General features: G+C 39.4%; 1 protein-coding gene across 1 annotated transcript; it reads right to left on the bottom strand.

Annotated features, from left to right (window-relative positions):
- Positions 1–20,440: 20,440 nt before the first annotated feature.
- Positions 20,441–50,401, bottom strand: prkd1 (protein kinase D1). Its single transcript, XM_054613952.1, has 20 exons — positions 50,272–50,401; positions 40,845–40,976; positions 40,561–40,730; positions 39,941–39,964; positions 39,334–39,544; positions 38,352–38,429; positions 37,962–38,163; positions 37,755–37,878; positions 35,921–35,998; positions 35,022–35,186; positions 34,413–34,524; positions 32,776–32,828; positions 29,928–30,000; positions 29,379–29,485; positions 28,548–28,709; positions 27,774–27,872; positions 26,872–27,032; positions 26,469–26,575; positions 21,830–21,915; positions 20,441–20,693 (listed from the first exon to the last, which is right to left on the bottom strand). Exons 1-20 carry the CDS (start codon positions 50,384–50,386, stop codon positions 20,463–20,465), a joined length of 2,490 nt encoding a protein of 829 aa, XP_054469927.1. The 5' UTR covers positions 50,387–50,401; the 3' UTR covers positions 20,441–20,462.
- Positions 50,402–72,089: the final 21,688 nt, after the last annotated feature.

Raw genomic sequence — 72,089 nt, 5'->3', positions numbered from 1 at the left:
ACATGAGGATATATTTAAAAAGTGAGGATATTTTACTAAAGGGTTACCAAAGTGAAGATATTTTTAGAAAGTGAGGATATTTTTCAAAGGTGAGGATATTTTACTAACATTTAGGCCTGCTGATTGGACGTGCTGACGTACTGCGGTAAGCGTGTTGCCTCACTTCCGGTTCTCAGCGTAGTTGATAGCGTACTTTTCGCAGCTCCAGCGAAAACTAGTGAATTGTGTGACATTCTTTATTATAGCGGCTAATTACCTGTCTTACACTTAAAACACTTGAACACTCATATCACATCTTAATTCAGCGACTTTTCGCTTAAACCAACAGTTTACACGTTGTTCAGTTCTGCTAACGCTAGCTAGCCTCATTTAGCTTAGCAGCTAGCGATGGCGCTCCTCTCTCCTCTCTCTCCTGCTCTCTCTCCTCCTCCCTCCTGCTCTCTCTCCTCCTCCCTCCTGCTCAGTGTGTCTCATGTTTAGCCATGCCTCTGCCTCCTTTACTGATACGGGTACATGTAACAAATGTAGTTTGTTTGTTAGGTTGGAGGCGAGGCTCAGTGAGTTAGAGGCCCGGTTCCGCACCATTGAAGCTCAGTCGTTAGCTACTGCAGTTAGCCAGCCCACTCCCGTAGTCGGTGCGGGCCAACCAGACTTAGCTCCTGCTAGCTGTCCCCGGCAACCCCGAGCAGCCGGGAGGCTGGGTGACTGTCCGAAGGAAGCATAGTTCTATGTCGAAGCACACGGGGCACCACCAACCGCTTCACGTTTCTAACCGGTTTTCCCCGCTCAGCGACACACCCGCTGAGAAACCAACTCTGGTGATCGGCAGCTCCATTCTGAGAAACGTGAAGTTAGCGAAGACAGGGGCCATAGTTAACTGCATCCCGGGGCCAGAGCGGGCGACATAGAATCCCATTTGAAACTGCTGGCTAAGGCTAAACGTAAATACCGTACGATTGTTATTCACGTCGGCGGTAATGACACCCGATTACGTCGCTCGGAGGTCACTAAATTGAACGTGGAATCGGTGTGTTCGTACGCAAAGACGATGTCGGACTCCGTAGTATTCTCTGGCCCTCTCCCTAATCTGGTCAATGATGAGATGTATAGCCGCATGTCATCATTCCGCCGCTGGCTGTCGAGGTGGTGTCCTGCAAACAATGTGGGCTTCGTAGACAATTGGCATACCTGCAGCAGGGTCTGCAGTCTGGGTCTGACAGTCTGACCCGCTCAGTCCTGGTTCTGGTTCTCCCGTGCCTCCCTTCCCTCCAGCGGGTCCAGTAATACGTCCTGGGTCTCCAGCAGCGTGGTGTCAGTGTTGACTCCCAGAGAGGAGAAGCTCTGCTCCTGGAGGAGGAGGAGGAGGAGGAGGAGGAGGACTGGTCTCTGCTGCTGCTGCACGGGAGCTGGCTCTCCTCCTCCCTCCTGGCTCCTGAACTGCAGGTCCAAGGCTGGAGTGAAGTCTGTCCACGGTGGACTGGTCTCGGATCTGGGTCTGTCCACGGTGGACTGGTCTCTGCTGGATCTGGGTCTGTCCACGGTGGACTGGTCTCTGCTGGATCTGGGTCTGTCCACGGTGGACTGGTCTCTGCTGGATCTGGGTCTGTCCACGGTGGACTGGTCTCTGCTGGATCTGGGTCTGTCCACGGTGGACTGGTCTCTGCTGATCTGGATCTGGGTCTGTCCACGGTGGACTGGTCTCTGCTGGATCTGGGTCTGTCCACGGTGGAGCGTTTATTAATTTGAAGAAGTAAGAGGATTTTCTGACCCTTGCAGACCTTCGTTAAGGTTTCCTTGAGTGTAATAAATGCATTCATGCGTCTCGGTATGCAGATCTGCTCCAAAATTGAATGTGTTCTTCTTTTGCCCATTCTTAGTAAATATCGAGGATGTAGTTTTTCAGTTACAATCAAACAAACCGAAACAAAAACAAGACCATGATGAGAAAAATATGATCTATAATTGTTGTCTTATAGCAAAATATGTTAAGTTTGTAGTTAAACAAACTAAGAAACTTTATATACTGTCAATCTATAAGTCAAAGTCAATAAAAATGATTTAAATATTGTTTTCATTGACCCCTGACCGCCACCTTCTCTCGGCAAAGACTGAATTAAAGCTTGAAGCTCTCCTTTGGGAATATTTTCTGGTGACACCTGAATATTACGACAACTTCACCACAGAAAAATGTATTAAATTCATATAAAATATTGTTTACATGCTTTACAAATATTGAAAGCAGCGTTCAGTTTAATTACTGTTTAATTTCAGCCAATCATGTTCTTAATTGAGTTAGAACGGAGGCTGGTAGAGGTTTTAATGAGTGTTGTTTTTCTGCAGACACTTCTCAAATCTAAATTTGCTTTTTTGAAATTACTTTTCAACATCATTTTCAATTAAAGCTGAGAAACACTGAAACATTCTGACATCCAGTTTACCCGCAGAGATCATCAACTCATCATCTCGTCCCCAAAATAAAACCTGAAAAACAAACTTCAACAAAGTAAAACTACAAATGTGTTTGACATTTATTCACAGAGAGGAGAGTTGTCATCTTAAAAGTTTCTGTTTCCCCAAAGTAACAGAGCTGCAACCAAAATAAAAAAATACACAGTTTTCAATAAATATGCCAAAAACAGCAATATTGACAAACAATATACCGCTTGAATTTATTTTTACTGAATCAATCTGTTTTTCTTCAAAAATGTTTGTTTGTTTGTTTGTTTTCTCATGATCACTTATTCCATCTATTGCCATCTAAAAAAAAATAAACTTAAACTTAAAATTGTTGTAGTAAGTATGTTCTGAAAGCTTTCACACAAATAGAACCTCTTTTAGCTCCAGGCTAACAGCTCTGAACGCTTGGGGCTAATCATTCTGTTAGCTCAGGGCTAATTGATCCTTAGCTCAGGGCTAGCAGCTAGATTAGCTTGTTGGCCTCGTTTACATAATATTTCTATTCTGAAAATGATGAGAAACAAAAATGAATCCACATTTAAGCTTTTTAAATACTGTGACTGAAAGGTTAGTTTTAGTGGAGGTAACATATGGTAATAATGGAAGTGAGTTGGCATGTATTTCTGCCCAAGTTTCTCTCGACTTTAAAGTCATTATTGTCGCATTAAGTCGTTGACAATATAAATTCTCAGTCTCCTGCCAACAATGCTCATTGAAAAAACAGTGATAATTAAGCAAATGAAACAAGAGAATAAGACATAAAATAGTGCAGAAGTTAAATTAAGGCATAATGTTCAACATTTATAAAGTAAAACATCAGCTGGTGGTAGACAATAGTTGCAAAACAAATAAACTGAAATGTAACAAGAATGTTTGTAGTGAGAAGTAATAAATACAGAAATACAGAGATGTAAACAGGTAAAAGCATGATGGTAAAGTGAAAATGTTCATAAAGTTTATGTTTAAGTGAAACAGCTGTTAACTTAAAGTTAAAGTTTAGTAATCTCATAGCTTCTCCGTTAGCTCGAGGCTAACGTTATAAAGCACACTCGTCTGCCTGATTGCTTCACCTTCTTCATCTTCACATGTCTGGTGTAAACTACATGTTACACCTGTTCAGATTCACCTGGTGTGATGCTGTGACCGTCTTCACGTCACACTCACACACATGGCTGCTTCTCCTGCATCGTCTAAGCATCCATAGTTGTCCACGATCACGGGAAGAGCCAGTTTGGTGGACGTGACAGCTCATGTTGTACAAAGAGTGCTGTGAAAGATTTGTGTGGAGCCATCGATCCTCACTTATGAACAATTCTTCAGCAAGAACAATGGTTCCGCCGAGTGAAGTCTATGAGTAAGTGTTTTAAAACTTGCATTCTCTCTACTGTCCATCAGGGGGCGACTCCTCTTGTTGTATATATATATATATATGGTCGCTATGCAGATGACATCCATGTTTATGTAGGATTGAATTATTCTCTCACTCTTCAGAATGAAACCAAGGCAGAAGTGTCTTAAAGCTGCATTCTCTCTCCTGTCCACCAGGGGGCGACTCCTCTGGTTGTATAGAAGTCTATGAGAAAATGACTCTACTTCTCTCTTGATTTATTCCCTCAGTAAACATTGTAAACATGAGTTTATGGTCTCAATCTCTAGTTTCAAGTCTTCTTCAATACAGCATGATGTTCATTTAGTAAATGATGCTCCATTTAGAGTCAAACAGACCATAAAGCAGGGGATGCTTTAGGGCGGGGCTACACACTGATTGACAGGTCGACACCAGAGACGTATACGGCGTCTCTACGTCACTCCTCCTCAGTCCATATATGGTCCAGTCTAACTCGTGGTTTTGTAGCTAGAGCGGGTCAGTACTGTTGCTATGTTTACCTGAAGGTTAATTCTTTATATCTTGAGTTCTGGCTACACTGATGAACTGTATTCACTGTGTCCTGATATTAAAGGAAACCTGCATGGAAAGAAACTACTTTTTGCAGCCATGCTGAAAAACTAATCTCACCATTAAAAAAAGAGAAATGTTCACCTAATGAAACCAAGTTGGACATGAAGGTAATTTAAAGGAGAAAAGGTTATATTAGCTTTCTAATTTAGCAGCTAGCGTCTCTGATTGGTTGGGGGACCGGAGTCACCCTGAGAGACGGAGAGACAAAGAGTGGTTTAATTCCCTCAGGGAAGGCCCGAGCTGCATGAGAAACCAATCTGAGAGCTATTATCTTCTTCTTCCCTCATCAAATTGGAAGCAGGTCTGATTTGGCCTTAATCGAGCTAATCTCCCCCGCTGCTTCTGCACAAAAACTGGCTGCAGCTCAAATCATTTCCCTGCCTGAGGAAGAATATTGGTCATTTTCTTTTAGCACCAGGACTCTTATTAAGAGCCATCTCTAATTTCCTCTCTGTCTCACTGAGGGCTTCATGAGAGGAGGAGGAGGAGGAGGAGGAGGAGGAGGAAGGAGGACCAGGCGTCGGCACGTGATTGCGGTTACCTAGGCGACGGTCCGGCGGTGCCCCCGGGTTCACGGCCCGGGTGGGGCGATGGAGAGCGGAGGGAGCGCTTGAAATTGCATTCCATTAGTGCTAATACGGAGACATTAAGAGTCTTGTCTGAAGCGCGGGGCCGCTTACGATTACGGTCACTAATTCATCCAATCAGCTCACGAGCAGGCGCTTCATGAAGTCATAACGACCTCGCCGCCTCTCCTCGCCAGCTATTAGCGAGTGATTGACAGCAGCCATGGGCTTTGTTTTAAATGGAGCGAGAGAGGAGAGAAAAAGGCCAAGAGGAGAAACATCAGCGTCACTCTGAGAGAGAAAACATTTCTCCATCATCCTCACGGCTCTTTGTGTTAAAGGAGCAAACCGCACATTTTATGTTCAACCATTCAGCTGCTTTTGCTACAAATCAACTGCATTCATCATTTCCACAGGTTGCACTGTCATCAGTTGTCAGATTGATTGAACTTGCAGGGAGTAAACAATCAATAACAACATTTAAGATATAACTTTATTTATCCAAAGTGGAAATTGTTGTGCAGCAGTTGCACTACAAAATAAGATCACGGTTAAATATAATAGATTGCAAAAAAAAAATCAGGTTTAAATTAGTGTCATAAATGACTTACATATTAACTGTAACTTTAATTTTGTACTGATGGATGTAGTCCTGCAGAAATGGACATTATCCTGAATTTATCAAGACATCCAGTAAATATGGAGGAAGTGATGAGTTTCTAACAACAATAAAAACAAAATATGATTAAATATAAAACAGGTCACCTGTTTCTTTGTGTCAATGATTTAATAGAAGAAATGTTATTAAATAAAAAAGCACGTTAACCCCCACCCTCCCAGGCCAGAGAGATCACCTGGTTTACAGGCGTGTTACACACAGACATCTCAGGCTGCAGCTCAGTTGTTTTTGGGAGTAAACAGCGTAAACTGTCCATGTTGTGAATTCAAAAGAGCAACAAAATCCTATCAAATCCTCCCAAACAGCAGCACTGACATAAAACAAAATCAATCCGGCTGATGAAACATGAAAAAGAGAGAGAGAGAGAGAGAGAGAGAGAGAGAGAGAGGCCATTTTACGTCACAAACATTCAGACAGAATTAATAAGTGCCAGACAGGATAAAAGAGATGAAGACAGGACGTAGGAGATGAAGACAGGATGTAGGTGATGGAGACAGGATGTAGGAGATGGAGACAGGATGTAGGAGATGGAGACAGGATGTAGGAGATGAAGACAGGATGTAGGAGATGGAGACAGGATGTAGGAGATGAAGACAGGATGTAGGAGATGAAGACAGGATGTAGGAGATGAAGACAGGATGTAGGAGATGGAGACAGGACGTAGGAGATGGAGACAGGAAGTAGGAGATGGAGACAGGACGTAGGAGATGGAGACAGGATGTAGGAGATGAAGACAGGATGTAGGAGATGGAGACAGGATGTAGGAGATGAAGACAGGATGTAGGAGATGGAGACAGGAAGTAGGAGATGGAGACAGGATGTAGGAGATGGAGACAGGATGTAGGAGATGGAGACAGGATGTAGGAGATGAAGACAGGATGTAGGAGATGGAGACAGGACGTAGGAGATGGAGACAGGATGTAGGAGATGAAGACAGGATGTAGGAGATGGAGACAGGATGTAGGAGATGGAGACAGGATGTAGGAGATGGAGACAGGATGTAGGAGATGGAGACAGGATGTAGGAGATGGAGACAGGATGTAGGAGATGGAGACAGGATGTAGGAGATGAAGACAGGATGTAGGAGATGGAGACAGGACGTAGGAGATGGAGACAGGATGTAGGAGATGGAGACAGGACGTAGGTGAAGGAGACATAAAAACAAGCTGCTTCATGAACATAAAATCTGATGTTTTTGTTTTTGTGTTCTGGAAACATTTTGTCATCAACAGGAAATAAATAAAACATTTAATGAAACTGAGACAGAAGCTGGAGATACGACACTGGCCTCGTCTTCAACATGCTGCATCTTGTCTTCTCAGTTATCATCCCTCGCATGTATTCACATTATCTTCATCGTCTTCATCGTCTTCATCATCTTCCTCATCAATAATATTTCATCTCATCTATGATGAAACAACAAACTGAAAAAAACCGACTCTACGGGCGATAATTGTTCGGCTCGATTCATTTGTTTTTACTCGTCTGTTGTCTTTTCTGCCGCTGTGTGTAATCAACATGTGAGCGAGGGTGGAGGACAGACGGAGGGACGGGGGGGGGGGGGGGGAGGATGGTGTTCATGTTGTCTCGTCTCATTTTGTTTCCTAACAGACACAACTAAATCATTTCTACGTGGGAAAACTGTTTGTTGTGTGTGTGTGTGTGTGTGTGTGTGTGTGTGTGTGTGTGTGTGTGTGTGTGTGTGTGTGTGTGTGTGTGTGTGTGTGTGTGTGTCGTCACCGGGTGATGCTGCTGAATGAAGGAGTTACTACGGCAACAAACCCATCATCCCTCTGTGTCTGCCGAGAGAGAGAGAGAGAGAGACGTGAAAGACGATGAGAGGATGAAGAGGAGGGAGAGATGAAGACAAAGAGACGGAGGAAGAGAGAGAGAGAGAGAGAGAGAGAGAGACAGTGTGTGAGACGGCGACAGGAAATGAAATAAAGAGATGGACAGAGAGAACAATCCTGTCGTGTTAATTTTTACTGAAAATGTTTGTTTTTACAACAAAAAAAGAGAAATGGATAAAAATACATAATTAAAAGCAGTTTTCATTCATTCCTTGTATGAATTAATATGACAAAAACATATATATATATATATATATATATATATACATATATATATAATTGTATATATTATTTGATTCCTTGTACGAGTTAATATACTATATATATATAGATATATATATACCTATATATATATATATTTATATATTATTTTAAGAATTATTTTATGACTTATTTCATGAATTATTTTATGACTTATTTCATGAATTATTTTATGACTTATTTCATGAATTATTTTATGACTTATTTCATGAATTATTTTATTCATTTTATGACTTAATATGACAAATTTATATATTATATCATACTGTATATATATATATATATATATATATATATATATATATATATATATATACTGTATATCGGTACATACAGTTCTATTTATATTTACATATACTGAGCCAGTAAAGCTGTTTCTGATTCTGTTTATTTACCATAACGATGGTCTTTCTGTTCCGACTGCATTTAGCGATATTGTAAAAAGTTTTTAAAATAAAATAATAATCTCACCTAATAAACAAAACCTGATGTTTGTCTGCTTCTGATTTTGACTTTAAAGACACGAGGATTTTTTATTTTGTGTTTATTCTGCCTCTCATTTTACTGCAGCAGGGTCTGAAAGTCTGCTCCACTCAGTCCTGGTTCTGGAGGAGGAGGAGGAGGAGGAGGAGGAGGAGGAGGAGGAGGAGGAGGAGGAGGCGCTGCTGCCGGGAGCTGAGCTCTCCTCCTCCCTCCGGAGCTCCAACTGCAGGTCCAAGGCTGCAGTGAAGCCGGATCTGGGTCTGTCCACGGTGGACTGGTCTCTGCTGGATCTGGGTCTGTCCACGGTGGACTGGTCTCTGCTGGATCTGGGTCTGTCCACGGTGGACTGGTCTCTGCTGGATCTGGGTCTGTCCACGGTGGACTGGTCTCTGCTGGATCTGGGTCTGTCCACGGTGGACTGGTCTCTGCTGGACTCTGGTCTGAAGGAGTTTCTGGTGAACCTTCATGATCTCATCTGGTTTCTCCGATGACGAGCTTTAAGAATAACTTTATAGAAACAGACGATCTTCTCTCTGATGGTCTGTTTACTGATGGAGGTCTATAGAGGATCAGGACTGAACTGAGACATGTTACCCATAATGCCCTAGTCTGTGTGGACATGCAGAGATGTTTACTTTCATCTTTTGAAATGTAAAACCAGAACAACACACGAATGTGAAACAGGAAACATTCATCTTCTAACGCTGAACCTCAGAGAGTTTTGGTAATTTGAGCGGCGGATGAATCCACATTTGGTGCTCTAGTGAGTATTTATATGTGGGATTAAGTCAAAATAAACTACAGTGATGATGATGATGATGATGATGATGATGATGATGATGATGATGATGATGGTGATGAAGGAACATTGAGGCTCATTGATGAGTTTAAATGGAGATTTATCAGGATACTTGTTGGTAGAAACATTCAACGCTGGTTTAAATCTCAACATGATGAAAAAAAGATTATTTTCACCAGATTTACTTTAATATTCAGTATATTTATATGAATTTCCGTACGGTATTTTGTCACCACTGTATCTAAATGTCCAGTCAAACCTTTCTGAATTTTGAAACCTGCTCGTGAGAGGCCGAAGGGGAGAGATTAAACGGTGAAAGAGGGAGAAATAAATCAATACAGCAACGAGGACGAAGAAACAGAGAAAGGGATTGAAAAGAGAGAGAGAGAGAGCAATGAAGCGAGAAAACGAGGGCGAGCGAGAGACATATGGCGGCTGGTGGTTTGCAGACTTTTCTGCCTCGCGGCGTCGAGCTGACAGCTCTGAATAAGACGGGGACACAACATTAAAAATAGAAATAAAAGATAGAGACAATAGAACCGGGCCGGAGAGGGAAAGTGATGAAATACACATCTGTGTGAAATCTACACTCCTCACCTCACATATGAACAATAAAACATACACTAAATATAAAGAATATAATATGTGAACGTCAAACTAAGCAGCAGCAGAATGAGGATTAATGCATCATTGATTAATCTTATCTTGTGTTTATGTGTGTACATATACAGTGAAAGGTAATCTTGGAGTAAATCACAGATTAAACAGGATTTACTAAATATCACAGCAGGAACATAAAGGAAACTCAAACAAGGAGTAAATAAATAAACCAAAGCTCACAGAAAGCTGTGAGCTTTTTTTTGATTACAATTTATCACTTTATTATTTTTAACACATGTATATAAAATATTATTTCAATGGAAAAATACTTTAAATATAAATTTAAATAAAGAAAAAAGCATATGAAATGAAATATTTCAATCATTAAGAATATTTTTACTTCATTGATTTCAGAATTTAAGTATAACCTTTTTGTGTGTTGTTACAATGACACGTACATATGGGCATCAAAAGACAAAAAAAAGCAATAAATAAAGTAATAAAGTGTAAATAAGACAAGAGTGCATTTTGTGATAACATTTAAAATACTAATAAACTAATCTGCAAACTATTTAAGCTTTAAATGCTGTGATGTGACAAAAATCTTTGCTGTTTTCTTATTTCTTTAATAATAAAAATAAGATTATTTCTTTCATAAATTACACGTAGAAATACAAATTTAAATGTTTCTTGTCACACACAAGAATAATAAAGTAATAACCAGTACAAATATACTTAAAAACATTAATTGTATTGTGTTGTGATTATTGGTGTATTTAAGTCTGCATGCACAGAAATGCTTCATATTATGTTTCGTCTCTTTTTTATTTCTTTTCTATTTGTATTATCAGCTTGTTCATTATTTGCATTTCATAAAATAAACTCCCTTAAATCAAACGTCTTCTGCTTAAACTAATGAAACGACAGCTTCCTGTTGATCTGCAGAGAAAGCAGAGAAGTGTCTCCTCCAACCTGAAGGTTCTCATGCGAGCAGCTTCAATTCCCCGTAGAGAGTTCTTTGTAGCGGCTATAGAATAACTGACGAGGTGTTATATGTTGGTTTCTTTATGGTTTGGTTGCTGCCTCAGCAGGCGGACGCTTAACGAGAGTCTCAACACAAAGAATGTCTGTTTTTTCTTCTTCTTCCTCCTCGTCTTCCTCCTCCTCAGCTGAACAGAACGAGAGTGAAGAAACCAACGGCTCCAACTGAACCAACGAGGCAGAAAAGAGAGGAAATGTTAAAAAGTATAGTAAAAACAAATCAAACTGCTGAAATAAAATACAAAAATATTATTATGAAATGTCAAATGTGGTAATAATTCAGATTAAAATAATATAAGTATATATATATGAACATTGGTTAATTGTTTTATTGTTCATAAACATGGAATAATGACTCCTCTAAATTAAATTAAATAAAAACATAAATGTGAAGTAAATTCTAATTGTTATTTTTGAATAAGATTATTTAACCTTTTTTATATATTATATTGTTCTTTATTTGATTGTGCCATGAATCATCAAATTTAAACATATTCATCTAAATGTATATGAATTAGCTCATAAAACACACAGTATGTAGAAATGTTCAACTGTAGAATTTAAACAGGTTGTTAAAACCTCAGAATAAAAAACAAAATAGAACATAAATAATTAATTAATGTTAATTTTAACATTATTATAAAGCATCTATTATTGTTATGGATATTATTGATTGAACATGATCGAAATTGTTTGTTTTATAATTTGTACTGTCTTGCTTTTATGTCATAAAAGCTTTTTATTTATTACTTTTGTCATTTATTTATAATCATTATTTATTTTCATTATAAACAAGCACTATTAACATTTGCAATATTATTATCAACAGTAGTTATAATGACTTTTATAGATTATTCCATTCAAATTAGAAATGTGTCATTCTTCATCAGTTTTTAACAATTTGTTTAAAATGTGAGAGTTAAAGTTCTCATAATTACGACTGATTTGATGCAGTTTGTGTTTTTAATTCATGAATATCATGAAAAATGTAAAGAATAAAGAAACATATATATTATTTTAATGTACATATCAAATGAATATGTATTAAATAGTTTTTTTTACAATTTCAATTTTGTATTTATTCCACACAAATGTTTATCTAATATTTATTGTATTCTATCGACATGATCTATATTGTTAATGTTAAACAGTAATGCAAAAACATTTACTTCAAAACCAGCAAATTCACACTGAGCTAAGAATCAAATGTATTTAATAAAAAACACATCACAAAATGCACGTGACACAGTAATATATTTATGTATTAATTTCATATTAATAAATAAAGTGATTATTAATCCCAGTGTGTGTTTTTATTATAAAGTATTTAAAGATGTCACACAAACTGAACACGACGAGAACTCGGTTCAGTTTTCCTGCAGCTGCTCATTTACACACATGTGACAGGTTTCACAGTGTGTGTGTGTGTGTGTGTGTGTGTGTGTGTGTGTGTGTGTGTGTGTGTGTGTGTGTGTGTGTGTGTTTGTGCTGCAGCGGTGTGAGGACATGGAGCTCGGGAGGTGCGACATGTGTTTTGCTGCAGAGAAACAAACTCCACAACGTGTTTTTTTTACACTTTAGTTTAAATTCTCGATTCTTCTTCTTCTTCTTCTGTGGTTGTTTGTTCACATTTCATATTCGTGACCACGAGATTCAAATCTGGAGGATTTCAGCCTCCGAGATGCTAACGAAGACGCTCGTTTCGGCTAATTGTCGTTTTTCTTTAATGGCTCACATTGAGTCTCTAAAATAATTCAGTTTTTTGTCTTAAACCCGCCTCTCTCTCTCTCTGTCTCTCTCTCTCTCTCTCTGTGTTTTTTTAATTGGCATATAGGGAGGCTTGTTTGTTTTTGTTGTCTGCTGTTTCTTAAATGTGTGTGTTCGTGTTCATGTGGCCCCCGGTGTCCCAACAAGCACCGCGGTAGGTGTTGGGAGGCGCTTTCGGCAGCAAAACCAACACACACACACACACACACACACACACACACACACACACACACACACACACACACACACACACGAGGAAATGCACCAGACGAAAATACACACAGGGACAGAAACGCACAAAGACAAACAAATACACAAAGACTCATACCATGGGAAATCACACACAAATACACACACACACAGACGACCCGTTAAAACACACAAAACATGAAAAACACACATCCTCATAGAGAACACACACACACACACACACACACACACACACACACACACACACACACACACACACACACACACACACACACACACACTCAGATGGAAGTGGTTGCTTCTCATGGGGCGCCATCTAGTGGCGGCATCGACCTTCAGAGTCTACTTGTATTTATTCTCTGTCTTTTTAAAATGATAAATACAATGATTTTTTTTATTTTTTATTGCAGTTAATAATGATAAAAAAGTTTTAAATACTGCAATATTATATATATTTTATATGATAACAGTAATGGAATTATATGAATACATTGTTGTCTGACTGTCAAAATAAAAGAATAAAACACAAGTTATGATGAAACTAATTCATGTTGTAATGTTCTTATTGGAAATACTTTGTAACAAATTAGTGAAAACTTAACTACGATAAGAAAATCAAATGCTGGATCATTTGATTTTTGTTTGTTTAAATACATTACATTTTTAAAATACATTTCTTTTTTTTACAAAAACAACAAACATTATCATTTTGAAACATTAATAAAATAATTGTAAACAAACATTTATTGACTTAATAACAGATTTAATGCAACTACTAGCTTTGCAGAGATCAAAAGTGATTCATGAAGGTTTTATAAATATCGATGTTAGTAGTAGTACTCATGGTGCAAATTCATGTAATTGTACTGCAGCTGTAGCAGTGACAGTGATATCAGCAGTAACATTAATAAAAACATGACAATAACTATTATGATACTAGTTAGATGTACAATTGTAGTACAATAGTATCACTGGTACACTGTAGTAATGCTTTCCACTGATAGTACACTTAGTAGTATTATACTATCAGCAGGTACAGTGGGAGCAGTTGTTTTTCTTAGAGCAGTAGTACTCTTATTAGCCTAGTATTTGAAGTAGCAATAGTGATAGAAGATTTAGTTGTTGTACTAACAGCAGAAGTAGTATTAGCAGTAGTAGACTAGAAGAAGTAATCATGTAGTATTTGCATTGCTCTTGTAGTACTCCTTTCCAGCATAGGATGTGTAGTGGTACTGATAACATCATCAGTAGTTTCAGAAGCAGTAGTAGAAGAAGTAGTTACAGTACTGACAGCAGTAGTAGAAGTAGTCTTATAGTAGTTACAGCAACTTTGCAGTACAATTATAGCAGCAGCAGTACTAGTACTACTCCTAATCTAAAGTATTTCCACCTAAAAACAAAAATGTACATTTAAATTCATGTTAACGTTAACAATGTGATAATACTAGCAGCAGTACCAGCTGTATTTCTAGTAGGTGCTGTTGTTTTCTGTGTAATCAAAAGTATTTCTACCTCATTGTGTAAAACCAAAGTGTATTTGGACTAATGTTAAGTATTAAAGACGTGAGACAGTTTGTCCTGTCAGGACGGATTACTCTCAGCCGTCGGTCGCTGTTGTGACTCTTTCCACTTTCCACTAAAGAGCTGCTTCCGCTTCGTTCACCCCCCCCCCCCCCCCCCCACCCCCACACCCAACCAGAGGCCTTTTTCTTCGTCACCCCTCATCATCATCACCATCAACCCACAACATGAAGGGAAACGAGGAGCTCACTGAGCGCTAAAAGCTCCTCTGGGCTGCTCCAGTGTAGAGGAGATACCACAACAACAAGTCCACACATTATGAGAGGGTTAGCCTAGCTTAGCATGAAGAGTACAACCATCAAAGTACCGTGCTTGAGTACAAAATTCAAGGTGCTTTATTTGCCATTTTATGCGTTTTTGTGGATAATTGGTGATAGTGATACTTAATAAATGAGCTCAAAACATCATGCTTTTAATCAATTCAACCTTTTTCTAGCTGTATTCATTTCATATTCATTTTGTATTTCACACTTGAGTACTGGGAGACGCCGTATACGTCTCTGGTGTCGACCTGTCAATCAGTGTGTAGCCCCGCCCTAAAGCATCCCCTGCTTTATGGTCTGTTTGACTCTAAATGGAGCATCATTTACTAAATGAACATCATGCTGTATTGAAGAAGACTTGAAACTAGAGATTGAGACCATAAACTCATGTTTACAATGTTTACTGAGGGAATAAATCAAGAGAGAAGTAGAGTCATTTTCTCATAGACTTCTATACAACCAGAGGAGTCGCCCCCTGATGGACACTAGAGAGAATGCAGCGTAAAAACAGGTGGTTGAGGTTTGTGTGGTACAAACTGAAGTCATCCAAAATGTAACTATACTGTAGAGAAACGAAAATAAAAATAATCAACATGACAGTTAATTATCACAGTATTATCTGTCTAAATCTAAGAAAAATGACACTGGACAACAACCCCAAAGTTGATTTTAAAATATCTTTATTTAAACATGATCCAGAAAAAAATACATCTTCAAAGTTCCTGCAGGTAGCAAACACTTTGTGAGCACTTCAGGCAGGTTTGTTCGTAGCACAGAGGAGTGAAGCCACATCAGAAACAGTCGACCATTCAGCGAACACGGACACATCGGACACATCGGACACATCGGACACATCGGACGACGGCTCTGAGCCCAAAGCTAAACACATCCAGAGGAAAAATGCACAGCAGTCTGTTCATCCGTCACGTTTTACAGACCAGGACTCTGCCAACACATTCACCCAGAGTCTGTGTTTTATTTAAGGACACTCACAGCATCAAACCTGTGACTTTTCACACATAGGACAGTCAGCAGGCCAGGCTATAGTCCTAATTAAAAAAGAAAAACTAGATCTCGACTAATATCCACTGCAGCTTGAATTTAAATCAGAAGATCGTCTGGAGATATCAAACCAAAAATATCTACTCAATTAGAAGTACGAGAGGAGTAACTTTGCTTTTTGAAATATGAAGAGGAATAAATAGGCTCTAATTTATACTCATGTTAATGCCCTTCTATGCTGACGATCAGATGAAGTGATCCGTACAGTTCTTGTATCCGTCTTATAAATAGGACATGGTTAGCTTAGCTTAGCACAAAGACTGAGAGCAGGGGGAAACAGCTAGCCTGGCTTTATTCAATAATTGCGGTGACTTATAGTCTTGCTTTCTTCTGTTGCTTTCTGTAGTCATCCTCGGTGTGAACAGTCTTATCAAAGAAGCCCTTTGATTTTTAACTTTGAAGTTTCTGGTATTTGAACATAAGATACACTGACCTTTGTACATTAAATTACTTGAAATATAATATTCTTTGCTGCCCAATTGGTTTGTCAGTTATACAACAGCTCCTTATGTTCACAGATCTCGCCACACTATAAATATAAATGTATAAATATACATGTATGACATCAAGCATTCACAGAGTGGGGAATTTAATTAAGTATATAATAAATATACATTATAATGAAGTGTATCAGCTGACCACGTCTAACTGTCAGTGTGAGTTTCCTGCGTCCTCAGAGTGTCGAGTTTGGACTCCAGAGTTCATCTTGCAAAGTTTGAACCCCCAAGAACTCTGATTTAGCGTGCTCCGTTTTGAGAAAGGATTTTTGTATCTAGGAAAATGACAACTACTTTCACCTGGTAACCCTTTAATAGTACTTCCTGTTCACACCTTCAGTAGCAGGTTGTAGCTGAATGGACAAGTTTAGACTTCAGATATCATCTTGCAAAGTTCGAACCCCCAAGAACTCTGATTTGGCGTGCTTTGTTTAGAGTAAGGCTTATTGTCTTTAGGAAAATGAGACCTATAATGTTACCTGGTCACCCTTTAATTGTACTTCCTGTACTAGCTTCAGTAGCAGACTGTAGCTGAATGGATGATCTCTGTCATCTCCAGCTTCTTTACAATAGTTAACACACACACACACACACACACACACACACACACACACACACACACACACACACACACACACACACACACACACACACACAATCACCACTGTTGCACCGCTTGTACACAGAATTACAAAACAAGTATTTCAACAAACGCTTGATAAGTCACCTCTTGACAGAGAAACACATGAGACAGGTGACGTTTCTGTTCCAGGTTGAAGCTGAAGACAGAAGCACTGATCAGCGAGAGAGAGAGGCACGAAGAAGACAAGGCCATGGAGGCTTCAGAGAAACAGCCCTTATTTTTCAGATCTATGGCAGGATAATAACAACATAACCACCCTGATACATGCTGTTCTCCTTTGTCTCTGTATGGGAGGAGTTCAAGATGTGGCGGTTCAACTTTGCCTTGCTTATCGGTAAACAGACGTCTTGTAGAGCCTGACGGGAGGCCTTCTCTGAACCATCGCTGTCGACTGAGCCGCACAAAGGGCAATAAACTGTAAACTTTTCAAATTAATTTGCGGTGATCATTAAAGCCGCCCACCGTGTGCTCTGGTGGAAAAAGATTGTAGGAGGAACATGGACAAAATGACATTTTGAATGCTCAAGTGCCAAAGTATCAAGTGTTTGGGAAAAAAAGGTTTGAAGTCATGTTTTTAATGAAGTGAAGAAATTCTTAAAAACCCTTTAAAATGTTCTCAGTTTTTACTGCATGGAAGCCAGAAATACAGCAAGCCAGATGGCAAGAATGATTTCGGCTTAATGAGCTGAATTATCTAGTGCTTATAAAACTAATTCCTACGTTTACAAATACAATGAAACTAAGTGAAGGAGTTGACTGTTTTCTCATGAAGTTCTATTTATTTATATTCTGTCTTTGTGCTCCTGCAACCATGAAACCCTATGAGGATCAGGCTTATCTTCCGTCCACACAACTTTCATTTTACAAATATCTCCGTTCACTCAAGAGCGCAAAAACAACTCTTGGGAAACGTCAACGGTACGAGAAATACCAAAGAAGATTCTGAGCAAACGTAATGACATTATTTTACTCTGACGGTATTCAAACAAAAGTAAAACAATAGCAGCTTATTTTATAATACCTATTTATTGAAGATCTTTTTGTTCCATGGCCCGCGGTGCTATGTGGCAAAACTGAAATGTGACTTTTATGTGTCGAAGGACGATGAGGTTGAGTTTCCACTTAGCGTCAATTCCTTTTTAGATTAACTGAACAATGGTTTTGTCTAAAAAATGTCAGAAAATAAAGAAAATTTTCATCCCAGTTTCACAAGTCCAAGGTGAAGCTTTTAAATATCTTTTGTCAGACCAAAACAAAATCCAATTTTCTGCTATTTTTCTATGACAAATTGTAAGGATTAATAGATTATCAATATAGTTGGAAGTCATTTTTTTGTCATCCCAAGAATCGATAAGTCAAACAATGGTCGCAGCTTGGTTAGCAGTTTCTCATGACACCCATCTACTGTTTTATTATCTCATCTAAGAATTCTGGTGATCCTGACTTGAAGTTTTATCCCATACAAAGAGAACAGTGTGTATTTGGGTTATTGGTTCAGTAAAACATTCATTCTGTTAGCAGAAGACACTACGTAGCATTCAGGTGAAGCTTCAGTCCAACTGAAAAGCACAAACACACCATGCTGCGTGTGATTTTTTTTGATCTTCCTTTTCTTTTTTGTTTTAAACCAATGTTAGTAACAGTTTTCCTAGAAAAACAAAAGACTTCAGACTGTGTGACAGACGGCCATTTTGTTGTTAAACCACAGTTGGCAACACCCAGTGAAAGGGGAGCTCTGCTACTGTCGCCTCCCTGTGGTCCACACAGAATTACAGGAAATTAAAATCTCACAAAGATGAAACGAAAAAAGAAACCATGGAAATGCAAAAACATCGAAACATTTCCGTCAATGTCGTAAATGTGAAAACAGTGTTTCGGACAAATATACCCAGAAAAATATTGACAAACTATTTATATCTTGCAGTTTTTTGGTATTTGTTGGCACAGATTTTTGAGCTATTGAGGAATTTCATTCCAAAATGCTAAATATCCATTTTCAGAAAACAAAAGGTACCTGAAACAAAGAGTTCTCCATCATCGTAGTGAATGGGTTTTTTCCACTGATGCAGCCGGTTTATTTGTGAATAAATACATAACTTTGGATATCTTCTTTTGGAATGAAACCCCCAACAATTCATTGAAGGAAAACGACAGGAACTACATTTGTTATCTGTCATTGGTGGAGTTACAGTAAAGAGGAGACATTTATAGCTTGCACATGCAATGAAAACACTTTTTGTCAGGGCTGAAAATGAACGCGATGATGCTGTTTTGTTTTCACCGCTTTAGAGAAGTACCTCACAATCATTTCTTACTGTTGATTAATGTATAAATGATCTCTATGTTAGTCTGTAGACTCATTGATCCTTTATCTGACTGAGGTTTGTGCAAGTTAGAATCTATGGCCCAACACACAATTAACAAATAGCCTAACGGTCAAATCTAACAGAAAGCTGTGGTAAAGGTACGTTGGCAGAGAAAGTTAAACTCAACAGAATTCCACTTTAGAAGATTGATAGAAGATATTGAAAATTATAGACATGTCTTGATACGTTTTGATTTATATCGGCCTCTGTGGTTCATGATTTACTTCATTTAATGCTGTGGCTTGTTTCCATAACTTTATCATAATCATCAATGGAAAGGGTTGTAGGTACAGAGGACATGATTTCACAAGAGGTAACACACTTTAGGGAAGGTTTGTGTTTTCTGAACGTAAATGAAAGCTGCTTCTTCTTAGCGTCTTTTTCTGATTGTCTGAAACAAGAAGTGCTGCTTTTAGCCTTTCTGATAAATAATGTGTCAAGGCTGAAATCTATGGAAGTCTTTTGCATTCACCAAAGAAAAAAAAGTTATTATGACTCCGCATTTCATAATTAGGAGCCGTGTTTACTTACCCTAAAAACCTATATCTAGAAGTTATGGATCCTTGTTTCGTTATTACAAGGTTATCTTCTAGTTGTGTTAGTCTGTTAGTCTTTATCATCTTTAATCTTTGTAATAAAGGTATGATCATTTTACCTGTTTGCTTGTTTATTTAACGTGGACAAGACAGACGCAAGCTTTCCTTCATTTGTAACAATCAACACAAAGACTTTTACCTTGAAACTAGGATCTTAAAATCCCATAGAAATAATTATGAAACCCTGACTTCATACTAACAAAACAAGGGTCTCGTCATAAAGAGATAAGATCCTTACGGGATCACAAAACAAGGCTCTCTTAATAAGGAGATAAAATAATGAAAAGCAAATCTATTAAAAATATTTGAAGGGATATTTACGTGGAAAAAATGATTTCCTAATTACAGGACAAAATAATTACGTTTACCAAACGGATATAAAAAAAATTATAACCTGCTTATTAAGCATCTAGGACAAAATTAAATAATGAAGATCCTTCCAATTGTAACAACAAAACAAGGATCACATAACAACAAGATAAAAAAATGATGATCTTATGTCCTAAAAGACAATAAGGCTTCCAGACAATAAGGATTCCAGCTAAAGATCATTATTATCGCATCTTCATGTTATAATATTGAAATAAGGACCAACGTAATTGCGATTTTTTATTCTTGTAGTGAATGCAATGTGCTTCCCTCGTGTTTTCTTTCAGTCATTAAAGAAAGTTTAGTAAAAGTTTTGACGTATCTTTAAAACGTCTACTCATTTGTTTAAATTTGTGCTTTTATTTAAGTTTGTAACAGTTGTTGGTTCTCGTCTCGTGTCGGATCCCCGTCCTCAGAGTTCACTGACCCTCTCGCTGAGGGTCTCCAGCTCCTCCTCGTGCTCCTGGTAGCGCTCCACAACCTGAACGCCGTCGCTGCGCGGGCCGTTGAGGAGGTGTAAAGGGTAGTCCAGGCCGCTGAGCTGGGCGTGGTGATGCCAGCGCAGGTCGTCGCTCTCGTGGGTGATGTAGCGCTCGTTCATCCGGGACTCCAGGTTCCTCAGGTCCAGCCACATCTGGTAGTCCTGGTGGAGAAAGCAAGCGCACCCTTAAACATACTGGTCCCAGAATTGTTGGCACATTTAAACACTTTCATTCTGTCATGAAACTTGGTGGAAGAGGATAACACAGGCTGAGGAAGAACCCTCTACTTTTTCGGAGATCTCTTCTAGTTAAGAAAATCCAGTATATCATTTAAAATCCTTCTCTTCACCTTCAAAGTCTCACATGGTACAGCACTATCATATGTTAGGGAGCTCTTTATAGTTAGGGCTGCTTCAGGTTTGCCTTAGACCAGCCCCTAATTAGTCTGCTATGGGCCTGGACTGCTGGAGGACTTCCTAGGATACACTGAGCTCCTCTCTCTTCCTCGTCTCTCTCTCCATCTGTAAGACTTTAAGCACATTACTAACTTTGTCCTTTATCTCCTCACAGGTTTTCTTGGATCAGGGTTTTACCTGGACCGTGTTGGTGCATGACATCCACTGCTACTATTATTCGTCATAATAACATTTCTATTAATATTACTGCTACTATTAGTGTTTGTATTATGATTATTATTCTATCATATCCACTGCTGCTGTTCTTCTTATTAGTAGTTATCATTTTTATGTGATCACCAGTGCTAATACTGCTTCTACTTCTCTCATTATATTACTCATTTATATCATATGCGTTGACTTTGATGTAATTCAATCATGTTGTTCTTTCTGTAGACATGACAACATGGTTTATTTTGTCTTAAATTTCATCAGAATAGTAAATTAAAAAAGGCATCAAAACAATTCCATTTTTTTATTTGGGACTGCTCAATATTTTCTTCTCTGATCTGGTGGATCCAAGAAAAACCTTAACTTTTAAATGTAGTCTTTGGCGTATTAACACTGGTTTCCATTACTGACCTCTTTAGTCTGGAACATGTACTTCTGCTAAATGTCTTAAGTCTTAAGTGCACTTTAACATCCATCATCTTTCCTGTAATTTAGTGTTTACACGTCTCCTTAGTTGTTAAAAGTTACTTAGTTCTTTTAATTTAGCTTCAACTACCTCACTCAGTCTTTGGTTGTGAAGTGTGACTGTTTGAAGGAAGGCGGGAGACCTTTACCACCCGTTGACACTGATTTAACATTTATATAAATGTAATAATTATAATGATTGTTACCTGTAACCAGGGGTGACTGAGGGTCTTGTCCACACTGTATCTCTTCCTCATCTTTACTTGCAGCAGGTTGTTAATCAGGTCAATCGCTGCAGGGAAGGAAAGAATGAAAAGGAAAACAAAAGAGGGAGACAAGGAAAAAGAAGTGATGAGCGAGAATTGTCGAGGTGAAGCGAGTGTCCTACAGAGGGAGGGATGAAGGAGGAGGAGGAGGAGGAGGATGTAGGGCCCGGGCCCCCCGTGGTGAGGGGCCAGTCGGGGCTAATGAGCAAAGCTAACATGATGTTAACATTTCTTCAGGGGTCAGCGGTCTGAACAGCTCGAGGACCCCGGGGCCCCTCAGGTCTACGGGGGCCTCCATCGCTTGGCATTATGCACATGAATGGAGCAGCACATGAATACCCCACGAATCTGTCCGTCTCACTCTCTTTCCAGGAACTGCCTGGACTCTCGCTGCTTTTCAAGGCTTTTTTTCCACCCCTCCTTCATTCCTCCTTCTCAGCGGAGTCACATGACCCCAACGCTAATCCAAACTTTTGTTTTCCTCTAGCAGAAGGGCCGAAGGATGGCGATGTCCTACCATCCAGAAACAAACCTTCAACTCTCAGCCAGACTTAATCACATTACTACATTCTTCTTAATGCAGCTTTTGCCACATTATGCCAGGAGATTATTCTGTTTTTCTTTGAGATGGCATGATGCAGTGGTTATTGCATCATGCTGCACATGAAAGTGTTTTAACTGAGATAAAAACAGTATCAGACACCAACATAAATGAATCAAACAAACATCCATTAAGTGTTCAGCTGACATTCCAATAGCACTAACCCTTTAGTTATTCTTCCAACCAGGCCCAACCTTCGGTTCTTAAAAGTGGAGTCAAAGCTTCCTGTGTTAAAGCTGCATTCTCTCTCCTCAGGGGTGCAAACTCATCAGGGATGAAAAAGGTGACAAGGATCCGAACCCCTAGGGGGTCCGGGGCATGTTCCCCGGGGAATATATATTTTTAAATATATATATATATTCATATGCTTCAATGTTATACATACACAGTGGGTTATTTGACCCAAATATGTTCATGTGCAAAGTAAACAACAATCAATTGTTTATGTTGACAACAACTCATGTTCTACAGACACACCATATAATTCATATCAGCATGTTAACGTTATATGTAACTTATTAGCAGCTAAACTCCGGACCAAACTCCGCTGACGGCCGTGTCTTTTATGTAAATGTACATTTTTCTGCGTTTTTCGCTTAGATTTTTCAAAAGTTACCGAGAAATAGACACTGTACTATCCGATAACACCGTTATTGTAACCAGCAATAATGGTTGATGTGATTTGCGAGGCGTCTGTCAGCCAACTGTCTAACATTAGCACGTTAGCCTACGTTAGATAGCCTAACGTTCTTGCAGCGTACCAACGTCACACGTTACCGTCAATGCTATCTTAAAAAGGCCGCTCGAAACCAACGGTTTTTGAAAATGTCTTCACCCGAAAGACAAGTAATACATGTCTATTATGTCACCTGTAATACACCTGTCTATTATGTCACCTGTAATACACCTGTCTATTATGTCACCTGTAATACACCTGTCTATTATGTCACCTGTAATACACCTGTCTATTACGGCATCGAGCAGCTACCTTCCATTTCGAACAGACCCGAAGACTCGAAAAAAAAGCTTGCGTGTCATGATGACATGGGTTGGCCAAACAAACAAGCTTGAAAAAAATATTAGATTCATGACAGCTTGCCTTCGCAGATTACTTGGAGGACCCCCCCCCCCATTTTTTTTTTTATTGCAGATCTACACGAATCACACAAATGACCTATTTTGGATCAAAAACGGCGAATTTCGCCGAAAGGTGACGAGTTTGCACCTGTGTCTCCTGTCCACCAGGGGGCGACTCCTCTGGTTGTATAGAAGTCTATGAGAAAATGACTCTACTTCTCTCTTGATTTATTCCCTCAGTAAACATTGTAAACATGAGTTTATGGTCTCAATCTCTAGTTTCAAGTCTTCTTCAATACAGCATGATGTTCATTTAGTAAATGATGCTCCATTTAGAGTCAAACAGACCATAAAGCAGGGGATGCTTTAGGGCGGGGCTACACACTGATTGACAGGTCCACACCAGAGACGTATACGGCGTCTCTAAGTCAAAATGGTGAGGGCAAAAAAGTAAAACACAAGGCTGTAAAAGTGCAGATCATAAACCAATGAGTGGCGTCATGAAGTCTCCGTCCACTTCTTATCTACAGTCGATGCTTCCAACGTATGATATCTAACGAAAAGTTACTCGTTTCTTTTGGTACGAAGTCGTTCAAAGTTTCAAAATAAACTTTCGTCTTTACAGGAATTTACTTAGTTAGGTTTAGGAAAAGATTGTCCTTGTCTTTAGTATAACTACGAAAGTGACGTTACTAGAGAAATGAAGATTGGTGACAAATGACTCCAGGAGACCGATGTCCGTTCCTCATGTGAAACAATAAGTCTATGTTTATTTTTTTTCAACTTTCGGAACTTTCAGCTTCCTGTGAAACCTTTAGTTGGAAAACGCACAAAAAAAGAGGAGTTACTGTTTCGTAAGATATCGGGGAATCTCTTCAGTTGTCAGTCTGGTTAAACCATTGAACAGCGTTTTGTTCTCCATGTTTTAAGCTAAATAACATCTATTAGTAAAGAGAAAAAAAAAGCCTCAAAGACACTCAGAAAGAGTAGTCCTCTGAGACATTTGACTGATCAAACAGTAGATTACTAACTTTTACTTTCCTTTCTCCTAAACACAACATTTGAAGTGTTAATGTGCTATTAAACCGCGTCATGTGACATCTTATTGTGATGGAAGTTGCATAATATTCATTTCATGTTTAACATAACAATATAACTTCTTTATTCAAGCATCTCCATTATGAAACTTGAATCGTGTTTGTGGGCAGACGATTAAATGAGTAACAGAATCCATTTAAAGTGTCTTCTCTTGAAGTGATCTTTGAAAAATGCAGATTTGTTGACGCACTAAGAGTTTCTCCTTCTGACATTTAATCCTCCCGACAGAAAAAAAATCGACTTTGAACGAGGTTTATTTTGAAGGCGCTGTGGCGGGAGAGGAGGCGGAGGGGAGCTTTGAGGGCCCTTCAGGCTTCCGGGCCGAGCAGCGAGTGAGTCAGGATGATTTAAATCTGTCTCGTAGTCAACAGGACGACTCCAGCCAACACGGGCGGCGGACGCATTTAGAGACAATGACGGCAACAACATGAGTCACGCAGCAGCAGAGAGACGGACTTCAAGTGTCGGAGATATTATACTGCAGGAATAATAACCTCACGAAAAATAAGAAGCACTGAGTCACACAGAAGGGTGAAACAAAGCGTTCATCTTTGACTGTGGTTCTTATGGGGGATGTTCTGACTATTTATATTTGTTGCTAGAGGAAGGCTGATTTAGGGTTTCAGTACAAAATCCTCCTCAGCAGCGTTTCAGAGAAATATGACCAGTTTGCTAGACGTGAAACTCAAACACTGACTGTGTTTTCAAGAGTATCCTGGTTTTCATTGCATTCAGAATGTGCCTCTTACAAGAGAAACCAAGTCCTTCTAATCCTCGTTTAAAGGCCTGAACCTCATTCTTTAGTAACCTCTAATAAATGAGAATAAACTTTAAAATACCAGGGTTTACGGGGGTCCGAGACCCCTTCATTGACACTTCAGACCCCCTAAAAGCCTCAATTGCAAAATTATGGGGGTCTCTTAAATCACGAGACAATTATTTGACACTTGCAATAGTCACTAAAATGACTTTTGAAAGCTTGCTAATGCTCAACAGTTTTCATTATTCAAACTGCAATCATTTAGTCACAAATATGAACAGTGCTAGAAACGATTTTGAAATCTGATCCATTGCCTTTTGTGAGAACCTGGATTAAAGCAGGACATTGTCTCTCCTCTCTGTGTAGGAGTTGTATCAGTCATGGCTGAAATAACCACTGTTGCTGCTTTGCAGATGTTGTGGAAGTCCTAGATCCATCAGAAAAACCCAACGCCATCATGTCTGGGTTCAGAAAATCATCCAGAGGTGCTTTGTGAAGTTCATCTGGGCTTTATTTACTGTATCTAGCAAGCCACACGTCGGCTGGTTCACTACAGCTGTATGAACCCCCAATAAAAAAAATTAACGGATCGAAATGATGACGAAATATCTACATAATGATGCAGATTTGTAAAAAGTCTGAATTCATGTTTTGTTGGTTCTCTCTACAAGATGAGGACCAACTGAATGAATGAATTTTGGATCGATATGTGCTAGGCTATGCTAACGTTGTAGCAGCTCCATTAACACTCAAAATAACGTCATATAGGCGTAAATACGGCAGCGTGGTTATTGTTTGTCCCATATGGCTCATACATATACATTTATACTCATAGTTTCCTCTGGTCTCTGTACTAATGTGAGGTATCGGAGAGCTCTGGGTAATCACAGACTTTTAAAACCTGCTGTTTACATGTTAACAGCTCAGGATACCTGAGCACGAGTAGACGAGTCGGAGGTGGAGCTTTGTAGAACTCAGATCTGAACTGGATCAGATTTCAGGTTCACTCTGCAGCTGTGTTTGCGATCCTTGATGTTACGTACCTTCCTGGGACACTTTCTTCCAGGGATGAGGAGGGTACATGAAGGCAGCGTTCTGGATCTGATCGTTGATATCTTCATCTTCATTGAAAGGGAACGTCCCACTGAGACTGCAGGACATAAAACACAGAAATCATATTTAAGATTTAACCTGTATGTCAGTTAATAATTACGGAATGGTGATGATTTCATCTTAGATATTATAGAGTCCTTATATGTTTTATATGGTGGTGTTTTGCTGGTCAGCTTTTGCTGAGCACCACAAGAAAAGCATGACGATGAACAAAAAGAAACAAGAAAACAAAAACAAAAGCAATCTGAAAATAAAAATACAACTTTAAGGTAAGAAGAACGACGAAGAGCAGTAAAACTGAGCCCAGAATCATCCACCAGGTGAGCCTCCTACCTGACGTAGATGATGACTCCCACCGACCACATGTCCAGAGAGCGGTTGTAGCCTTTGTTCCTCAGGACCTCGGGGGCGAGATACGCCGGCGTGCCGACCACCGAACGCCTGAACGACTTCTCGCCGATGATCCGAGCGAAGCCGAAGTCACACAGCTTCACCTGAAACACGGACGGAGGCCTGTTACACAAAACCTTTACATGACACAGGTCAAAGGGATCAGCATCGGCTGAACATGTGACCAGCTACCATACTGAAGGTCTGTTCTTCCACCTGGAAACATAGTCTCCTCACGAGGGGACATCAGAGGTGGCTAGCTATCTAATTCTTAATCCAACAGTTAGTCGGTAGCCGTAGTTTTCAGTGTAAGTAACAAAACTTGCTGACTGTAAATGATAAATGTCAGTTAGATATTGGGAATGATAAAAGGTAAACATCTGACAGAACAACGTATCCTCAAACAACGGTTCGTGTGATATCTAATAAAAAGTAACTATTTCTTTTTCGTGAGTTTTCCAACAAAAGTCCAGCGACACGCGTACATTTTTGCTCGTTACATGAATACAGTCTCAAAATACACTTCCGTCTTCACAGGAAACGACTCAGTTAGGTTTAGAAAAATATTGTCGTTTGGTTTAGAAAATACGACTAGAAGTTTTGTTAGAATTGATCAAACATCGCCTCCTGAATAAAAGATCAATGTTTGTTGGACTCATCCACCTCCTGGATTTTGTGGGATTTTACGATCATTATATGTCCTTGTTCATAATAAATATACCCATACTTTAATAAATAAATGTGTATAGAAACTTAACTCAGTTTATATATTCTACACACACACACACACACACACACACACACACACACACACACACACACACACACACACACATACTCCGTACCTGTGGAAATGCGTCGGCAGAGGCCAGCAGCACGTTTTCAGGTTTTAGATCACAGTGGACGATGTTCTTGAAGTGGAGATGACGCAGAGCCACGAGGATCTGAAGGTGACCGAAACAAACACACATCCAAAATAAAACACTTCATAATAATTCCCTCATCAGAATCCCTCTGAAACCCACAGAGCTTAAATTCATCAAAATGTTTCATCAAAACATTTTATTCTACATGTTTCTCATTTAAAATTCCGCCCCAAATAAAACGTTTGTTTTAACCAGATTCTGTAAAAAACAATTAATTCTGAGCTCCTCAGTGAAACTATGAAGCCATGATTGATTCATCTGAGACCAACAGTCATGTGACAAACAATCTGTGAAGCTTTGACTGAGCTTCATGCTGCTGAACACAGAGCAGAGAGGAGAGGCTGGAGTAGAAATATAAAAAGCTCAATACACATAACGCGTAGAGTTTTTTCTTTTTCTTACATTCGTAATACTTTAAGACACTTAGTCACATGTTGGATATATAGATTATTTTGTTTTCGTATTTCTGTCAAATACATTTTTAAAGAAATTGCGTTTTATTTGCTTTTTATTGATTTACGTCATTTTAACTGTGTTATTCTGCACTAAAGACATGTTTGAGTTCTCTCTAATTCTAGCCATGATATTTCTGTTTACATAGAGATTCAGGACTTTTATATTTCAGTTGAAACGGCCCGACGCTGCTTGGGGTTCAGAGGAAGCGGAAACTCTTCTCATGTGAAACTGTGTCACCTGTGTGACCAGGAACTTGGTGATCCTCTCCGGCAGTCGTCCCTTCTCACTGGACAGGATCATCTCCAGCATGTCTCCGTGGAGCTTCTCCATGACGACAAACACCCTCTCTGGAGTCTCAAACATGCAGTCCAGGTTGACCACGCCCGGGTGGTGCAAACTCTGGAGGGAGGAGCAGGAAGAAACCATGAGCAGAACTTTTATTTTTAAATTTTGTTAGGATTTTTTTATCTTATTACTCACTAATGACAGAATAAACTCAATCATCATCCGCAAAGGATGCGTGGGGATTAAAAGCCTCTGTGAAGCTTCAGGCTGCTGAACACAGAGCAGACCTGCCGGACCAAACACCACCAAACTGCCCCAAAGAGGGGAGGGAGGAGATGACCTGAGGCTACTCCACTACCCAGCATGCTCCTGGCTGTCTGAAAGCAGCGGGAGGTCGGTGACTGTTGAGCCGACATCTTATATAGAAGTAAATATCAGGCTGAAGGATGAGAGAAAGAGAGCAGACAGGTGTGTGTGTGTGTGTGTGTGTGTGTGTGTGTGTGTGTGTGTGTGTGTGTGTGTGTGTGTGCGTGTGTGTGCGTGTGTGTGTGTGTGTGCGTGTGTGTGTGTGTGTGTGTGTGTTTGCAGCAGCAGCTTCTGCAGGTTGAGCAGCACTGCAATATTACAGGATGTCACACCCCTACGGTGTTGCCACGGTAATGAAGTCGTTCACGGCAGGAAGTCTCACTCACCGCCAACAGGCTCTGCTGTGTGTGTGTGTGTGTGTGTGTGTGTGTGTGTGTGTGTGTGTGTGTGTGTGTGTGTGTGTGTGTGTGTGTGTACCTGCAGGATGGCCACCTCGTTGCGTAGCTGACTCTCCTGTTTGGTCGGGAAGCGGAGTTTGTCGATGATCTTGATGGCGACGTCTCGGCCGGACTTTCTGTGTTTACCTGCATGAAAACACAAAAATCAATATCGGTATTAGATATTGTCTTTTATACACTAAGTCAAGGTTTGTTTGGACGGTTTGCTGCGTCTCTAGAATCAAGCTTTGATTTATTTTTTTTATGTATTTGAAATTGATCAATTTATCCTGTAAGAACTTTTTTATAAAAGTTTAAATTTAAATTAAAAAAAATGTAATGAAAAGAAGGATAAAATGTGAGAATAAACGGCGAAATAGTTCAAATTTACCCCCCAAATATTTGGAAAAAAGCATCTGAGATTCAGAGAAAAACTGTCACTATTAACATTTTTCTCCCAATAATAAGACTTTTACACCCAAACTATCACAATATTAACTTAAAGCACTTTATTCTCAAAATACCTCCACTTTATTGTCTAAATCTTTCATCTTATTCCAGCTTTAAATGTTCATCTTGTACGTTTTACCTCCGTAGACGATTCCAAACTGTCCGGAGCCGAGAACCTCGTCTGGGAAGATCTGATACACCGAGTTGATGTCCTGAAAAACAGAAGAACAAGTCTGAGCAAAAAGTTCACATCAATCATTCAAAATGGTTCAAGTGAAGAGTAAAAGTCGGGCTCAAAAGTAAAGGAAGTCTCTAAAGAGACAGTGGAGACATGAGAACCAGGAGGAACAGTGATGTAGTCGAAGCCAAATAGAGACACAGAACTCGACTTGTATTTTCTAGATGTCTCATTGAAACTACCAGTGGTGGAAGAAGTACTCAGACTTTCCCTTTAAATTATATTATATTATATATATATAAATACTACAGTTTAGAAATACTCTACAAGGAAAAGTCCTGCATTTAAAATCTAGCTTAAACATGAGAACGTGGAGGATTTTCCTAAAAACAATGAATAGTTATTGTTATGTTTAAATATGAAAATGAGGCATTGTCTTATCATTTTTGTGCTAATTTTCATACATTAATCTGAACATTGGATAAAGCCAGGTTTAAAATTCTTGTTTCATTTTGTTGACATATTAGAGTCAAAGCTTTTTTCTTTGTATCCATAAATCAGAAAATACTGTCAACAGCCATAGAAATAATCAATTTTCTCCATGTTTATAGTAATACACTGTTGTATAAATCAGACTATGAATGATATCTGAACAAACCCCTCTGTAGAAACCTTCAGAATATAGAGAGGAATGAAGCTGTAAAGTTTGGTGTATGTAAGAGCTACTGAAGTGGAGATTTATGGATCAGAGTCTGAGAAAAAACTCATTTAGAGAAAACGTCCTTTAAAGATATGTTTAGTTAAATTACATACATGTTGAAGACTCTACAGGTGAATAGGGTAAAAAAAATAATAATAGATATCAACATGAAACTTCACCAGTTGATCACTGATATTAAGAAGATTTTTTTTGTGTTACAAGTTTTCTCAAATGTTATGTTTAAATATGCAAATGAGGCATTATCTAATGGTAACTTGTGGTGAATTTAGGAGAAATCTACAGACACAAATAGACAAAGTAGTAAAATAAATGTTTTATTTCCACTAAAGTGAAAGAAGACGTGTTATCGAAAAAAATAAACCAAAATCTCTAAATGGATTATTGCTTGCAAAACTATATTGTTGCCCTTAAAGTACCAAAAGCAACCTCATCATGCAGAACAATGTGTTTTATTTAATTGGATTATAAACCGATTAATGTAATATCACTTTGATGTTGCAGCTCGTATGTATTTATTGCCTGTTGATAATATTTTCTTTCATAATCTTTCACTGAGAGCACAATGTTTCCATGTCAGATCTAATGGAGTAGAAGAAAATGCAAACACTCAAATTGTACTTAAGAAAAGTACTTGAGTAAATGTACTCAGTTACTTTTCCACCAGTGGAGACGATCTTTTAGAAGTTGTGAAAGCTGCTCCAGCTGAAGTGGAGGAGGCCGAGGCTGAATCGGATCAATTCATCACCTGGTGGAGTTTTTCATGAGGCTTTTTTTCTTTTTTCTGAGTGTAACTACGCGGCGTCAGTGATCTGCCACAGCTTTGACACAAAAACTGCAAAATATTTTCTCCTTGTCTGCAATCACGTCTCCCTTTTCTCCCCCGTTAGCTGACAGCCTAATATCACACCTCGAGAGGACAGAAATACAATATTATAAACCTCCCCCCCTCCCTCCCCCTCCACTTCTTCGCTGCCTAATTACCATCCGTCGTCGCCATGGAAACCGTTTGGCTGAGTGAGTAATCACAGTAATCTCCATTTGAGGTGCTCGAAGACGTGCTCACCTTGGAGACGGACGGGGAAAAAAAAGGTGAGCGCCGTCTGCATGGAAACGGGGACTCCGTGTTCTCTGCGCTTACATTTGCATGAATACAGTTTGCAGACATTTCTTTAAAAGCCTCGTGTGAAAAAAAATCTTTATGATGTTAATGTACAGGAGTGTTTGATGCTCCCGGGGGGAAAGTCTGTGAAAGGTCCTCCAGGTCCTTGAAATGTAAATGAATGGAGACGGATCAGATGGAGGAGATGTAACAGGACGTAGTTGTGTGGTTTGAGGAAGACACTTCTTAAGCTCGTGAGAGAAAGTTAATGAACCAAAACCTGAAGCTAACCACGGAACAAAATGTTTTTCTGTCACTCCTCTGTTCTCTCCTGAATATATCATATATGATATATCAGCCGATGTCTCTGTGACTTTGATGTTTTAAAGGTTTAGTTCTGATTTACTAGAGTCACACATCAACACAAACAAACAGCAGCAGACCAGAAACCCTGTGTTCTGTGAGGTTAAATCAGTGTTTTTATGACACTAACCTCTATGAAAGGTGCTTTATAAATGAATATTGATTGATTGATTGATTGATTGATTGATTGATTGATTGATTGATTGATTGATTGATTGATTGATTGATTGATTGATTGATTGAGCCCCCAACAGAAAGGGCTGTAAGCAAAGTATGGCTAAGAAAGTAATCTAAATTCAGTGTACACTTAAACTGCTATTTCGATTTTTAGGTGTCTAAAATACATTTTTCCTAACCTCCCTTTTAGTACAATTTTGTTTGCTACTTTTAGTTCCACCTTCAAGGTTTTTAGGGTGCGTGAGACACATCACTGTCAGGTTTTAGGAAGGTGTCACGCCCAGAGATGTGTATATTATTATTATATTCCTTTATTGTATATGATGTATACCTCTGTATAAACACCACTACACCTTAATGTGTGTGTGTGTGTGTGTGTGTGTGTGTGTGTGTGTGTGTGTGTGTGTGTGTGTGTGTGTGTGTGTGTGTGTGTGTGTGTGTTTTCTCACCACATTCTCCTGGATCTGGCAGTTGGAGACAGAAATACTGATGGAAATTTCCTCTGTTGATGAGATACAAACACGATCAGAGTTAAAACTACAGAGAAACAATCAGAGTGAATCACCTTTAAAACACACATTATCATTGATGTTAAGAATTCATCTCTAAATGACACGTTATTTAAGACCAGTAGCGTCTGTTTTTAAACTGTGTATATTTCTTCGTCTAAGAAGTATATCCTCTGAATAATAGATGTTCCAAATCTGAAGCCTGTATCCTTCAGGCGGTTGAGACACGGTATTATTTCAGTGTATTTTCCCCTCAGGTGAACACTCGGAGTCGGAGAAGGCACGGAGACCAACAGTGGAGTGTTAGTCATGATCGGCTTGACGTCAGAGAAGGTCTGAAATATCTCTGATGGGTTTTGTGTGGGTGTCGACGGCCCTGAGGGGATCTGAGAGTCTGCAGGAGAATTCAACGTGAACATTAAAACCTGAGCTGGAAATGTGTTCTTTTACAGCCGGGATCATAACGCTGGAATAACATTTACATTTTGTCCAATTTCATATAGATTCTTTGAACGTCTGAATGTCCTGTGTTCTTATTCAGTGAGGAAGAAAACAAACTGGTGGCTTCAACCTCTTTACATGCAGTATTCCTGTTTATTTCCCTGTAAGCAGATTCAATTCTGGAAGAATCATGTTATTCCACAATGTCAGTAATGTCAGTATCATGGTGCAAATATTCTGTGTTATGTTGAAGCTTTGTTTCCTCAGAGCACAATATAGTAACCTGGTCACATGGCTTTGATGGACACAGCAATCCATCAAATTTAAACATTAAAATGTAGAATTTACATACATTTCCCCAAAATTCAACCAGACATAATGTTGTAAATTTAGACAACATAAATGTGATTTCAGAGACCTTGAACCTTATGGCAAGATGCTTCTTTGTACATACCTACTTATTTTAGATTTGTATTTTCTTTTTTCTGTCTTTGAGTTCTGTGTTTGTTTGTATGTTTGTTGATTGCTTGTTTTGTTTTGATCTTGATTAGCAATAATGTCAAAAAAAATTTGGCTGCACAAGTCTTTTACTGACGTGAGGCTGGGTCAAAACAGAAACATGTAATTGTTATCCTTAGGGGTTAGGGTTTGTATAAAGATACAGGAACATGTCCAAACTGCATATGAAGTTTCAAGGTCAGGTCATAAGAACCAACAGCTATATAGAGCTGGGTGTCGTCTGCATAGCGATTAACATTAACACTATGCTCACCAATGATGACCACTCATTGTACCATACAAAGTCGTACAAAAAGAGTGGATCCAGAATCAAGTTTTGTGGCACTCCATAGAAATGTTCTTTCTTACTTTTGACTGCAATGACAAGTTTTGAATAAGGCAGTGGTTTGATAAAAAGGACTAAAAATATTTGAGGGTTCAGCCTCAGACCACTTCTCATTTCTGAACTATCAAGATAAAGTGGGATCAGCAAAACTGATGAAGGCAATTTGCTATTTACCAATACAATACAATACAAATTGAAGTTTAAAATAACCAGATTTAAAGTCAATTCCTACTAATTATACCAACATGTGTACAGGTTGTAAACTTGTACACTAGCTGTTGTGGTGTCTTACTGTGTCCACTGCGGTGAGAGTTGCGGGAAATTCCTGTGGAGACGGCCGGCATCAAAGCGTGCTGGATGGCCATCTCCCACATCCGAGCCACATCCTGTCCGACTCCACTGACCTGAAAGCAGACGGTAAAAAACAGTCAGTATAAGTACCAGTCATCCGTGATTAACTCAAGTCACAAAGTTATGGACTAGGCAGTGGTTGAGAAGTATAGTACTCAAGTACTATACGTAAGTAGAATTTTGAGGTACTTGTACCATACTAATTTCCATTTTATGCTAGCTTACTTTACTCCGCTACATCTCAGATGTAAATATTACGATTTGTTAAAGACTAAACCAGCGGTTGGTGTAGTTTGGCCTGTTGTAATGTCTCAGATGTCTATGCGTTGTTGATGAGACTTTTATTCTCTAAACTTTCCAAATGTTTTTCTTTATTTAAATTCCAAAAGAGATCAAATTATCAAATAACTCACTGACTTTTACTTCTAATGGAGATCTCATACATTGTGCTTTTCCTACTTTTACTTGAGTAAAAGATCTAAATACTTCTTCTACCACTGGACATATTCAAGCTTTACGACATAAAATAAACCGAGCATCATTTATTCACCAGAATGCTGCTGCTGGTTGATGACTCAGTTCTCTGCAGGTGCTCTCCGATGTAGTAAACCAGCGACGCTGTGGTGATCTCAAAGCAGTGAGGATTGGCTCCATCAGGAAGCAGAGAGAAGGTCTGAGCCGGTTCCAGACATAAGATCTCCGAGAGAGGGATTTCCTGCCGAGAGAAGTGGGACGGAGCATGAAGAAAAAAGGTTGAGCATTGGACTCATTTGCATAAACTTGTTGCCGGTGCAGTAAGTATATTTGTTCATAACTACAGTGTTTGAACACCGAAATATATCCCATCAAACACAAAAGCATCACTGTAAAGCTTTTAAGTGGTGTTCAATTTCTCTCTGAAATCGAAAGGACATGATCCCTCACCAGCTTCCCACCCTTCAACACTGACAAATGTCAGTTATGCTCTTTAACCCATCCTCACAGCCTCATCTTGTGTAAAAGTGAAACAAACTTTTGGAGAATACCAACAGTTTAAGGCTAAACTGGCATCAGAATCAGCTTTATCTCCAGTTGACTCGAGGAGATTATAAACTTCTGAGCGTGTATCATATTTTTTGGTGAAGCCAAAATCAGGAAGTGAAAATATTCCCCTCATTTCCAGGATTAACCAGTTTAAGAGCACACTCAAAGAAGCTGTCAGAGGATTTGTGCATTGATTGAACTAAAAGGATACGGGGAGTTTCCTGCTGTCTTAAACGTTGTGCTAAGTTATAGACATCTGCTCAACAATCAGTTTAAACAGTTTGAAAGAATAAGGATACGGACGCCTTAAGAAGAAGATTCACACAACAACGAAGACAAAGTACAACTCCAAATATACGGGAATTGTCCTTTAACATACTTCTATAGAAATCAGTGATGAATAACGGGTTGGGTAGCTCTTCTTACCTTGTAGTATTTACTTCCTGTGTCATTCTGAAACAGCGTGATGCATTTACTGTCCAGCCGCCAGTAATGTCTCTTCCTCTGAAACATTGAGAGGAAGAGGAGGAAAGAAAAAATAAGAACTCAGATGAAACAGCAGAAGAGGAGAGAAGGAAAGAGTGAGATGAAAAGGAGACAAAAGGGACAAAAATATGTCCAAAAGTGACCAGAGAGAAAGAGAAGAGAAACGCTGACGTCGTTTAACAGAATCACACAAATGGGATTCAACTTTCACACAGAGCTGAAAGATGCAGAGCAGCAACACCTCATCTGACAAGTATATCTTTTATGACACTTTTGTTTACAAAAAACTCCCATGAACTTTTGTCCTGGTTATGGAGTGACGTCTGGAAAAAGTCTGCAAAAATCAAAATGATACCTTTTTGTTTAAATATTTTCTCATCATTTTTCTTTCTAGTATTGTGATTTATTCAATCATCTTGCTAATATTAATACTGTGCATCATTTCACTTATTAGTAGTAATCAGCATGTTCATGTCTTTATCTATAACCAAAGATCTCGCCCTGTTTGACCGGATGGCTGACGTGTAGAGAAAAGATGACAAAAAACAATAAGATTAATAAATAAAATGATGTGACGGCAGATTATCAAGGCAATTATGTTTACAGACAATATAATGACCTATCTGTATGCCCATTATCTCAACTGAAAACAATCCTAAAACTAAACAAACTAAAACATTTTGTTTGTGCTTTAAATAACTCAAATCCCAGCATGTCGTATGACTGAAATAGGTAAGTTTTTATTATTAAAAATGATCCAAAATGTTTGTGGTAATAACTTTAAACTCACCCTATAATGATATGTATGATCTTTAAATTATGTAAATCATTAAGTACTGAACAACGAATGGAACAGAGTGAGCAGGAGCAGTTCAGTTCTCGTAGTTTAATATCTGCGGTGATGTCAGTGAACGCAGCTGAACTCTGGGACACTCCGTCCTGTTTCTGAACCCTCTCATCCTTAATGGATGGATGAACAGTACACAGCACACTCAGAACTCCCTCACTGCAACTTTCATTTCATACTTATGTCACAAGAATTTCGCTCCTAAAAGCAAATAAAATATGTTTCTTTTGTCCATATTATTTTGGTCAAATACCAGCACTTCAGTCTCAAAAAGAAGCATACAAGTCTAGAAAGGTGCTGCTGAAGTAACAGGTGTGATGGCACGTAGTTAGAGCTGGGCCAACTTTGTTGCAATATAGGGATGAAATGGTCACCAACTTCACGATAAACCATAGTTAAATTCATGATGGTAATTGTTACCGTTCAGAGTTTTACTTATCATTAAAACCGTGATTGATAACTGTGCTTTGAAGAATTCATGATAAATACTGTCCATTAGCAACCGAAGTTAGCAACCGTCTCCCAGACACACAGAATGCATTGGTTTTTCCAAGAGTCTTGAAGGAAACTTGATCTAAATGGTCGTCACCTTTTCTGCCGAACATGCAGAAAGAAAGTTTGGTCTCCTGCTAGACTTTTGCTAACTCCGGCAGTATTTTTACTCATATTCATTAAATGAGGACAGAGCATGACCGATCCACCAACCCTCACGTCTGTTGATTAATTTGCATTTTCTTGCCGTTTATTCATAGTTTACTCTTTAACTGGCAGACAAGAACTTTTATTAAAAATAGTTTTTAGTTAAAGACATCAAGTTTTCCAGCCATCTGGTGTTTTATGGTGAAGTTACAGAAAAAAAGGTAAGCAAGACAGATAAACAAATACAATGAACAGGCAGACAGGTAGATGGATGAACAGGTGCTGTACCAGAGTGTCCTTGCTGGTGTAGTGGACCATCCAGCCCTCCTTCATCACGTTGCTGGTCTTCCTCTTTGTGTGTTTGACGGACTGAACGACTCGCATCAGAGGGATGTTGTTACTGGTGGACGGGCTGCAGGGGGCGGGACAAAGATCAATCTCACACTTCTTTGTGTGTTTGTGAGTGTGTGCGTGTGTTTCAGTGTGTCTCTGTACCTGATGGCCCGGTTGGACTCGTCCAGGTCCGGGTCGTGCAGGTCGCAGAGGTCGCTGGGCCCCGCATCCAGCAAGAGACCCCCCTCTGACGTCAGCCCTTCGTCCATGTCGTCCAACAGGCCGCCGCCTTGGTCGATATCATGGTCGTCAAGGCAACCCTCCACCATGATGACGTCTGACTCCGCCCCCGGGCTCAAGAGCTCTACGAAACAAACACACACCTGGATGTGTAGTTTATGTTTCTATCGTTATGGGGACCAGATGTTGTAGACTATCACAGTGAGGACATGAAGACTATGTTGTAGCATTAAGGTTTGTTTATGCTTTTGTAATGTAGGTCCTCTTATATAAAGTATAGGAACCATCAGGTGTGTGTGTGTTGAAACTTGCCTCCATTTTTGGAAACTTCTCCGAGGCAGTTGTTTGGCACTTTAGGAGCACATCGTTTATGACAGTTAAATTTACAATCTGAGGGAGAAAGAAGGAAGGAGAGTATCCATTAGGTCGCAGCAGGTTACAGTCAAACATCTGACACGTTGTTGGTCAAAACACCATTTATTAAGTAAGCAGGACATCGGACAAGGTTTTTAAACCAACAGGAAACATTTGCAGTGGAAGGATGAAGACGCAACCATGAGATTGTTGTTGCCTCATGCATCGCTCTCCGATGCCAAGGAGCACTGACCAAGTGTTTGACGAGTTGGGAGTGATGTGTTGCTCAATAAGTGACTTGCTGAACTAGCAGACCTAAGCAAAATATCTTAACATCTACCAGACAGATATCCATGACATTCCCTGCTCCCATTCTTGCTCCCTGGACTGCTGTTTGGAAGTCTCAAGTTTGGCATTTTGGCCGTCGCCATCTTGACTTTTTGCAACCCGTTAACAGAAGTGACCATATATGGACTGAGGAGGAGTGACGTAGAGACGCCGTATACGTCTCTGGTGTCGACCTGTCAATCAGTGTGTAGCCCCGCCCTAAAGCATCCCCTGCTTTATGGTCTGTTTGACTCTAAATGGAGCATCATTTACTAAATGAACATCATGCTGTATTGAAGAAGACTTGAAACTAGAGATTGAGACCATAAACTCATGTTTACAATGTTTACTGAGGGAATAAATCAAGAGAGAAGTAGAGTCATTTTCTCATAGACTTCTATACAACCAGAGGAGTCGCCCCCTGGTGGACAGGAGAGAGAATGCAGCTTTAACACATGAAGCATTGACTTCACTTTATAGAACCGGAGATTGCCGCCTGGACAAAGATAAATCATCAAATACGATTGTGTACTGCAGTGTCTACCTGGCCAGAGAGGCTTTTATATTTGGAGTTCATTTTAACAGATGTGTCTAAGTTTAAAGAGATGCTCACCTTTACACTGCAGGCCCTGTCTGAAGAGGCCTTTCAGCAGCTTCTTGCAGTGCTGGCAGACGGTGGGTCGGGTGTACGAGTGGATCAGGAAGGTGTGAGGAACTTTGACCTTTGTAAGAAAGATCTTGTCCAGTTCGATGGGACGGCCGATGTACGACTGGGAGCTGGAGCGACGCTCTCGACCAGGGAAATAATCTAATTGGTTCTTCTGCTGAAAGAAGAGGCGGAGACTAAGATCAGGAGACCAGTGTGGAGGAGCAGCCATGAATTTGTAAAACAAGTAGGCTCATTTAAAAGCCATTTGGCTGATTACAGTTGCTGAGAAAATGTTCCTGATAATACTTGGTTACCTGGGAAAATGGCATATAAACAATCAGGATTCGTTTTCTCCATGATTAGTCAGGTGGTTCATTTTTCAGGTTCACATCTGTTCTTTGGAGTTTTAAAAGCAAAACGATGTTCTTAAACTTTTCCCCAAAAGTGTGAACCAAAGCTTCAATCAGGAAATAAATATCAGTTTTAAAATCCTGTGTACTCTGTTCAAAAGTTTTATTTCCAGTATCGTTCTTCAGGGATTTGTCTTTTGGATAAAAATGGTGGAACTTACCTCCATGCTGGGACTGACTGGAGACTGGACAAAGAAAGAGAACAAAATAAAAATATAGTCAGAGTGGGGTTTTAATGTTCTAATGAAAGGAAAATTGACAGATTTTATTTCAATTTTCTCTAAAGCACTGAAACCCACTGATAGATGATTTTAGTATTTCATATCCATAATTATGGGGAAAAGTTTGCCAGTGAGCCCTCCTAGTGAGAGTCTTTTCTTTTGTAAAAGTAAAACACACTGTTGGAAAATACAAAGAAGAAAACGTAAATATAACCTTTTTTGTTTCTCTGTAGAGAACGTGAACATATTTATTGGCCAGACCAATCTATAATATGAGGCCTCTACCCTGAAATACATCTACTCTGCATGGATCATCAACAGGTGGGGTAGTTGACTTTTAGCCTTGGATGTGATAGCTTTAGCCTCCTTCTTGTAGCATGTATCAACCATCACCCCCAACAAATGCACCATCAACCATGCTTTAAGAACTTGTAAGCTTGGACTACAGACTCAGACTGCTGGCTATTTAGGTGTTGGTTCTTGGACTTCCATACGATACTAGTCTTTCAAAATTGAAAGAAATCATAGAGAAAAGTCTGAAATGTATATAATGGACTGACCAGTAAAGCATCGTCGGTGTAGTGGGGGGGTGAGGGCTCAGCGGAGAGGGGGCGACCCAGGTTTATCAGCCCCCCCGTCAGGGAGACGTTGGACGAGCGACGCCTCCTCACTCCGCTGCAGTTATTGGGGATCTTAAAGGCACAACGCTTGTGATAGTTGAGACCACAGCCTGGACAGGAAAAGATAACAGCAACTTTATTCATTGTCTACACATAAATGTGAAGACTGATGTGGAACAATGAATCTTTTTTGAGCCTCGTGAGCTTCATCGGTAGGTCCGTACCTTCACATTTGAGTCCCTGTCGAACGAGTCCCCACAGCATCTCGCCACAGTGGTCGCAGAAGGCCGGAGCTCGGTACGAGTGAACGAACAGACAGTGAGGACGGATCTGGAAGTCCTCCACTGTGGCGGAAGCTGCAAATAAAAAGACGTTTGGATACAAATAAATTCAACAACCAGAGAAGCAGTCCTTTACAACAGATTAAAACTCTTAAAATGTTGAATCTTCTGAGCTTTTGAAATGGATTTGTCCAATAAAGTTGAGGCAGTTAAAGGAGTTGAAGTGGCAGTTAAAAGTGGAAGTGCTGAACTAAGTTGTGGTTTCAGTGGAGATGTAAGCACCAAGTTGAAGTATCAATCGAAGAGAAAGTCCCAAAGAGATGAGGTGTCAGATGAAATGTAAACATACAGTGAAAGCAACGAAAGAACATGAAATGGATAAAAAATAAAAGAGACAACAAAAGAACACACAAAAGAAGTAAAAATTAAAAAAAAACTTTCTACATGCTAAGAACAAAGTTTCAGTTGAGATGTAACCTATAAGCATACAAATATGAATACAGAGTGTGTCAGAATTGTAAACAACTATATATATAATTGTATACAATTATATATATATATATATATATATATATACTATAAACAATTTAATTACATTATAAATACCTATACATGTATATTATAAAACATGTATATTATAAATACAGTCTACATATGTCAATGTTACAGAGGCTTTTCATTTCTGTACTTTGTGAAGAATGTCTTTATATTTGTTTTTGAACTGTCTTATGCTTTGGCTTTTCTGTACTTCCACACTTAACTTATTCCACAATTTAATGTAGATGCTGATAGAACAAAGTTTCAGTTCAGCTGATAATGTAACCAACTTTGAAGATTGTTTGGGCAGTTTTGAATTCAACCAGATCAGGAAATTTGAGAGTTTTGGACTGTATGAATAGTTGATTAGTATGTTCATGATAAGTTACATTATGGATTATTCTAATGGCTCGCTTCTGAAGAATACACAACGGTTGTAATGAGATGATATGAAGTGTCATTCGAAATGTTAGCACCAATGTAGTTAAAGTATGAACTGAAAATAAATTCCCAACTGTCAGTTGAAATGTTAGCATGAAGCTTAGGCACTGAAATGATTTGAAATGTAACTTGATGTGTAACGGGTGAAAGGAGTTGAAGTGGGAATTCATGTAAAAGTTATGAGAGGATAGGACACGTCAATGTGAGCACTCAGGAGTCACAAAGTCAGTTAAAATGCACGAACTGAAAGATGTTGGTGTGTGATGAAGAGCCACTGGATGTGTGAGCAGTGAAAGGAGTTGAAGTGTCAGCTTAAGTGAAAATGTATAAATGTAGCAATGTGTTTGCAGCAATGCAATCTTATGTAATCTATCGTATGAATCTCAGTCCTAATGGGACTTACTTATTCATGATAAAGTTATATAAATGTTATTCGACTAGTCGATTAATAAATCAATCAACAGTTTATCAGAAACGGCTTTCACACATTTTCCCTGTTTTAAGATTCATGTGGTGAAATCAATATTCAATAAAAAATGTTTTTTGCAACATTAAAAACAGTGCAGTAATGTACACTTTCAATTACTCTGACTAGCATGATTTTGTATTATGAATTGAGTTCTCTTTTCCACATTTTCCTAGATTATTTTGAATTCTGCTGCTGAAAGCCGAGCAGCTGCTGATGTGGTCCGACCGGGCCGGTGGCCATAACAGCCATCTGAGCCCAAACATCCTCCAGCTGTTTTCACAAAAACCCAGCGGGGCGCACTGGCAGAAGTCAGAACTCCCGCTGACGAACCCACAACACCACAGAGGGAATCGACCGACCGGCGGGAGCAGCTACAGAGTCATTTTAGAACAAGTTTCCCCAATTTTACCCTGAAATAAAGACGAACCAAAGAAAAGTAATGGAGTCACATTTGAGTTTTAATGACAGGTAAGGAGAAAACATCTGGTTTAAAGAATATACTGCTTTAATGAGCTGTGCAGCAGTTTGGGACAATACTGTCCTGATTCATGAACATCTGGTCTTTTTTTTCTGAGTAGTTTCAAATTGCAACTCGGTGACGAATCAGTTTATCATAATTCATGTTTGTGATGGATTTAAGATGAAAAATGCAATGTTGTTATTCTCCGCTGTCTTGACTAGAGGGCTCGTCAGCTGGGCATTGTTTGAATTTTCATATATTAGTTTGGATGTGATACCTTAGTTTCTGCACTGATACCTCAACGATTATCATTTTAAAGCGTAACTTTGAGAAATATGTTTCTCTACAAAAAACGTTCCATAAATTTGGAAAGAGAACAAAGTTTGCAAAATATTGAATATTATTTGAAGGCCACAGTTCACAAGTACAAATGTTTTCACTCGTTTCTGATGGGGGGGCTCTTTCTCATTACCAGGCCTTTAACAAATAAGACATTCTCACGTCCAAGCTTCATTTTAAAGCCACGTCAATTAAATATGAGGTGTGTTACAGCCGATCAGCTGTCCATTGTTTCAGTTATAGTCTGTTTATGATCTCTGTCAGATGAGCATAGCAGTGTTCATGACAACCTAAATATTCACTATCAATTCAATCGCAACTTGGCATCAAGAATATTTGTCCGTCATCCATTTTCATTACACCCCCAAACACATAGTCGCTTGTAACAAAGACTTCATATATTCTATTGTGTGAATAGCTACAAAAAAACTGCTATACAAATAAAGTGACATATATTATATACTACTGAATAATATGTATTAAATACACACAAACACAGTCCTGTCTTTCTATATGACAACATAAAATACAGTTAGCAATGAGGTAGTGAACACCGTAATCTTTAAAAGAAGCCACCAACAAACACGTTCGCCAAGTGGAACAAAAAGTAAACATTGATATATTTATCACGTAAGTTCTGTAGTTATTTTAACCCAACGATGGGATCATTTCCTCAACCTGACGAGGTAGTTTTGATGCCTAAACAATAGACTGGTTAGCTCATCGTTTGATTCACGCTGCAGAACCGGAGTTTACAGCCTGGTGTTAATGGAGATATCCAGCTGTGACATTCTTTACTTGTTAGTAGATACATTCTCTGCTGGTTTGAGATAGCACCAGAGTTTCTTCAGAGATGGAGAGAGTGAGATGAGGGGAGGGAGATAAACAGAACAACGGAGACAAAGAGTAATGAATGGGTTGTTAGCGGGTATTTTGTAAATGTTTTGGAGGTACGAGAGGCTCTCAGCGGGCGCAGATGGACCCACTGTTTGTTTGGTTGGCCAGCAGGCTTGGCAAGGCATGGTGGGTAGTTTAGGATATCGTTTTTTCTCTCTCTCTCTCTCTCTCTCTCTCTCTGCATGTTTTCTGAAATCTCTCTCGCCTTTTTCTTTCTTTCACACACACTCGCCCTGTGCTGTGGTCCTCCAGTAGAATGCGGCTCTGATTAGACATTCTGCTGCAGGAAATTACCTCCATTTATTCAAATTATTGTTTATGCCTTTTGTTTGGAGGGCCAACATACGTTTGGAAGTCTGAACAAGCTCCCAAACTGTTATTATATGCTTCAGAAAATGACTTGTGTGTGTGTGTGTGTGTGTGTGTGTGTGTGTGTCTGTGTGTGTGTGTGTGTGTGTGTGTGTGTGTGTGTGTGTGTGTGTGTGTGTGTGTGTGTGTGTGTGTGTGTGTGTGAGGGTTTCCTAGGTAGTCCTTGTCTGAATATAAATGCCTGTGTTTATGTGTGTGTGTTCTGTGTGATGGAGTTAAATGCGTTAAGGAGCGCTCGCTGGTGGCTTGTTAACCCACAACCAGAAAACAAACACTGCGGGTGAAGAAACTGTAAACCAGCAGTGGAGTAATGATGATTACATTTATGTTTTAGCTGTTCAGCTCAATAACTATGTGAAACAGCGGACTAAACTTTAATTATTAGGAATCAGTCTTTATTAATCTTTGTCAAATTTAACACAGACGCACAGTGAACATTCTATATTGACATTTTGGCAACTAATGATGCTCACAAATTGTTGAATATTTTACCGGTAATTGTTTTTTTTATAAAACAGGTTGTTACAGAGTACATGTATTTATGATGAAAGACCTCTTAACAGCACATTTAATGAGTAATTGAGTGTTCCTAGGATATAAAGTCACTCCTCAAATAACTGAGTGAGGTTCAGACAAAAAAAACGTAGGTGTCGGAGAAGATCGTCGTTTGAGTTAAAACCATCACCATTTTTCTGCCCATTTCTCTGTTTTTCCAGAAATATAGCTTGGTATCTATGTATGAAGATGACGTGTCCATTCTTAAGCCTACCTTTAAAGCCCTGATTGGTTGATTGTTTCTCCCAAACAGCCATCAATAGGTGCGTTTTGATGTGCATTTTTAATCTTTGCATAGAAAAAACAGTGGAAAAAAATCGTATTGATATTGCACAAATGTTTTTTTCTCTTTTCTAAGGTGGAAGAGTTTGTTTATCGATAAAAGCAACATGCAACAAAGTCTCCTCACCGCTCCACATCGATCTTATGAAACCTTCATCAAATTAAGATAAGATAAGATAATCCTTCATTAGTCCCGCAGCGGGGAAATTTACAATTAATGCATTAATCTAAAACAAATGTAATATTTACTTCCAGTTTTCGACATTGTTTTTTCACCTTTTGAGGTTTGTTGGAGCATCTTGTTCTTCTGTAAAGGTAAAATAATCTCCATTACCTACTGCTTATCTCAGTGAACTAGCACCGGATGATCAGCAGTGGATGGAAACAAGGATTCATTCACATTTTCTTTTTCAGATTTCCTCGAAATTGTTTAAATTTGTGTTACATTTGGATGGAAACCAGAGATGAACTGCTGAACAGATCAGAGACGTGGGCTGTGATTCACAGGACTGATATCAGGCTATTCGTTTTTTCTGCTGCTGATTGCTTCTGATAACGGGTGTCTCTGATTGTTGCCAAGGAAACACCAGTCAGAGGGTGGAAACAATTGTTTGTGTGCGTGTAAATACATTATTATGCAGTGAAAGTAAATAACATTATATCCATTAAATATGGGTATAATCACCCTGAATGACTGGCTGACTCGAGGCCTCCATGTTTGTTTGGCGCTCAGGGGCTCATTTAGCAATAATTCAGATACTTTCAGCATTGATAATAAAACAATAAATTCATAGTTATAATCTCGATGTTTGCATGACGGCGATTTATAAGTTTGAAACTGGTTAAATGGACAACTCGTATGTGTAAATATACATGAATGTAAATGTTTACTTGTATGTGATCTTGTTGTGTTTTTTGTTAATTTGCCTACAATTTAATTTTAGTGTTTATCTTCATAACAAACTTTAATGAAAACAATAACTCAAAAGACAGGTAGAGTGGAGCGCTGAAATCCCATCATCCTCAGGGTTCTTTGTGGATTGTAAACAACTTTAATGTTAGCTAATTAAAAAAAGAAACTTGAGAAAACAAAAACAGCTAATTAACTCGCTCTCTGGTTAAAATCACAGCCAATAGAAACCTGTCTGGATGAGTGTTTGGGGAATTATCAGGATGTTTTTTTCTTGTGACCAATCAGCTCTCTTGGCTGGAGCTCCCTGTTACAACGAACAAAGTCAATATCCTGTTTGTTTCCTCCACACTTGGAGCTGCCGCCGAGACTGACAGAGCTGTTAACAAAAGTGTTTTTTACTGAGTGTCAGAGGAGGAGGAGGAGGAGGAGGAGGAGGAGGAGGTAAGGTAGAGGAGGTTGAGAGGGGGGTGAAGAAGAAGAAGAGGGAGGAAGGGTACTCTCAATATTCAGTACTTATTTAAACTGCATATTCAACTCCTTTTAGTGTTTAAACTCAGTGCTGTACAATAAAAAACTCATGTCAACACATTCAATTCAACGAATACTTTAACTTCCTTCAGTACTCAAAATGAATCTGCCAAATATTTTTCTTTAAGTACTTGAAAAACAACTGCTTCAACTTAAGTTTAAATTACAAATGCAACTTGAAGGTTGAATCTATCTGTGTTTTTTTTATTTATTGAAACGCATAATAAATTGTAAGCATAAGCAGTGACTTTGGTAATCACAGTAAGCTAATGATCACTAGCTAAGTCAATGTTAGCTTTAAACTGAAAGGGTCAGTTTAGATTTTTGGGGTTAGTTTGGGTAAAATTACTCTTTTTGTCAACGGAGACTTGTGGCTTTGAAGAGAGAGCTGTAGGCGGCTGTGGACGGAAGCAGCAGGATAATATTTTAAAAACCTAAAATAATTATATATTAGTTTAAATATAGGCTATATTAAGAATATTTTCACTCTTTTTACCATGCTGTCAGACATCCCTTTTTTACGAAAAAACAACAAAAAACCCCGTTATATTGCTCTTTTCAAATCCACAAACCTCCATGGATGAAAACGGTTCTTTTAAATTGTATATAATTATATACTGTATATATATTAGAAATGTTGTATATATTTATATATATGTATATATGCATATAATATGTAACATGTAGCATTGTCATCATGCAGAACGCTTTAAAACCAGGTGGCAAAATGTTTATAGAAGGTCAATTAACATTTTGACTGAAACATAAGTATTTTGACCAAAATTTGAATGTCATAAAAATCTAATAATAATAATAATAATAATAATAATAATAATAATAATAATAATAATAATAATTGGAACTGGAACATTATCCTCAGAATATTTACCACATCACAGTAGTTAAACTTTTTGGTTTTGAGTCCGGTTTAACTATCCGTTAAATAGAGGAACACAAATACAAACACATTCGTTGTACACTGTACTGGGTGGTGACAGAGATGCAGGACATTGGGACGCAGCAGCTGTCGGGCCGTAGCGTAGCGTAGCGTGAACACCTGAGTCCTGAGCTGGATGGCAGCCAGACAGACGACAAACAAACAAATCAATTTAATTCACATCTGGTTTCTTTTAGTTGTTTATCAGGCTGCCGGAAATGTTTACAAAAATCATTTTTACATTTTGAATTAACAAGTTAACCAGCAAGTATACACCTGCAAGAGGTTTTATTTCAAATTGGAACTACTTTTACCCAGAATCCTGTCTTCGTCATTATTTTCACACATTGCACATGTTGTTCATTTCATATTCTTCACATTTTTAACAGTTCTTATTGAAAAGTTCTTCATGGTTATTCTAGTTTGAAGTATTTGTCCTTTTTTTCTCTTGTTTATTGTGATAAAAATACCAGTGCAAATCTCTGTATGTGAAATATGTTTTCCAGTGATGGAAAGTAACTAAGTACTCTACACATGTACAATTATGATTATGCAAATATTGTACTTTTTACTCTGCTACATTTATCTGTTAACTTTACTTTGCAGATTGAGATTAATGATACAAAATATTAAAAACAAATCATGTATTACTACAAGTTAAAGGAAGGATTGGTAATGTTCTTAAAAAACATTTTGTTTTGTTTGTTGAAATAAAGAAGAATAAAACAATCACAATACTTCAGTCACGATAGGATCTTACTGCGATTTTAAACATTCTGTGATATGTTTAAATTATGCTCTGCCTGTTTTCATCTCACTTCAATCATTTTTATTGCAGCAAAATGGGTTTCATCAGTCCAGCAGGCCGAATGACCAACACTCCATCTTTGTTTTGACCAACTTCCTGTCAATCCCGCTGACTTTAACCGTGACAAAAAACCAGGCACCCTCTAGTGGAGCGAAAGAGCAATTGTTACCAAAACAATTTGTATTATTTATATTTGCAAATATCAATAACAATGTATCTCCATACTATTGTGTATTTTTTTTCGGCACTCTTTACCAATAGCCATGTTGTTGTTTTTTTACATTCAATATGACAATTAGGGGGAGTGGCTTTGGAAGCTTTGGAAAAAGTTGATAACACCAAGATGTCTTTTTGGGATTTATAATGTTTAAAGTGACCAAAGTTCACCCCCCAAAACCAAATATTCATATTTTTCCCATCACCTGTATATTTATCTATAAATCGAGATAATAAGACGAGATGGTGCTCAAAGCCCAAAAAATACATTTGAAAAACTAAACATTAAGTCTGTTTATAACCCACAAACCTTGTGAAAGGTTTCATGTAGACGCTATGAAGTAAAAAGGTGTCTGAGTGCTTCTCCCACCTGTTTGATTGATTGTTTGTTTTTGGTCTTTTCCTTTGGATTTGTTGACAACAACAAAATGACAGAATGTTTCTTTAGCAGAGAGAAAACTAGAGCAGACAGAAGGTTAAAGAGAAAAGAGTGATGAAGTTTGTGTTGACAAGTGTGTCAGTAAAAATAAAGTGAACATCGACATCTTCACACAGACTTGTTCGTCTAATGAGGTGAAGTCTGACCCGCTGAGCGTTTGACACCTTTATAGCATCAAATACTCCACTCCCTACAGCTCAGACCAACACAAACACAACTTCCTTTCAATAGAAGCTGCTTTTGCTGGATTTGTATTCCCTTTATAGATCCTTAACAGAATCACTGCACGTCTTCAGGCGTGGATATTTTTATGTTTGCAGGAAATGTTGGTCTACTCATTAATGCCATCAGTTGGCATATGAGTGGTATTAAACATGTTTTAAGACACTTTATATGAAATCATTTGGGTGATATGACCTTAGTATTTTTTACTTACTTACTTTTATTTCTGAGGTTCTAACATTTTCACTGCCACTGTCCCTGTAAATGTTGTGCATATGACAATATATAATTTGAATCTCTGTATATATATATATCTGTATGTATCCTTTTATACTGCTTCAGTGGAGTTCAAAGTCAAAATTGAAATCATGTCTAGAAGCTCACAGCGAAACAAGACTTGAGATTTTAAAACACATCTTTATGTAAACTTTAATTGTTCAAATTGTTCCTCACAAAGACAAAAGTTTAAGAGCTCTGACACACACATACATTCCTACTTCACTAACAGTGGACCATGAAACTACTCCAACCAAGTGAGGACTTCTGTTTCGGATCATTTTAAAAAGAATAACTCAAATTTACAGAAAATATACTTTTAAGGTCTTCAATGTATATGTGTTGATTAATGTTGCGTTCATAACATTTAAGAACTTGTTTTAAGCCAATCCATGATGTTATGACCTAACTATGTGTATTGTTTTTTAAGCTTAACATGGCCAGTTTACAGTTAAGATGTGGCATAAAGTTACAATATAATAAATAATAAATATGTTCTTAAAATGTCTTGCCTTTTTGCGCCTTCATGACACCAAAGCACAATTACTGCGTTCACAACTGCCCAAACAAACCGCACCAGAGCTCATTTAGAATAGACTAAATGTGGGCTTGTTAGAGCTCCATTGATGACCTGACATTATAGCCCCTCCCATCTCTGATGTCATCATCCGGCCCCTCCTACCTGACAGAACGGCCTCCACCAGGTCGCCCTCCTGGATCTGGGATGCCGAGCGCAGCAGCTGCAGCACGTTATCCGATGTCTGGTCATGACGAAACAGCAGGATCTTCTCATACATCCCATAGAAAACACACTCTGGTATCTGACGGAGAGACAGAATAAAAGAAAAGATTTTCTACCAGCAGACAGAGAAAAACAATTGATATTGTGTAAATTGCAGCCACGAAGAAGCAAGATTCAACACACTTTTGATTTGGGGTAAAAATATCACACAATGTTCTTATCCCCAGTGATTTCTTTATTTTTTATTTTCATAAAATAAATGTGAACATATCTTTTAATTATGGTAATGACAATAAAGCAAATCTAAATTAAAGACGAGAAAAAAGAAACAATGAGCTTTGATCTCCATCAGCAGATGAATAAATTATCTTTTAAATTATCATCAGGACGGAATAAATTAGTACACTAATGTAGTAAATTTAACAGAGAGTGAACTCCGTCAAACCAATCCACCATATTATCAACTTCAGGTAATTAACTGACAACTCAAGACTGCAATGATCCAATCGAATTAATTAAATGATAGCCTGACAGTTTTATTTTGTGATGTCTATAAGCCGACAGCCGCTGATCTCCATGACGGACGAAACATGAGGTGAGCCTCACATCTGAGGTCATTATCTAAAGTTTCATTGTTCAAATTGGTCCTCACAAACACACACACACACATTCATACGTTACCAAGAGTGGACCCATAAAACACAACAACCAAGTGGGGACTTCTGTTTCTGATCTTTTTAATAAGTAACAAAAATAGATTGGAAATGTACTTCATAGGTCTTTTCGTAGAATATATCTGCAAATGTGGGGTTTTCTTAAAAAAAAAATCCAGATAAGAATGCACGCACACACACACACACACACACACACACACACACACACACACACACACACACACACACACACACACACACACACACACACACACACACACACACACACACAGTGGAGTGAAACCACAGGAAGTTGAAGGTGCAGTGCGCTGTTATGTTGTGGATCGATGAGGATTCGCTGAAACGAGCAACACATCGACCAACTGCAGAGCACCGCTGAGACTCCTATCGACCGTGCACACACACACACACACACACACACACACACACACACACACACACACACGCACACACACGCACGCACACACACGCACGCACACACACACTTTAACTAAATAAACTACACACACACAACATCAGTACAACATTAAAAACATTAAAAGAATATCCTTCATTACTTGTGAAATAATGATAAATTGACTAAATGTCACAACTGCTTCTCTATTAATAATAGTAATAAACTTGTGATGTTTCACATACAAGGTTCCCAACCTCTGGCCTGCGGACCAGAACCGGGACTCACAATGTTTGCTACCAGGCCAAGAGGAAACAATGTAATGTGGCAAAAAAATAAGTATGAAACTTTATAGAATCTCCGATTCTAAAGAGCGAATCCAAAGCTTCATGTCTTAAAGCTGCATTCTCTCTCCTGTCCACCAGGGGGCGACTCCTCTGGTTGTATAGAAGTCTATGAGAAAATGACTCTACTTCTCTCTTGATTTATTCCCTCAGTAAACATTGTAAACATGAGTTTATGGTCTCAATCTCTAGTTTCAAGTCTTCTTCAATACAGCATGATGTTCATTTAGTAAATGATGCTCCATTTAGAGTCAAACAGACCATAAAGCAGGGGATGCTTTAGGGCGGGGCTACACACTGATTGACAGGTCTTACTGTTGCACCAGTTTATGGAGCTCAACAAGAACTTCAGAGCTAATTACTGATTTGCTCACATTTTTTGGTAAAACTGGCAATATTTGAAATACATACAGTTGATTTTTCAGTATAAATTGAATTAAGTGATAAAATAAAAAAAAATAAAAAAAACTGGGTTGTTGTGACCATAGATTTTGCCGTTCCAATGCTTTGCATTTTGGGACATATTAGGAGAGAAAAACTTTTCCAAAGCATACTGTAGATTATGGCCAAAACAGTACGTACTGATTATGTACTTATACAGACAATAATATGGAGGAAGAGGAGGGAGAGGAGAACGTGATCAGGAGAGAAAAGGAGGAAGGAGAGAATGCTGTGAAACATGATGAAGAGGAGGAGACTCTTTACTTTTCTTACCCATTAGGCCTTCACCTCTCTCTCTCTCTCTCTCTCTCTCTCTCTGCCTCTCAATAAGATCCTCAATAATACACTTCATAGATACATGTTTATGTATGTGTGTGTGTGTGTGTGTGTGTGTGTGTGTGTGTGTGTGTGTGTGTGTGTGTGTGTGTGTGTGTGTGTGTGTGTGGTGTCGCCATAGCAGCAGTGTGCTCGTCTTGTTGTCATGGCAGCAAGAACTCAAGGCTGATACCTCTCCTCCATGTTTTTCCATTCAGTTCAGTTCAATACGTTCTGTACTGAATGTTCTATAGCATTCATTAAGATGCAGCTCTCTGTCTGTGCCCGCAAGGCATTGTGGGTATTGGAGTCATGGAGCAAATGTCTCAAACAAATATGACGTTTCTGACCAGAGCATGAACTGAATTATGTATTGATTACTCTCATTTAGACATCTGAGGTTTTGATCTCACTTCCTGCCTCAGTTGAACGAGCTTCTTTAAGCAAATACAATCTCTTTTTAAGGGTTTTATCGAATTATTGTTATTGTTATTATGAATTATTATATACATATTATTATATTTTTTAATATATATATATAAATACAGAACAAAAAACTCTTCTTCACTTGCGTATAAATATATTTTAGTAACAACGTTTCGGTACGTAGACCTTCATCAGGTTATTTTTGTAATATATAAATACATAAATTCTGTACATAGACTGGATGTGTGTATACATTTTTTATAATTTTATTGTAATTTTTTCAATTCTATATTTATGTTTCTTGACCTTTGCAGTGCTTATGTTTCCTATTACTTATAATAATGTGTTTAGGAAGAACAAAGCCATTTTTGTACAGATGTATGTTTAACTATTTATTTTATTGAACCTCTGATTGGCTACAGAAAAAATGCATTTGTGTACCAAGCAACATAGTTGTAGTTTTATTAAACCCCCACACGAATGTAGAGACAAGTTTTTAAATTCAGGTTCAACAGTTTCTGAATAAATATAAAAACAACCAAATGTATTTGATGGAAATTGGAAATACTTTACTTAAATTGTATTTATTTAAGCCAATGAAAATGTGTGTGTGCATCAGATATACATTTGTAAAACTTCTTTGTTTTTGTTTAACATTTAAATACAACACTAGATATTTTTGTCCTGAAATACATTTGGGAATCCTTCTTTGTGCAGCGTTCATTATGATACTGATCGGACATCATATTTCACAATTGATAGAAAAGATGCAAAACTAAAAGTGTGTTTGATGTGGAGTTATCGGAAACGGAGGTGAGAGGTGTTTCCTGCAGCCAACAGAGCTGCAAACCAGAGATCAATACTGACACTCTGGTGACCCACTAACAGAGATCAGATACAGACCAGTCCAGTATGTTACTGGTTAGGATAACTGAGGGTTAACACCATGCAACAGCTTTTACTTAACATTATTGATGCTTTAGAGTAATATTAAGGTTTCTGTCTCTTCAACCGACTGATAAAAACAGAATTTATGTTTGTGGACAGATTCAGTTAAAATACAGAATCAAAGACCACCCACTGACCTTTTCTTTTTCTCTGCAGGATAAGCAGAGGTGTAATCAATAACATTGACTCAGATTATCCAGTTCCAGGTCGCTGCTCAGCAGGACGCTCGTTGGAACCGAGCCATCGTTAATGTTATTAGCTCCACCTGTGCTTCTCCTGCCTGCTGTGAACAGAAGCAAAGCTCTATCGACGGCCGTGGGTTTAATGTGTGAAACAGGTTTCATTACATCTACAGCATCAGTGACGGACGCTGTAAACTCTGATCAACGCTCAGGAACAATATAGAACTAAATATATTTTATTCCAAAACAAACTGTCTGCTTATAGAAGAATCACAAAATGTGTATTTTTCAAATCGTTTGACTTCAACGTGGAAATCGTCCAAACAGGAGACGATGTACCGGTCCTCGCTTAGAACACCTAATGGGGATGAGAGAGGGCCATCGCCATGACGACAGGACATGCTGCGTGATGGAGGTGTGTGTGTGTGTGTGTGTGTGTGTGTGTGTGTGTGTGTGTGTGTGTGTGTGTGTGTGTGTGTGTGTGTGTGTGTGTGTGTGTGTCATCATTATTTAGTGACATGAGCAGTGACAGCAGCAGGTACAGTTATATATATGTGTGTGTTTAAATGTGTGTGCATGAATAAATATATGTGTTGAGTCAAAGATGTGAACTCTCTGTTTGTTTATTCATAAAATATTAACATGAGACTGAGCGTTATGATGTAAGTATAATTTTGAAGTATTTCCACTTAATGCTACTTCATATACTTTCATCTGATATCTGTAGTAACTGTTTGCATTACACAAACAAACTCTGGACTTTCACCCAGTAGACTGTGTGAAACTACGTCAACATTGACTTACTTTGACGTAGTTTTGTTACATAACTTTTGTACTTAAAGTGACAGTGAGGAACCTCTATCTGGTCCTGATCCAGTCTCAGTTCAGTCCTGATCCTCTATAGACCTCCATCAGTAAACAGACCATCAGAGAGAAGATCGTCTGTTTCTATGAAGTTATTCTTAAAGCTCGTCATCGGAGAAACCAGATGACATCATGAAGGTTCACCAGAAACTCCTTCAGATCAGATCCAGCAGAGACCAGTCCACCGTGGACAGACCCAGATCCAGCAGAGACCAGTCCACCGTGGACAGACCCAGATCCAGCAGAGACCAGTCCACCGTGGACAGACCCAGATCCAGCAGAGACCAGTCCACCGTGGACAGACCCAGATCCAGCAGAGACCAGTCCACCGTGGACAGACCCAGATCCAGCAGAGACCAGTCCACCGTGGACAGACCCAGATCCGGCTTCACTGCAGCCTTGGACCTGCAGTTGGAGCTCCGGAGGGAGGAGGAGAGCTCAGCTCCCGGCAGCAGCAGCTCCTCCTCCTCCTCCTCCTCCTCCTCCTCCTCCTCCTCCTCCTCCAGGAGCAGAGCTTCTCCTCTCTGGGAGTCAACACTGACACCACGCTGCTGGAGACCCAGGACGTATTACTGGACCCGCTGGAGGGAAGGGAGGCACGGGAGAACCAGAACCAGGACTGAGCGGTAGTAAAATGAGAGGTTTTCTAAAGGGACTCTGGTGCTCAGAAACACTACCACTTTAGTCCACAGGGGGCGCCAGAATCAACACTAAAGGAAAGTTCCTCGAAGTAGCTTTAAAAAACGGCAGTTACATAACAAACAAACTTATTTTTACCCAAACCACAATATTTTGGTAAATAAAAATAAAAAGCTAAAATGTCTGGTCTTAAGGGGAGACACCTACATCTAAACATTATGCTTTCATAACATCACACCTGTAGTACGCATGCACAGCGGCATGTAGACGGGAATATCTGTGAAATATTCATTCATTTTTGGAAGCCCAGCCCTCAAATGAGAACGGTCTGGTTTAGGAGGAATATTGTCTTTTATCGGAATAAAACAAAAGAACATTTTGGTGCATGTAAATGAAATCAATGCAAATGTGTTTTTCATGGTTTCTGGTCAAAGAAAACACAAACATACATCCGTCTGTGATACACACACAATTCTTGTTAGTAGATACCGTCACTGTTTGAGTCTGAACATGTTGACAAGAATAAAAACATATATAAGATATCAACAGATTTTAAGGAAAGAAGGGAGAAACCAGACGGAGAGGGGAAAAGAGATGAGGAGAAAAATGAATAAAGGAGACATGAATGGATGAAAAAAGTGAAGAGATGAAAGAGAACAATGACACACACACACACACATCTGTTCTCTTCTGCTTCATTCAACGTGTGTGTGTGTGTGTGTGTGTGTGTGTGTGTGTGTGTGTGTGTGTGTGTGTGTGTGTGTGTGTGTGTGTGTGTGTGTGTGTGTGTCTCATAATGGCCCTCAGAAGGACACTTCACAGTCGCAATCATCATCAGTTGCCAGGCAACAAGGAGAAACCGCTACCGACTAGAAACACAGCACACACGGCTTTATTATTACTGTTACAGAGTGGCAGATGTGTGTGTGTGTGTGTGTGTGTGTGTGTGTGTGTGTGTGTGTGTGTGTGTGTGTGTGTGTGTGTGTGTGTGTGTGTGAGGACACTGGTTCAGTGACACCACAGTGTTGGACAGTGTTTGGGTCATTACTGGAACAAAAGTCCTTCTTTTCCTCCGGAGAGCTGGAGCCCAGACGTCGTGTATATTTTCTCTCACAGGTTTCTCTCATCAGAACTCATTTTCAGCACCTGATTCTGGTTTATTATCTGTAGATGTAGATTAGTTCTAAGGTGCTTCGACACGCATGAATAATCAATGTGATCGCTCCCTGAACAGATTTCAGCAGATGTATTTACTAGTAGTTTAGCTTTTGAAATCATGCTAAAAATCAAATATCTGATGTCATGGAATCATGTGGTTGGTTTGCTTGCTTTCATATCACAAACAGACCAAACCAGAGTCGGCTTGTATAAGCAGACCAACCTTTTCAAACCGTCTCTGTTCAGCTGTTTGGTCTGCAGCAGGGTTTCACTGACAGCTTTCACACCAGACCGACTAACCTGGCAAACAGACCTGATTTCAATATAACTGAACCAAACATATAAGATGTTGAAGCACTTTAATCATCAAAGACCGAAAAACGTTTTGTCAACATATCGTCATACATTGTGTGATATCTAACTAAAAGTTATTCTTCATTCAGCATTTAAAAACAAATTGGCCATCTTTGTATAATCCCTGGACATTTAAATATTTGTGACAGTCACATGATCGCACCCCATGTTACAAATATTCAGAGGTGCACAACCAAACGCCCCGCCCACTTGCAGAGCCTTCGTGCACCACGCGGCGGATGAGGTCAGGTCATTTACCTGGTGTAACGTATCAGTTCCTGCTGGTTACATGCGTACGGTCTTTTCAAAATAGACTTACTTATTCACAAAAAACAACTTTGTTAGGTTTAGGCAACACAACTATTGTTTGTGTTAAGAAAATACTGAAGAGCCGTTACTGAAGTACACAAGTTATGTGACAAATAAATCAATGTTAAGTTATTGTTTCACAGGAGATTCATTTCAACTAATCAATTTTGTAGGTGTAGCTACGAATGCTAAATAAGAGCGACCTGCTCCAACGTGATTGGTCGAATACTTCTCAGACTATAAACAGAAAGCAGAACGCATCTGATACCATCCAACCCTGTTGCCTACAGATTCAGCTTGTATAGATTTGTTTACCTTACAAGTTCAACATGAGGATGCTGATATGTTTATGTTGTGTTCACTACCTGTTACCGCTGAGAACAAAACAACATTATCATCTAAATCCAGAGTCCAAAATTTGGACTAAATCAGGAGCTTTGAAATGTTCAACGAGCTGTGACATCAATCACCATCAGCTCTGTCTGACCAAACAGCCAATGAGCACGCGGCTTAAGAACACAAATCTTCAGTCCGAGCTCTGATTGGGTGTCAGATCTGCCAATCAAATATGTAGATGAAGAGAAACTTGGATTTATGTATTTATTTTCTTTAACAGTGAAAAAGTCTGAGTTTCTGAAAACCTTTGAAGAACATTTATAAAAATAAATTTCAAGCACACCTGTTTTCACACACACACACACACACACACACACACACACACACACACACACACACACACACACACACACACACACACACACACCTCATGTTAATCAGTTCATTTCGTGCTATTTGAAAGTGTTAAGTGTCGCATGTTGCGAGCGACGTCCCACAGGTTTGGCTGTGTGAACAGGTGTCGTGTTGACCTTCTGTATTTTTTATTCCTCTGTAGAACACAACAACCTGCTAATAAACAACAACACGTGTGTGTGTGTGTGTGTGTGTGTGTGTGTGTGTGTGTGTGTGTGTGTGTGTGTGTGTGTGTGTGTGTGTGTGTGTGTGTGAGTATGTGTGTGTGTGTCACACAGTGTCATGCCGTTAGCATCCTGGCTCCCAGGTTTCAGGTGCGTGTTGCGTTCAGGTGTAAAAGTCTCACTGTGGGGAAATGAGGTGATTTTCACCTGAAATGAGACGATTAGTGAATCTGAACGGAGATAATGGACACGTCACATATGTGTGTGTGTGTGTGTGTGTGTGTGTGTGTGTGTGTGTGTGTGTGTGTGTGTGTGTGTGTGTGTGTGTGTCTGGCATGACTGTGTGAAATGTGTGTGTGTGTCTGATGGAATGTTTCTCTTTGGTTTGCATTCTAAAACTCTTCTTCATCACAGTTTGATGACGTCTCTTCTTAAAATGTCTTTCCTGGGTTTTATTTGTGTTTTATGTGTTTTCTAATGTATTTTAGTATTTAATTGTATTGTATAGTATTGTGTTGTATTGTAATGTACAGTGATCAAAATAGGTTCGGAGAAGGACCAGTAAAAATGTAGGATTGGGTGAGGTTTGGACCGGGATCAGAGCTGGTTCGTGATGGGATCAGGATGTTATCAAAGCAGGCGAAGGTATTGGGGGTATTGGGAATCGAGCAGCATGGGATGGATACTGAGTTGCGATGGGATCAGGATGAGATCGGGTCAGTTTTGGGGATTTGAGTGGAACTGTTTCGGGACAGGATTGGGATTTGATTGGGATTGAATCATGAAGGGATCGTGACTGTATTGGAAAAGAGATCTGGATGTGATGGTTGCGGGATAAAGACCGGGTTGGGACGATATTCAGACTGGATCAAGATCAAATTCAGGAAAGGATTGGTATAGGCTCTAGATGGGACTGGGATGAGATCAGGCTTTGGAGGTTTGGACTTAATTGGGACGGGATCGGGATCAGGGGATTGGATCTAACAGGGTAAAATGGGATCAAAATTGAATTAAGGTCCAGAACCTGAGGAACATTCACTGTCCCACTGGTCTCCTGTTGGAGAACAACAGGAAACCAGCATTTTCAGATTCAATCGCTCTGTATAACAAATTAGAAAAAGCAGCTAATTAGTGTGAATCCAAAAATACTAATCATATACTTTATTTATTCACCTTTTAAAACACAGTTACAAAGTGTTTTACCATAGAAACAGAATACATTTAAAAACACAACGAGAATGAAATGAACTAAAAGCCCAAAACTAAACACTTTCATCTGTAGTCTATGGGCAGGTTATTACAAATGGCCACTATGAGTACACTGCATCAGCAAAACACATCCCAACTCAGTTGCTTTCCCACCCCTCTATGGTCCCAATACCATCATGATCTCATCCCTTTCTGTCCGATTCCCATTTTGATCCCGACTCCATCCCGATCCTATTCCAATCTCATCCAGTTCTTCTCATGACTTCCTCCCAATTCAGTCAAGATACCACCAGACAACCATTACAATCCTGGTTAAACGCTTCCCCATCAGATCCTAATCCCTTCAGAGTCCAAACCATCAGGATACAATCCCAATCCTGAATCCTACAGTACCATATGTCAAGAACATAAAAAGAAAATCCCATTGTACATCACAATAAAATAAGCTAATTAGGCCTAATTGACAGTGACGGGGTTTGATTTGTCAGATGGAAGAAAGATATTGTGGATTTTGGTCAGTTGTTGGTGCCGAGAGAGAACTCACATTCATAACAACATCATGAGAGAAAAACAAGCTCACATTCACAAACTCATCACTGATTCTTTTCCTGTGCTTGTGTATGTGAGAGCGTGGACATCTATCACATTCATAAGCACACTGACACTGTCTGTGTGTGTGGTTTCATTGTGAATGCTTGGCAACGGCTTCGGTTCATACAGCAAAAGCCAGAAAAACAGACAAACCCCTGCAGAGCGAGCGTGCGAACAAAAGCAGAATTCATCTTGTTTCCAACGAGAAAAGCGACCGAGCCCTGAGAATGAGTCACCACACTGACTAACACTGGAGCAGATCGCCGGTTTCCAGGCTCACACGCTTTACACATGGAGGGAAACGCTGCTGAACACACTGCGAAGCCACCAGAGAAATGTTGTGTGCTTTGCAATTACATCTCCAGTCTCCCATCGATTTAAACTCCCTCCGTCAATGAGGAACGCCGTCTGTTCCATCTGAAATCTGAAATATCTGACAATGTTTCACAGGACGGTCATCTGGCCTCACAGGTTGCACTTGAACTAGCGCTGTGTTTTGGCCTGAATTTGGCGATACGATGCCTATCATGATACGTTAGGATTCAATATATCACAATGTATTTCGATACTATAAGCAAGGCAATAAATTGTAGGGTTGGGCATTTATTCCATATGTTAAATTGGAAAATAAAATTGGCTAAAATGATAATAACAAGCACATACTAACATCACATACATTACCACTAAGTATATTGCAATCAACAAACTGGACCCCAACTGGCAACCTTCCAGGCACAAGCGTCTCCAGCCTTCTAACAAAGTAGACGTGAAATCACTCCGGGCGGCGTGGATGAGTTGAATGTCGCTGGTTTCCTGTTTCCTGTATTCCAGATCCCATCAGGAAACCATCCAGCCTCTTTTACTCTACTTCCTGTTTGACCTCTGACTAAAACCTTACATTTGAGAAACATGTTCTGGCTCTCAACCCGTCAAAAGGCTTGGTCAGTGGCCCTCAATGTCTAAAGAGTAAAGAGTGGCCCTAGTATAGAGAGAGAGACAGTACAAACGTGGACTTTCACCCAGGAGACCGCTGTCCGTATCCCGTGGGACACCAAGTCGATGGTGACTTAGTTTAACTATGTAACTATGATTTGTTACGTAACTTGCGTACTTAAATAATGATGTATAGTTATTTTCCATAATAAACATACTTTCATAATAAACATACCTTACGACAAAGTAAACCTAGGTTTTTAATTCATGTTCAATGACACTGTATGCATAAATTGGCACGTCAACCCTGACAAGTTTCATGGTAACACTAGAGGGTCAGAATGTGGGCTGCTAATAAATAATAGCATTTTTGTTAATAGGTATGCAAGGCCAGCTCAAATAGGTGTATCCTAGATCAAGCTAAGCTATGCAGGATACTTACAAGTGACCACTACTACCAACACTGTGAAGGGACACATGGTAAATGGAAAAAATGTGGCCAAAAACCAATGGCTGCCTTTCAGTAGCCTTGCTAACTACTAGCTAGCCTTGCTAGCTCTAATCATACTGCAGACGAAGGTTCAACACTTTCCAGCACATTTAAAAGAAAAACAAAGTTACTCTGTGTTGTTGTGTCACATTTCAAATCCATTATTGATACTGAGAAGACGAAAAAAGTGAACATTTAGTTCCTGAGGTTCATTTCTAGGGACATTTTTCTTTTTGAAACAGCGCAAAGAACTTTTATGTGTTTAAATTCCATTTTTGCTATCCAAAACCGTAAACAGCCTCAGACAACAAATGGATTAAGGCCAATAGCAGAAAGCTTCTGATGTTAAAAAACGTGACATGAGATCAGTGTTGGGTCACATGAGAGTCCAGCAGGTCACAAGGGCGAATGTTGAATCATTGACTGATGCTGAGTGTTTCTATAGACAGCATCCCCCGAGGCACCGCACATCATCCATACATGTTATTGAATATTCCTACCTCACACTCCCACACGTGGCGGAATGGTGTTCAGCAGCAGACATTAACAGGATCCCCTGCAAAATGACCTTTGACCACATAAGACACAAATTCATAACACATGTCTCTCTTTCTAGTGGTTTTGAGTCTCTTTGTTGTTGTTTTTAGTCTATTTGTCGTCATTGAGGTCCACTTATGGTCCTTTTGAGTATCTTTGTGGCTGTTTTGGGTCTCTTTGTAGTTGTTTTGGTCTACTTGTAGTCATTTTCATTGTATTTGTGGTTGTTTTGAGTGTTTGTAGTTGTATTGAGTCTCTCTTCGTAGTCGCTTTCAGTCTCTTTGCCGTCATTGGGTCTCTTTGAAGTTGTTTTGAGTGTCTTTGTGGCCGTTTTGAATCTCCCAGTAGACGTGGTCAGTCTCTTTGTAGTCGTTTGGGTCTACTTGTGGTCCTTTTCAGTGTCTTTAGGGCCGTTTTGAGTCTCTTCGTAGTAGTTTTGAGTGATTTTCGGGCCTCTTTGAGTCTCTCTGTAGTAATTTTTAGTCTGTTCGTAGTCGTTTTGAGACTAATTTTGGTTGTTTTCATTTTCTGTGGTGTTTTAGTCTCTTTGTAGTTGTGTAGTTTATATTAGCTTTGAGTCTGTTTGTAGTCGTTCTCTATAGTTGTTTTGAGGCTCTTTGTAGTTGTTCGAGACTGTGGTTGATTTGAGTCTCTTTATAGTCATTTTGTGTCTCTTTGTGGTTGTTTTCAGTGTCTCTGCTGTTGTGTAGTTTGTAGACTTATTTCAACTTTGAGTTCACTTTGAGACCTCGTGAGTCATTTTAAGGGTTTTTGTACTCCTGTAGTTTGTAGGAGCATTGAGTGTCTGTTTTTATTGTTTTGAGTCTCGTAGTCGTTTTAAATGACTTGATGATCATTTTGCATGACTTTGTGCTGGTTTAAATCTTTTTGTGGTATTTCTGAGACTCTCTGAGGTTGTTTAGACTATGTGTGGTCATTTCTCATCTCTGTGATTGTTTTGCATCTCTCTTTGGTCATTTTAGAACGACAGACGTAAAATTAATTAATAACAAACAACTCAGAGCGATTCTGATTTAATGAGCACACCTTCTGACTCTGGGCCAATCAGATTCACTCATGACTGAGTAATGAAAGTTTTACTACTCTATCATTTATTAAACTTTTATTTATTTTGCATTATTTCTTATCTTTGGCTATATTAACCCATAACTTCCTGACTGTTTTGTGTCTGTTGCTTTGTCTCTGTATAACTTTGAAGGTATGACATATTGTCACCAAAACAAACCATAAAAAGTTCTTCTATGTTTGATGGATGGATTCACCTGTTGCAGAGGATTCTGCCTTTAATGCACGACCCACCCTTCATGATAGCACTTTAACTTTTGCTACTTTAACTTTCTTCACATTCTTACAACTTTTGCCAGAGTTAGAGGGTCTGTGGAGGACCCGGGCTCTTGGTTACCTTCTGGTCCACGATGGAGCACGCCACCTCCCGGACCTGACTGAGGCTGAGCTCTGCGGCGTCCAGCAGCACCGGCTCCCGGCTCAGACCGATCTGAAGCTGGAAGGAGATCACATCACCTCCTCCTCCTCCTCCTCCTGCTCCTCCAACACCACCTCCTCCTCCTCCAGTGCCGGTGGTGGTGCTGTTTGTCCCCCCTGAGAACGGCAGTGGGCTGGGCGCACGGATCAGCGGAGGCGCACTCATGTGGTTCTTTTCCCCGGTGGTCTCCAAGAGCTGCCAGGAGACAATCAGGAGTCACGACGGTGGTGGAGGACCGAGAGGGGTGATTGAATAGGGGTCCAGGTCCAGGTGGAGCAGCCAGAGGACGGGGGTCCAGGTGGGGGTCCAGGTGGAGCAGCCAGAGGACGGAGGACAGGTGAGGGATGCTCGGACGCACGGAGGAGAAAAGCGCAAAAAAGAGTTTCTGACAACGACGGCTGATGAACTACAACAGAACTAAGAGGAAGAGCGAGAAGACACACAGAGACGGGACGTGGATACAGAGGGGATCAGAAGAGCCATAATGACTACATGACTGGACCTGAGGACAGCGTGGAGACCGGTGATGCGGTGACAGAGCCATGGACGTCAACAGTGGCTGGAGAGGAGGAGGAGGAGGAGGAGGAAGAGGAGGAGGAGGAGGGAGGAGAGGAGAGAGGGAAGCCTCCTGGACTGATGGTGATGGATGGATGATGGATGGAGGGAGAGATGTGCAGAGGAAGAGCTGGTTGCATTTGCAGTTTTGGGTTTCACTTCAACATGTAAATGTTATTATTTGTTGGATAATCTGTTTAATAAAACTGGGAATGTTATTGTTTGGTTAAAATTAATGAAATGTATTTAAAATGATTTTTAATTGAAGTTTATCACATTGAAATACTTTAATCTTATGAATAAAGTTCTGGGTCAGAGCTGTATCCAGGGTTTCAGAAATACTTTATATTTACTAAATTATTAATTAAATAATCATTAATGTTTGTAATATTATTTATCATTTCTTTATAAAATTGTATTATTTGGACTTCACTCCATCTGAAAAAACATGTTCTGAAAAAAAAAAACAAAAATTAAAATAATGGTGTCAGAAGTGTATCTCCTTTCCTGGAGCTTCCTTCCTTCTTTCCATCCATCCATCCATCCTCCCTCCCTTCCTTCCTTCCTTCCTCCCTTCCTTCCTTCCTTCCTTCCTTCCTTCCTTCCTTCCTTCCTTCCTTCCTTCCTTCCAGCCATCATCATCCATCCATCTATCTATGTTGGTTGCTAGGAGACACACACACAGATTTAAACACAAAGACTCCTGCCAGCCCTCCCACGCTTCAACCTTGCCTCCATTTACTTCCTTTTATTACTGAGGAGGATGCCAGAATTGTGGCATATTGTGTGTATCTGTGTGTGTGTGTGTGTGTGTGTGTGTGTGTGTGTGTGTGTGTGTGTGTGTGTGTGTGTGTGTGTGTGTGTGTGTGTGTAAGTGACAGGATGTATCTTGTCAGGTCAGTGTTTGACAAACTAATAATATCATAATAACTAAATATAGTAATTAAGATTATGAATGTGTTAATAACTCATTGAGTGTAATAATAATAACTGACAATAATAATAACTCTTTATTATCACAGAGTCACATTCAGAGTTCATCTGAATCAAACCTTCATCTCTTAGAGGCCATCCATCATCATCCATCCTTCCTTCCTTCCTTCGTTCCATTCCATCATCATCATCATCATCATCATCATCATCATCATCATCATCACAGTCATCATCCTTCCTTCCTTCCTTCCTTCCTTCCTTCCTTCCCTTCCTTCCTTCCTTCCTTCCTTCCTTCCTTCCTTCCTTCCTTCCTTCCTTCCATCCATCCATCCTTTCTTCCTGCCATCCTTGACCTGAAATAAACCATCAGGATATATTAAAAGGTTTTTATTTGGTGATTGAGGATTTAAAGCATCAGGTTAGTCTCAGGTGTTTTTGTAGAGATGCCTTCAGGATCAGTCCAGGTGCTGACAGATGAACCTGCAGGAAGATATTTGCTCCAGTTTTAGGATTTACATTTCCATACTGAGGCCGAGAGGACGTGACGTCCAGCTGTAATCCCATCAGAAGAGACATTACATTAAATAATCTTCCTGCTTCATCATCACATTTAAAGTTTTAAAACCAGACCCTTCAGGATCAGCTCCCACAATGTGCAGCGCAGTGACCCTAATATTTGATAAAGACAGGAGGTGAAACCGTACGATGGAGATGAGTCAGAGAAGATGCTTTAACAGTAACGGTTTGTTCGTCAGCAGCAAATCCTTCCACATTTTCTGTCTGCAGAGTCTGCAGAGTCCACGTAGTGAGAAACTGAAGACGACCAATAAGCTCATTTTCAACATCTTCCCTTACCTTTAACGAGCCACTTGGACTTGGAAGAAGAAAGCAAACAATAGTTATACAGTAGTATTTGTCTAAAGAAGTTAGTATCATATAAATGTCATTTGAAGGAGACATCTAGACCGATCTATTAATGCTTCCGTTGCAGTCGTGGAGGTGTGAAGTTGTTTTCTTAGAGTAGGTCAGTGAAGGCATCGTGTCAGCAGGAGTCAGTCACAGTGGGAGTCTGGATTTCCTGAAGACAGACTGCTGAACAGCTGAGTCACAGAATCCTCCACACAGCAGCTGACTGATGTTACACACACACACACACACACACACACACACACACACACACACACACACACACACACACACACACACACACACACACACACACACACACACACACACACACACGCACACACACACACACACACACACACACACACACACACACACACACACTCACACACACACACACACACACTCTCACACACACACACACACACACACACACACACACACACACACACACACACACACACACACACACACTCTCTCACACACACACACACACACACACACACACACACACACACACACACACACACACACACACACACACACACACACACACACACACACATCTGACTTCAGATGTCATCCATCTACATCAACAAATCCTCAACCGATTACTTCCTGTTTTTTTCTGTTTTTCCTTCCAAAACGTTCTTTTGTTGTTGAGTTCAAGTAAATAAACTATTTTAATTATAAAGAAAGATCATTTTCATGTCTAAAACAAACCATTAAAAGAATAGATAAAAACAGAAACAGATCTTTGTTATCAAAGTCACATTTCGTAAAATCAACAAGTCCAAATTTGGTCTCCTCCAGCGTTCATAGCTATACCAACAAAATGAATATGCTGTAATTCATAGAAATCCCTAAGAATCAATTATAATCCACGTAATCATGAACCAGAAAGTATAAACAAAGAAAGAAAAACACAAAGGCAGGAGTGGAGGTGGTTGGCTCAAACATAAATGCCTCTTCTGTAGAGTTATTTAAACCCAAACCACGACCTTTTCCTAAACCTGTGAAGACCAAAGTTTATTTTGAAATGACTGTATGTATGTCATCAGCATAAATTGACACGTGTTGCTGGACTTTAGTAGTAAAACGCACACAAAAAAGGAGGAGCAACTCTTGCATAAGATATCATAGGAATTGAACAGTGATACCAGCATTCAAAGACATTTTTGGATTTGTGTAAATGAAAGAATCTTATTTATTTTCATGGAGCGACTGCTATTGTGAAACATAAATTTGTTGTCCAGCACATCAGAAAAAAGATACAAAAAGCTGGAGGGTCCCAAACAGAAGAACCTGAATCACAGCGATGGTTCACCCTATGGATACGTTATAAACTGGGGGGCGGGGCTTATTTTGGGTGACCAACAAAGGCAGCACACTGGTTCCCTTGACACAAATCCAATGAGATGTCTCCATTGGATTTTTGATAATTGCACTGAATAATCTCTGTGACAAACAATCCTTTATGATACGTACTAGTGTTGCACGGTGTACTGAATACCCCCCATTACACTGTGTTTTAGTGTTTCTGTCGGTTGTCGGTGTGCATTTTATGATTTGTTTAAAGGTAAAAAAAAAGAGGTATATTTGTTCTGGTTTTGTTGGTGTCTTTGTTGCTCAGAGGCTTCAGAAGCTCCAATAATGAAGGTTTCCTTTCTCACAACATACTGAATAATTGCTCTCAGAAATCTATGAATAACAAACGTTATTACACAAGTAACACAACTCTTGGGTTTTCTGGTGCCAATGTGTGTGTGTGTGTGTGTGTGTGTGTGTGTGTGTGTGTGTGTGTGTGTGTGTGTGTGTGTGTGTGTGTGTGTGTGTGTGTGTGTGTGTCACAGCTCATGGAACAGTATGTTCAGCTAAAGAGATTGCAGGTCAGACAATAAGCAAACCTGTTGCCATGGAGATCCGTGTAACAACAACAGTGGTCGTGTGTGTGTGTGTGTGTGTGTGTGTGTGTGTGTGTGTGTGTGTGTGTGTGTGTGTGTGTGTGTGTGTGTGTGTGTGTGTGTGTGTGTGTGTGTGTGTGTGTGTGTGGATATCATCCTGTCAGGGCTGCACTTCATTCAAACGTCTCTCTCTGTAACTCTCCTCCAACGACAGCAACATCCGTGTGATTGGACGGTTTCAGTCAGGTGATCACCCACTGAGAGAAACAGCCAATCAGACGACTGATCGGTCAGATATTCTGCCAATTAGACACAATATGAGATGATACAAAAACTGAAAAAGAGATTATATGATCATAAATACAAAACATGTATTATTACAATCATCTTTATTTGAATATTCTTGGTGCCACGTGGAGGTAAGGTTTGAATGTCCACATACTTTTGGTCACGTAGTTGAGATTTGTTGTTCATTAAAGCGAGACAAATCAATCAACCAATCAAATATTTGATCAATCAGCCATTAAAACAGCTGATCAGCCAATTAAACACCTAATAAAACAACCTGATCAGGCAGATAATTAAACTGCAGATCAACACAATCAGTCAGAACACCAGCATGCAAGTCAGTCAATCAATGAATCCATACGAAAAGCAGCCAATCAGACTTTCCCATAATGCATTAGCAGTTCTTTTTAAATAAAAGCAGCAGTGTGGAGGCTCCGTCCGCTGAACCGTCTCCACTGAAGCCTGTCATGTGACATTAACGGTCACAGTTTGATCTCTCGGTCCATCTGTTGGATCCAGAACTCTGCAGGACCCCGAAAAACCCAACAGGACCAAAGTGCTGCTCCGGTGTGAAAAACACGTCGACTGAGAGTCACAGAGTGGGGACACCGAGGAGACACCGAGGGGATGCCAAATGGAGCGACACTGATGACTCCATCCGAATCAGGCTGCAAGTTAACTTTGATGTGGGTCAGAATCGGGCCAGAACTGGGACAGGACACGCACGGATCTGAGCCTCATTATAAAGCAATCGTAAAACGTGCATGTGATAATTAACTCTGTTGAGTTTGATTGTTTTATTAGTTTGGAATATGATCTGTAGAAAGGGGCGAATCTACGTTATGGGCATTTAACGTGTTCTTAAATTCAGAAAAAACTGAATTGAGTCTGGTCGGTTTGAACTTGAAGTCACAGTTGGTGGTTGAAAGAAAAGACAAGATATTCAAACTCTCTCTCTGAGGTCACACTGAAAATGAAAGATTTTTAATGTTCTGTGAAATACAGAAAAAAATGAATGGAGTCTGTTGGATTTGAGCTTAAAGTCTCAGTTGGTGGTTGACAGCAGAAAGTCAAACTTTCTCTCAAAGGGCATACTTCATACTTAAGCTTTTAAGGATGCTGTAAAGTTCAGAAGAAAATGAATGGAGTCTGGTCGGTTTGAACTTGAGGTCCCAGTTGGTATTTAAAAGAAAAGAGAAAGAAAGAAAGAAAGTCAAAATCTCTCTGAGGTCACACTGAAAATGAAAACTTTTGCATGTGCTGTAAAATTCAGAAGAAAATGAATGGAGTCTGGTTTGGTTTTTAGGCAGTAGGGGAATAAAGGAGGAGGCAGGAAGAATACTTTTAGTGGAGTATTTTCACAGTATGGTATTAGTACTTTTACTGCAGTAAAAGATCAGAATACCTCTATAGGAGCCAGAAAAGATAGAGCTGGAAAATGCAGCTGTTTCTTCAGTTTCACATTCAGATTTGTTTGGAATCAAGTTTATTTGTGGAAAAAACACATTTAAAACAGTCAACAGAGAATACCTTAAAAAACACAAAGTAACACCAAGTTATACAATCTGTTAAATAAATCATCTGATTAAAAAAAAAAAACCTGTTATTTAAATGTCTGACTTTTCACATGAGAGCTGCTCCTCTCTCTACTCCAACATGCTCAGACACCTCAAAACACACACACACACACACACACACACACACACACACACACACACACACACACACACACACACACACACACACACACACACACACACACACACACACACACACACAGTTACTCTCAGTTATTCACATGCCATTAAGGCAACACGAACACATACACTGTTCATTCACACTCATACATCACTAAAGCTGAGCACACACACTTACAAACACCACCCTGACAGATTTGACACCCACCACCCGTTGTTACATTTTACAACCCCCCCCCCTCCAGGGTGCTATTCCCGTCACCACGGGGTGTGCGAGATGCGGCAAAGTGCTAAAAAGCCGCGTTCTCTTCCCAGTAAACTTGGTGCCGTTTGTTGTATGTTTGTTGTGCAAATGTTTTGAGGGGAAGTTTGCCGACGGCGGCGCGTGGCGAGGTACAACAGTAGTCAGAGGGCAGCGGCGGGAGGGGGCTGCTCCACGCCACGGGAAACACACAAACGTGTCAGTCTGTGGGTCATAAGCCACGCCCACCGCATGTTACAGTTTGTCTTAATTACTTTCACGTTTTCTGAAACTGTACCTCACTTTAACAAGACATTTAAACAACAAACACGTTACTGTGACTGAGACAGAAGAAGAACCCGACTCTCTCTCTGCTTCTGCTACTGTGGTTAACTCTGTGACTGTGTTCCACCTCTACAAGTCTGCTCCACCTCTACAAGTCTGCTCCACCTCTACAAGTCTGTTCCACCTCTACAAGTCTGCTCCACCTCTACAAGTCTGCTCCACCTCTACAAATCTGTTCCACCTCTACAAGTCTGCTCCACCTCTACAAATCTGTTCCACCTCTACAAGTCAGTTCAACCTCTATAAGCCTATTCCAGCTCTACAAGTTTGTTCCACTTATACAGATTTGTTCCACCTCTACAAGTCTGCTCCACCTCTACAAGTCTGCTCCACCTCTACAAGTCTGCTCCACCTCTACAAGTCTGTTCCACCTCTACAAGTCAGTTCAACCTCCAAGTCTGTTCCCTCTACAAGTCTGCTCCACCTCTACAAGTCTGTTCCACTTCTGCAGGTATGTTCCGCCCCTTTTCATATCCACAAGTCCGCTCAGATTAGAGTCAGAAGATGGTTTGATCTGTTCACAGTAACACTTCCAAATTAGATCACAGATAACTTCCTTCGCAAACAATGAAATCTTAATGATAGTCTGATTGATTGAAGCATCCCTGACTTCAACACTTTTCAGAATACCTGTCTGATATGTGAAGTTTCAACGTTTCAGAAGTGAAGCTGGAGAGTGAAATGTTCACGTAACTGACAGGTGGGACGAAAAAAATTCAGAACTAAAATTGTCAAAATAAACATTAAAAAGAACAATTTTAAACAGAACAATTTTAAATGAACCAGACAGCTTCCCAATAAACACCTCCTTGCCTTGCTTCTAAAAAATCCACTTATGAATCTGAAAACAATCAATTCGATAAAACATTAAATTATAGTTTATTCTGTCTTCTGCTGCTAGAACTTTACAGCTCTTCCTCCCTGGAGCAGGTGCATCTCGTTGAGCGATGCAGAACACCTGGGCAGAGCTTAAAGAGGGACAGCAGCGTTGGGAACACCCAGACCCTGAAAAGTTCAGCGTGACACTCAAACACCCCCCCGTTCACCGTGACAAATTACCAACATACTATATATTCATTTAAATGAAGTGCACTTCAAATGAAGAAAAGAGGAAGACGAGAATCAGTTATCAGGTCTGTCTGTTAAGTTAAACTCTGCTGATACTCAGATTAAAGTCAGTCCATAACATCCACTACCTGAACAACATATCCATAGGTTTAAGTTCAGGTTTTTAGGAAAAACATCATTGTTGATCTTTAAATAAGTAGGTTAACTAAGTAAAATATATATATATAAAACAATGTAACAGGAACTCACGTCACATGTGGAATGTTTGCTTTTGTTTGACGTGTGTTCTTGTGTTGCAAATGGGCCAAAAAACTGAATTTCATTGTGCATCCCTGTGTTGCATAATCCTTTAAAAAACAACACTAATACAACTATAATAAAACAACACCGATCCCCCGGTTCAACGTATCCTAACACAACTGTTCGTATGATGTCTTATTAAAAGTTACTTCTCATGTTTTGTGGGTTTTCCTACAAAAGTCCAGCAAAACGTCTCAATTTCTGCTTTTTACATGAATACAGTCTTTTCAAAATAAACTTCCTTCTTCACAAGAAACAACTTGGTTAGGTTTAGGCAACAAAAATGCTCTGTTAT

The sequence above is a fragment of the Anoplopoma fimbria genome, chromosome 15, assembly GCF_027596085.1.
Source record: "Anoplopoma fimbria isolate UVic2021 breed Golden Eagle Sablefish chromosome 15, Afim_UVic_2022, whole genome shotgun sequence".
In the NCBI taxonomy this organism is placed as follows: Eukaryota; Metazoa; Chordata; class Actinopteri; order Perciformes; family Anoplopomatidae; genus Anoplopoma; species Anoplopoma fimbria.
Note: the sequence above shows the minus strand (reverse complement) of the source record. Positions and strands in the feature narration are given on the sequence as shown.

Bases quoted from the DNA above. Each gene is read 5' to 3' on its own strand.
- prkd1 (XM_054613952.1), bottom strand. From the start codon at position 50,386: ATGTATGAGAAGATCCTGCTGTTTCGTCATGACCAGACATCGGATAAC. The intron at 35,999-37,754 runs GTACAGCACCTG...TCAATGTTTCAG, and splicing joins ACACCAGCAAGGACACTCTG to AGGAAGAGACATTACTGGCG. The intron at 27,033-27,773 runs GTACGGAGTATG...TCCGTGTTTCAG, and splicing joins CTGCCGACGCATTTCCACAG to GTGAAGCTGTGTGACTTCGG.